Source organism: Nicotiana tabacum, chromosome 23 (assembly GCF_000715075.1).
Source record: "Nicotiana tabacum cultivar K326 chromosome 23, ASM71507v2, whole genome shotgun sequence".
NCBI classification, from domain to species: Eukaryota; Viridiplantae; Streptophyta; class Magnoliopsida; order Solanales; family Solanaceae; genus Nicotiana; species Nicotiana tabacum.
In genome coordinates, this window is record NC_134102.1 from 71,282,591 (window position 1) to 71,354,679 (window position 72,089).

The 72,089-nt window shown below is 38.1% G+C and overlaps 3 protein-coding genes and 1 long non-coding RNA gene across 6 annotated transcripts; all 4 read left to right on the forward strand.

The window, feature by feature from the left end:
- The first annotated feature begins 21,847 nt into the window (after window positions 1–21,847).
- Window positions 21,848–25,177, forward strand: LOC107759383 (uncharacterized). Its single transcript, XM_075245679.1, has 4 exons — window positions 21,848–23,534; window positions 23,622–23,709; window positions 23,830–24,175; window positions 25,112–25,177. Exons 1-4 carry the CDS (start codon window positions 21,848–21,850, stop codon window positions 25,175–25,177), a joined length of 2,187 nt encoding a protein of 728 aa, XP_075101780.1.
- Window positions 25,178–28,231: 3,054 nt separating this feature from the next.
- Window positions 28,232–32,030, forward strand: LOC107759385 (small ribosomal subunit protein uS11m-like). Of its 2 annotated transcripts, none has more exons than XM_016577321.2 (3): window positions 28,232–28,377; window positions 28,476–28,597; window positions 30,992–32,030. In XM_016577321.2, the coding sequence occupies exons 2-3, from the start codon at window positions 28,504–28,506 to the stop codon at window positions 31,591–31,593; spliced, it is 696 nt and encodes a 231-aa protein (XP_016432807.1). In that variant the 5' UTR covers window positions 28,232–28,377; window positions 28,476–28,503; the 3' UTR covers window positions 31,594–32,030. The 2 variants fall into 2 exon arrangements, with proteins under 2 accessions (XP_016432807.1, XP_016432806.1); XM_016577320.2 differs by having other exon boundaries at window positions 28,233–28,377; window positions 30,977–32,030.
- Window positions 32,031–36,006: 3,976 nt separating this feature from the next.
- LOC107759387 (uncharacterized) lies at window positions 36,007–40,717 on the forward strand. 2 transcript variants are annotated; one of them, XR_001642180.2, is made up of 2 exons: window positions 36,007–39,628; window positions 39,867–40,717. It is a non-coding gene; the product is annotated as an uncharacterized LOC107759387 (long non-coding RNA). The 2 variants fall into 2 exon arrangements; XR_001642179.2 differs by having other exon boundaries at window positions 39,877–40,717.
- A 5,751-nt stretch (window positions 40,718–46,468) lies between these two features.
- Window positions 46,469–47,614, forward strand: LOC142177212 (uncharacterized). The gene is made up of 3 exons (XM_075245680.1): window positions 46,469–46,539; window positions 46,775–47,261; window positions 47,309–47,614. Exons 1-3 carry the CDS (start codon window positions 46,469–46,471, stop codon window positions 47,612–47,614), a joined length of 864 nt encoding a protein of 287 aa, XP_075101781.1.
- The last annotated feature ends 24,475 nt before the right edge of the window (window positions 47,615–72,089 follow it).

Below are 72,089 nucleotides of genomic sequence, written 5' to 3' on the forward strand. Positions count from 1 at the left end.
TGATTTCCATGGACGAGGTGCGAGATGTGTTTTTTATGTTTTGGTGATGTGCTAGTCTGGATGACTCTAGGCCAGGTTTAGACTGCAGCTTGGGCTCGGTAGTTTCAGTTGTGTAAGAATGTTCTTTTTGACTTATATGTACGGTAGTGTCCCTAGGAGTGTGATTTATGGCTTGGTGAGTGGTTGGATGACTATATGATGAGTATGATGTGACTGCAGAATGTGTTCAGATGGTTTGGATGTAACAGAAAGAGATTGCTTAGGATGTGAAAAGAACTATTGGGCGCTTGATTTCTGTATTGATGTGTTGTATAGTCTCGAGTTATGAGCATGTTGAGGGATCTTTCATGTTGTTCATTTGAGGGGTGAAGTAGATTCATATGTTTTGTTGACGAGCTTAGACTCGGGAATATTTAGTGAATGCATAGTGGTTGTGACTATGGTAGGGCGAAAAGAGATGCTAGTTTAAGGCTAAGCAGGTGGGTTATCTCCTATGGGATGTTCTGAGGTCGTGTGATCCCTATGATGTTTATGTGGAGAGTTTTCTCTTACCAGTGGGTTATATGTGTGTAACTGAGTTTGGATCACTTGAGGAAGTTGGTATGACTATCACAATAATGAATGTGAGTTTAGTAGAAGATTTGTGATGTTTTACGATTTGTGTCACATGATTTTATGAAAGGTTTAGTTGAATTACAGTGCGGGATTATGACAGTAATGGAATAAGGGTATTGCAGGTTATCGGATGTTGTATTCTATGGATTGAGCCAAGTAGGGGAAGTCTACTATCGACGAATTGATTGCATGGTTATGTTTTTTATCAGTTTCAGTCTTAGGCATATTTGAGGATCAGTTATGACTTACAGAGGTTAGTTTTGAAGATGACTCGGGTAAGGAAATTTCCGAATACAAGACGAATTATACTTTATGAATATATAGAAATCTTAGGATGTTCGGGTTTGTTATTTGTGATTGATGTAATGTGCTAAGAGAAGGGAGTCACTCAGTTGCATTGATGTGGGATTACTTCTTTGGGTGTTGGTGTGCTAATTAAGAATAAGTCCTTCGGCTCATTTGGGCAGTGCATTTGATATTAGAGTAGGGTGAATGACTCTCGAGAAGGTTCTAATGGGTTCAAGATTCATATGTGGTATTTGAGAAATCTCCGGATTTGTGAATGGCTAAGATGTGAGATTTGCATTGGATGGTGTTAGGACTCGCAGTGTTTCTGTATCATTATGGATTCCACATTTCAGTATCAGAAAGGTAAAGGGAACAATTTCAGATTTACATAAGGTCTCTTCAGAGTGGGTATCTCAGATGCGATATTTTGGGTGCTTATGAGGGAATACAGTAGTTTTTGGGCTTCAGGGCGATATAGTTTCATGCTAGGATCTCTTGTGGCGAGCTTTGGTTAAGGATCATGGTGTACTGGCAAGAGGATGTGTCAACTTGAGGGTAATTCAGAAGGGACTCAGAGATATAAGACAACTTGGTAGTAGGTTAGAGAAGCACGATAATGGATATGATCAGTACTTTTGATTTTTATGATGTCGTGAGGCTTTACCGGTGTTTTATGGAAATACTCTTGGGTTTTGGTGATCTGTGTAACTTGGTTGAGCTAAAGGGAATTAGTTTGGATTGCTTGGTTATGTGCATATGGGTTTCGAAGAGCTCTCGATGATTTCTACTACGACTTAGGATGGATATTTTCTACAGGTATGTGGGGTATGTTGCGTGTTGTGCTTTTCTCGCGGATGGGGTCGAGTGGTAGGTTCCTAGCTAACAGAGTATGTATCCTGCTGGTGCTTCAGAGTTATTAATGAAATTATCGTACTTTTTATATGATGTCATGATATGTGTGGTGCAACGTATGGGATTACGGTTTGCATGTACAAGGCTGCAGTTCAGTTTTGAAGGGAAGTCCATGAGTTCTAGACAGTATGGACGATTTCAGATGTTTAGAAGAATGCTGGTACTATCTGGCATCACCCGAGAAGTGTGGGCATTTTGGAAGGCGCATTGTGTTTTGACTTACAAATGCTTCATTAGTATTGCGGTACTCACCTGGTTGATCAACTGCTGATGTTAAAAAAATTTCATGTGGCACGAGAGGATTATAGAAGTATTTCTCGTGAGATGATTACGTATGAGGGATGTGTTAGTCATCCGAGTGGTGGAGTTTGGATCGAATATGGTGATTCTGGTATTCAGATGCTGGGAGTTCTCAGAGGCAGATTGTTTCTTGGTTGCAGACTGTGAAGGTATGGCCAAAGTTAGACAACTAATAGTATGTGTTATGTCTAGGTGGTTGTGGACTGTTGGAGGTTTATCTATCTAATTGTGGATGACCGGGTTTGATTTGGGGGCCCATTGGTCGGCCTAATGAGGATGTGTATTCTACACTGGGTCGGATTTGTTGACTCAACACTACTATTATTGAGGGATACATCATTTGTCTAGAGTTGATCTTGTTCGTTTTCTAATATGTTCTATGCGTTACTCTGTTATGCCACAATGCATGATCTGTTGGTTATTTGCACATAAGATGCGTTTCTGTTTGGGCCTTGTGGCAAAATTCGAGCGAGATGGTTCTTCGGGTGTTGAATGGCTGATTGCGCCTTGGTTATGGTCTGTCCTCTTGGTGGTATATTGTGTTATCCGTTTCTCCATAGTTATGATTATGAACTTCATGTGTTTGTTGTTGATTTGCGTATGGTTGTTGATTTTCAGTATTTTGACCTGAGGTATTTTATGTGGACCGATTTTTGGATAGGGTCACGCATCGCAGCGGAGTTATATTGGGATATATTTCTTTGGGTAGACTTCATGTGTCTTGGTTCTCCCTTGCCTGATGGGTTTATATCGTTGCGCTTGTGGTGGTATCTGCCGAGCTTACGGGACGGTTCTCTCATTTGATTCTCTTTCTATCTTTAGGTACATTTGAGTTGTTACTTATTGTTGCACGAGTTGCATGGTTTGTGGATTAGAGTGGTATTGATGTGGAATATTAGTAGAGCAACTTGTATTTTTTGAGATGAGGTTATCAGACCTGGAGTGAGTGCTATCGGATTTGATTATGGTATGTTTAGAAGAATAATATTGAAAGTCAGCTTAGAATTTCGGATATGGTTCTTGTTGGGCAAGAGAGCTCCACGACTTGTTGATTTGATGGGTGGTTATGAGTCTCTGCGTGTTTATTTCATAATTGGCTGTGTACGAAGAGTTAGAACAAGATTTTATTTGATAACAAGTTTGTTACCAGTACCAGATTCATTATTGAGTAGCTATTTTGGTCGGAAGTTATTGCTATGAGTATCTGAGTTATGTGGTATATCATTTGATTACATCTTGGATTATGGTTATGGCTTTGATACAAGCTTGTTTAGACTTATACAATGTATGGATGTGAGAATCGAGTCTTGTAATAGGTTACGGATGTTAGAAATTAGGTTCCAAGGTTTATGAACTAAGGTAATGAAGAATCTTCGGTTATATTGAGTTGACAGACTTATATGGATTGTAGTGGCGTGGAATCACCCCTGGGTATGTGCATGGCGAGTTTACACAGTGACTTGATGGCTTTGGAACGACTCTTGGCACGTTTGAGGACGAATGCATGTTTAAATGGGAGAGAATGTAATGACCCGACCAGTTGTTTTGAGTATTTGCATTCCGTATGATGGTTCGAGGGCATGAGTAGCTTCGTATGATGACTTATGACTTGCTTGTATCATCGGTATTGGTTTTCGAGTGTTTCCGGATTGATTTGGAAGAATGATTCTTAACTAGGAAGCTTTGAGTTGGAAGAGTTGACCAAGTTTAACTTTGTGTATTTGACCTCAGATAAGAGTTTTTATGGTACCGCAAGGTCCAGATGGTAAATTTGGACTTGGGCGTATGCCTGGATTTTTATTTGGATATTTCTAGAAGGTTTCAATATTTTTTGGCGAAAGTTGGCAATTTGGAGGTTTGAAATGTTCATAAGTTTGGCCGGAAATTAACTTCGATGATATCGGGTCGGGTTGTTATTCCGAGAGTTGGAATAGGTTTGTTATGTCATTTGAAACTTGTGTACAAAATTTGAGATCATTCTGGATTGATTTGATATGGTTCGGCACAAGTATTGGAAGTTAAAAGTTTAAAAGTCCATTAAGTTCGATTTGAGGTGCGATTTATGATTTTGATGTTGTTAGGTGTGATTTGAGGCCTCGAGTAGGTTTGTATTGTATTTTGGGACTTGTTGGTATGTTTGGACTGGGTCCCGAGGGGTTTGGGTGAGTTCTAGGTGGTTTCAGACCATTTTGGGGTTGCATGCATTGCTGGTTTTCTACTGATTTCTAGTGTTTCAATTCTTCATTGCGATCGCGAAGAAGTGGCCACGATCGCGAAGTGTTTTATACGGCTGGATGATTTTCTTCTTCGTGCTTGCGGCTGGATGATGGCGTTCGCATAGCTTTGAGAGGCTCGGGGCACCGTGTTCGCAATGTTATTTCCACGTTCGCGAAGGTTGGTATCATTGTTTATCGCGTTCGTGAGGTGTCACACCCCTTTTTTTTTTCTCCTCACTAACCCCTTTTAAAATGATGAAGTGATTTCAAAGCTCAAAAGGGTTTTCAAATTGAAAGTGACAAAATGTTGATTAAAAGGGATTTTCTCATAGTCGCCACTTGACATATAATCTAGGTGTGCCAAGTCACCGTTTAAAAGTAATTTTCCCTTAAAAATATATTTGACTCCAAAAACTGATTGCACCAAAGATTCTAAGTAAGGGGGTTTATTTGATTCGAGGAGAAGGTGTTAGGCATTCCCCGAGTCCCGTAATTAGTACAGTTGCATACATGATCAAGTTGACTTTAAGGGTTACTCGAATCGAGATATAACAATCAAGAACAAAAATAAACACACAAGGAAGTTCGAGGTTGTCCCACCTAAATAAAGAAAAAGGGTACAAAAGGAATGAAAGAAAAAATGTACTAAAGATCCTAAACTAACCTATACTATGTTCCTCTCACGGTGTCCGTTATGGCCTCCAATTACATGATATTTACGGGACATTCCCCTGGATAAAATATTTACAGATTCTTCGGGGCATTTACCGGATAATATAATTAACTAAAAGGGACAACCTCTCGATTCCAAAAAATTAAAAATGTCCTAAGCTTGCCTAACAAGTGTGGTCGGCCTAAATATGCTACTAATAGGCAATGTTATAAAATAAAGTGAATAAAAGAACTAAATAAAAGAGAAGTTCAATTCATGCTCAGATTAAATCCTCATTTCAAGTATTTGGCCAAACCCAATTCCTAAAGCATGTGTAAAATATTTAATTATCTAATGGGTTCGACTTCCCCATGCCCAACAATCACTCGAAATAACTCGTTCAAATCATCCACACAAACACACAAAGGATATCTAAGAAAGCATTGAAATCAGTCAAACAAAGCAGTAATGAATATGATAAGCTCACTCGCAAATAAAAAATCATTCTGACCGTGGGAGAAATACTTTCAACGGAAGACTTTGTAAGTTTAGAAAATATTTTTTCGTAAAAAGAACCATGACTCTATGATTAAATACAAATGAACTATAAAAAGAAGACTAAAGATTAAACTAACATCAAAATCCTACGAACTCTTAACAAAACACTAAAATTACTAGAGCAAGGTATTTACAATTTTAATATTTAAGAGAATATTATATGTCAAATTTTGTAATAACTCTATATGGTGGCACCAGACAAATCCAACAAAATAATATGCACAATAGTTACTTGATTGGCATATGAAGAAAGTTTAAAGCCACGGAGCACCTAAAGGCCAAACAAAGATGTAGTGCACAACTTCATTTTTTATTTTTTTCATTCAACTCATTAATCAAGAATCAAATTCTATCCCTTTAAGATTTAAAAGAACAAGGACAATTAAACTCAAATGACATACTAAAACCAGTTCCAAGTTTTATTCTTTAATAAACTAAAAGATCCCAATATCAACTTTGAGGCAGATATAATGAATCCATTTGTGAAAAATATTAGTCGATCACTCTAAGACACACATCTGAGCTTTAACCCAATATAGTGATATTTAGGTAAAGAAATTTAACCTACAACTTTAATGGAAGCTTGAATTTTTACTAGATGAACCACATAATATTTTTCTGGCAATTCTAGCAAGATTTAAACCAAAACATGTTAGAAACAGTTGGTCAATATTTCAATGTTCATCACAACATATGACACAAAATCACAAGTAATAGAGGAATGGAGAAGAAATGATCCTGAAATTAGAAAAACCAGCAACTACACGGATTTTAACTTCAAAATTCAAGCGAGGCAACAACGACAAGAACCCGAGCGGAAACCACGAGCACGACTCAGAACCACGAAGGGACTTATCTGAGACTCAATCAAACTCCATCTTTGGAAACTTTTTATCAAAATCAAAGGAAGAAGCAGAAGAGTATTTCTTTTTGTATTTTTCTGATTTTTGTTTTTTGAAAATTAAAAAAAATCAATAAGCAGCAGTAGTTCATGAACACCAAAAGCCTAACTCTTGTTCTTCCCCTCCTTTTTTTTGTCCGTGACCTCCCCCTTTTATGCAAAAGAAAATTCCCTTTTCTTTTTATTATTCCCCACTCCTTCTCTCTCTTTCCTTAAAATCTTCCCTTCCCTTCAAAGTGTTGTCGCCACTCCCTCTTTCTCTTCAATTCTCAATTATCTTTTGTCTTTTTCTATTCTTTTTGCTTGGAGAGGAAGTTGCAAGAAATCAACAAATATTCCTTTTGCTTGTGAATGTAATTTGTGAGGCCAAGTTTGTTGGTATAAGAATCCCACCCAAAATTAGGGGTAATGTTCCAATTTGCTTCCTCTTTTAGTTCTTTTTGTTTTTTTGGTTTCATCTTTTGTGAACAAAATCAAGAGTAAATTTAATAATAATAATAATAATAATAATAATAATAATAGTAATAATAATAATAATAATAATAATAATAACAATAATCATAACAATAATCATAACAATAATAATAATGAAAAATACAAAGTATGGCAAACTTAGCTAAAAGTCTATATTTGGATGTATGAACTAAAAAAATCACTCAATATTTTTTTTATTTTAAAGAATTAAAATTACTCCTAAGACAAAGCTAAAACTAATGTAAATTAAATATTTTAAAAATCTAGAAGAAAAAACTAATCAGCTAGAAAATAAAGAAAAACTATTTTTGTAGTTTTTAAGTTTTAAGTTAAAAATAAAGCAAAAAGGTTAAAATAGCCAATTAGACATAAAACCGACATCTAAACACTAAATATGTGTAAATTTCGGGGAGGGTCAAAAATTGAATGTCTACATGAGGTATGTACCACAAACGGGAAGCATGTTTTCTTTGGGCAGCGAGTTTGTGCTTCTCGAGAGCGAGGTATCTTCCGCGTTCGCGAAGGTACCCCTGGAGCAGTGTATAAAGTACTCTATTTCGAAGGATTTGGTCATTTTATCATATTTTGAGTTATGGAGCTCGGATTTGGGCGATTTTGGAGGCAATCTTCACCACATGGATTGTGGTAAGTATTTTCTACTCTGTTTGATTATATTTCATGATTCTATCTTCAATTTTGTTATTTTATTGATGATTCTAAAAGAGAAATTGAGGTTTTTGTCTAAAATTTCCTAAAATGAATAATTGAGTTTTGAACATCGATTCATAGTCAAAATTGAGTGAAATTAGTAAGGTTGGACTCGTTTTCTAATGGGTATCCGAAATTTGTGAGTTTTGTTGGGATTTGAGGTGCGAGCTCGGGTTTGACTTTTTGGTTGACTTTGAGTCATTGATTAAAGATCCGACCTTTATCGTTTGACTTTGAGTCGACGATTTTGAGTTGCTTTTGGCTAGTTTTGAGTCGTTCGGAGGTTGATTTGCACGGAATAGAAATTCTAGAGTATCAGTTAGCTTGCTTGGTATTTGATTTGGCTTTCTTGAGGTAAGTAAGACATCTAAACTTGGATTTGAAGGTAAATATCCCTGATAATTATGATGCTTGCGATGAGTTGGGGGTGACGCACGTGCTAGATAACGAGCGCGGGTGCGTGCACCGAGGTATTCATGATATGGGTAGTTCTTAGGCTATTATATGCCTTGTTTTACTATCATGGTTCTTTGATATCATGTTTTCTCCATTTATGTGACTACGTGGGATATTATTCTTGCCAGAAATCATGCCTAGGCTATCTGTTCAATTGTTTGAGACATGATAAGGCTATTTTTGCCACGTTAAGCTATTTACCTTAGCCGTAGTCGTACTATACAGTCTTGATGGTTACATCTGCATGTTATATATCGGTCTCTGTGCACTTTTGATATGCTATTTCATATGTTATCGGTATTCTTGTACGTGACACGAGATTTAACTGTAAAAACATATTGTGTTATTCTGTGTTATATAATTGGATTGTGTTCTGTGAGATGTCTACATACTGAGACTTGAGTGGATTGTTGACTGATGTGGGCCATCGAGCCGTATTTGGATATTCTGATTAGGTTACACGCCGCAACGGTTATATTGACATCGAGGTGACGCGTATGCCAGGCGCCACATTCGGCTAAGATGTACTGATTTGAGGCTACGCCTGCGCCAGACCCCACTATTGGGTTAAGTGATTATAATTAGCGCTTGGGTAGGATTCGCCTCTCCGGAGTTTAACATGCTACCAGTGAGCGCAAGCACAATTTTATATACACGTGCTCGATGATGGGTAGTTATGCCAGGCATCCGTATAATGCTAAGTGTGATTATTTTGATGGATCCATGATGAAGGAGCGGGGCATTTGAGCCAGGCACCTGGAGTGTGCTAAGATTATGTGTACTTAATGATTTCACTGTGAAACTGATTACTTGACATGTATATTTGATATGTACGCATAGACATGTACCTTCCTTATGCTAGATAGTGACATGGCATCTGATTACTTGACATGTATATTTGAAAAGTCGTATCTGATGTTGTAAATTGGGAAAAACACAGGTTTTTTGATAAATTCATGTTTAATTTATTTTAGCGGTAAGATTTAGAGTGGTACTGTTATACTTAAAAAACATGTTTATTTTTCCGTATTTATGAACGAGCTGGGCATTACATCTCCTGAGTTATATACCTTTACTGTCTTCACTATACTGTTATGAACTGTTATTGGCTATTGATGTTGGACTCCGACTATTTTCTGAGCTCGTCACAGATTTCAACCTAAGGTTAGATATGTTTTTATTGAGTACATAAGGTCATTTGTACTCATTCTACACTTTTGTACCTTGCGTGCAGATCTTGGAGCTGATGTTGTTTTGTATGGTAGGAGTTGGCATTGAAGATGTACCTGCTTTCCGGACATACCTACCACTTGTCCTTGGTAGCTCTAGATTTGCAAATCTGTTTATGTATATTTCTAACAAATGATGTATTTATTTCGTACCAGCTTTGTAAAATTCTAAGTTTTAGAAGCTCATGATTTGTATTATCAATCCTTGGGATTTTGTATAGAAGTTCAATTATTTTGTTCATTGACTCCCATGTTTCTTATTTGAGATGTGTTGACTGTTAATTGGCTTACCTAGGGGGTTGGGTTTGGTGCCATCATGACTAGTTGGATTTTGTGTCGTGACAAAGTTCGTACCCGAGTCTAAAAAAAGAAGATATGAATGTCAATACATCACCTGTAAAGTTCACAATGAAGGTGAGCAAGAAGCAAAGTACGAAATTCATTTCTTTTAAAGATAAGTCAAGTGGAAAGTTGACTATTAAAAGAGATTCAAGAGAAGAATACCCGTTTCTGGATTCTGATGTCCTTGCAATTTTTTAAGAACTCTTTGAGCTAAAGCTCATTGAGATTCCGGAGATGAAGCGACCAAATAAAGCTAGGAAAATCAATGATCCAAATTACTGCAATTACCATCGACTTGTGAGTTTCCCTCTTGAGAATTTCTTTGTCTTCAAGGATAAAGTTATGGACTTGGCTCGTGAAAAAATGATCGTGCTTAAAGATGAGAAGGCAAGTGTGAACGAAGTCTCTATCACCTTTGGCTCATTCCATCCAGATGAGTTATGCACTCTTGAAGAAAGTAAAGATAAAGAAATACTAGAGAATAACAAAGTCAAAGTTGATTAGCTTGATAATGATGAAGGTTGCACATTGGTGACTCGCCGTAGGCTCCACAAATGAAGCCCACGAAAAGAATCAATAGAACATCCAACAAGAAAAATAATAGTAAAAAGACTAAGAAAACAAATCCAGTTAAGCATTTGAGGAAAGCATAAGTGGAGGTACACGACCCTCAAAAGTCATGACATCCAGTGACATTAAATGAGTTCTTTCCACGTTGGTTCCGCACGAAGATTTCCCATGATGGTATCGATTCCTCTTGTTGCAATGCTGATAAAGGAGAAGAAATGAGTAATGACCTAATGTTATCACCATTTTCAGAAAATACCATTGAGTCCATTGCTTGGGAAGTTATGTTTGCGAAGAAAAGGTCATATTCACATATGATGACCTTATACTAGGTGACACTCCTCATAATCGTCCATTATACATGGTTGGCTATATGCACGATGAAAGGGTAAATCGAATTTTGATTGATGGAGGCTCCTCAGTAAATATCTTGCCAATTTGCATCGTGAAGGAACTTGGCATTCCTATATATGAACTCTCTAAAAGCCATTTGATGATTTAGGGATTGAACCAAGGGGGAAAAAGCGATAGGAATAATCAAATTGAAGATCATCATCGGAGATATGCAATCAAATGCATGATTGTATGTGATCCATGCAAAGACTTCATATAACATCTTACTTGGAAGTCCATGGATACATGAGAATAAAGTAGTTACATCTACCTACCATCAATGTTTGAAGTACTACAAGGATGGGGTCGAGAAGAAGATAACTACTGATGAAAAGCCATTCACTAAGGCTGAGTCACACTTCGTTGATGCAAAGTTCTACTTGAGCATCCATGTTGTGAAAGAACTAAAATCCGATGATGTCATGAAGAGCAAGTATGAGGAGTCCACAACTAAAAGAGTTGAGGTGACTGCTGATAAAGCCAAAGCTGTTGCTGAGGAGGCACACCCTAACTCGAATAAATCTTATAGAGGGAACATCGTGTCTTACAACAAGAAAGTAACCACTGCACTCCACTATGTCTCTAAAAAGAATAAAGAAGATGGCGGACCATCCAATCTCCAAACCAATATGCTAATGTGGTTAACTCTTCCAATCAAATGAATTGAGGCAGTAAAGTTTTCCTCAACGCTACTTGCAGGGTTTGTGTCCCAAAATCATTCGCAGAATATGGAACTCCCTATGACGCATACAAATAAAGGCTTTGATCCTAATGCTTACAGGATATTTGCAAAAACTGGATATAATTCTAATGAGACATCAAATTAGGGAAGCTCCTGTCAGAAGCTGCTACAAGGCAACCACGTAAAGGTATGGGATATAAGCAACCATCACCAGTTTGCATCTCTATAAGAAGGGCAATCAATAATTATATCACTACGGAAGATGAACCTGCCGCTTCCAATAGGTCTTCTGTCTTTGATCGACTTGGAAAATCAACTATGAGAACTTCCGTATTTGAAAGATTGGGTCCATTAAAGAAGGGTAACAAGTTCCAGAGAAATTATTAAGGCATAAGAATACCCGGTTTGCCCAAATTCTAGAATATCTCTAAGGATTTTTAAAGTTTGGTTCCTTCTAGAATGAGGCGACAAACAAAACCTGTGGTTTCATGTGAAAAGTATTAAAGGTGAAGACATATATGGTGGTCTAAACCAAGAAACGTGATAAGATGAAGAAATCATGGGCTCTTTATATCATGTCACTGTAGAAGATGAGCAATATGTTTTATCTCTAACGAAGGTTGACGAGAAATTAGAGGATATTTCTTGGTGTTACCACATATCTTTCAATGATAGAGATCCTCAAGAAGACGAAGATACAAAAGATACTCCCCCTGAACTTGAAGAAGGGGTGAAGACAATATTTGATGCCTTAAAAGAGGTTTACCTTGGCACTGATGAAGAACCAAGGCCACTTACCTAAGTGCTTTACTAACAGTTGATGAAGAAAGAACTTATATCGAGTTACTCAAGGAGTTCAAGGATGTCTTTTCTTGGAGTTACAAAGAGAATGCCTGGCTTGGACCCTAAAGTAGCAGTCCATCACATCACAGTCAAGAATGACACTCATCCTGTTAAGCAAGCTCAAAGGCTCTTTAGGCCAAATTTGGTTCCCTTGATTGAAAGTGAAGTTCACAAACTCATTGAATCTAACTTTATTCGTGAAGTTAAATACCCAACATGGGTTTGAAGTATTGTTCCCGTGAGAAAGAAAAATAGCCAAATTCGAGTGTGTGTTGACTTTAGGGATTTTAACAACGCATACCCTAAGGATAAATTCCCACTTCCTATTCCAGAGCTTATGATTGACGCTACCACTGGGTACAAAGCAATGTCATTCATGGATAGTTCTTCGGGCTATAACCAAATTCGCATGGCACCAAACGATGAAGAACTTATTGCATTCTGCATCCCAAAGGGTATTTATTGCTATAAGGTAATGCATTTTGGCTTGAATAATGCTAGTGCTACTTACCAAAGGGCTATGTAGAATATTTTTGATGACCTTATCCACAAGAATGTCGAATGTTATGTTGCCAACTTGGTAAAATCAAGAAAGAGGAGCAACCACTTGAAAGACTTGAGAATAGTGTTTGAGTTGCTCCGGAAGTACCAATTAGGGGTGGGTATAAAATCCGAAAAATCAAATTCCAAACCGAACCGAATTAATTTGGTATTTCAGTTTCGATTTTTTCGGTATTTCGGTTTATTTCGGTACAGAAATTTCGATATTTCTGTAATTCGATACGGTATACGGTATTGAATTTTTGATATTTCGGTATACCGAAATACCAAAATAGTTTATAAATTGAGACAGTAATTGATGCTTGCTACAGTTATGTTTATTTGAAAATATTATGATCTTTTCTTTGTACTCATTTTATTTGGTCTTCCATAAAAGGACTAGTACACAATATTACTCATCTTTTAACAAGTACCAAAATTTAAATAATGTAGTGATTGAGTAATAATAATAGCAGTAAAACTAATATATTAATTGCGAAATACAAGTAGGAAAAAATCAAGATCGTCCTTGGAAAATTTAAGAAGTTGATAAAAATACATGCTTAAACATTCATTTTCACTAGTTTAAAGGCAAAAGATCAAGCAAAACGTGGATCAACCATACCAGCAAAGGTTCTAACAATTACCAAAAGCATTACAACACAAACTAAACGTTCTACTTACTGAACACTCCTCTAGCTACACCAGACAAAACCTATACCTTTGTTGTGGTCCATGAAGAAGAAAATGGTTTAAATCGAAACTATACCGAACCAAAATAAGAAATACCGAACCGTACCGAAATACTTCAATACGGTATTTGGTATACACAATTGATAAACTGAATACCGAAATACCGAATCGAAATTCTTAAATATCGAACCGAAGTACCGAATGCCCACCCCTAGTACCAAATTAGGATGAATCCATTAAAATGTACTTTTAGAGTTGCTTCTGGAAAGTTCCTGGGTTTCATTGTCCGGCATCGAGGGATTGAAATTTATCAAGCCAAAGTAGATGCCATTTTAAAAATGCCTGAGCCTTGGGATATTCATGAATTGAAAAGTCTGCAAGGAAAGGTAGAATACCTTAGGTTATTCATCTCAAACCTAACTGGGAGGTGCCAACAATTCAGTTGACTCATGAAGAAAGGCATTCCTTTCAAGTAGGACTAAGCTTGTAGCAATGCCTTTGAAAGTATTAAAACTTATTTGATGAAACCTCAAGTTTTGGTAGCCCTTATACATGGAAAGTCGTTGATGCCATATATTTAGGCACAACAAAGATCTCTTGGAGCACAGTTGGCCCAAGTAAATAGTAAAGGGAAAGAAAACTCCACTTACCACTTGAGCAGGATGATGACACCAAATGAGCTCAATTATTCGATAATCGAAAATTTAAGTTTGGCGCTATTCTTCTCAATCAAAAAGTTAAAGCACTACTTTCAAGCTCATGTCGTTCGTCTTGTTTCTAGAGCAAGTTCCATCAAGTTCGTGATGTGAATACCTGTCCTTACTGATCGACTAGCAAGGTGATACCTCCAGTTTCAACAATTTGAAATTGTGCATATGCTTCAAAACGCTATAAAAGGACAAATTAGCAGACTTCTTGGCAGATCACTCTATACCTAATGATTGGGAGCTAACCGACGAACTACCTACTGAAGACGCAATGGTCATATAAGCTCAACCTCCATGGAAGATGTACGTTGATGGTTCTGCACATCGTGGATGAGCTGGTGTTGGCAAAGTATTTGTTACTTCTTAAGGTGAGGTTCTGCCCTACTCCTTTACTTTGACACTACTCTACTCTAACAATGTTGATGAGTACTAAGCTTTAATACTTGGACTTGAAATGGCTGTCAATATGAAACAGTTGTAATTGCAAGTCTTTGGTGATTCCCAGTTAGTGATCAATCAACTTCTAGGTAGTTACGAGGAAATCCGAACTACGACCATATCATGATTATGCTTAAAATATTAATGGGATGGGTTGGTGAAGTGACTATCCAACATGTGCCTAAGAAAGAAAAAAAGAAGGCTGATGCCTTAGCTTCTGTAGCTTTATCGTTAACTCTGCCTGATCAAGCGCAAATTACTATCTGCCAAAAATGGGTAGTACCACTACCAAATATAGGTGAAAGTAAAGAAAACAAAGTCGAGCATATTTTCACTATTTATGAAGCTGAGAAGGAAGATTGACAGCAAACTATCATTGACTACTTGGGCTATGGGATACTTTTCGGGGTCGCTCACCGCGTTTCTTCTACGATAAAGATGCTTTATACAGAAGATCATTTGAGAGAGTACTCTTTCGATGTTTAGGGGAAGATAAGGCACTCCAAGCTTTGCAAGAAGCACATTATGGGGTATGCGGATCACATCACTCTGGACCAAAGCTCAACTTCCATATAAAAAGCATGAAATATTATTGTCCAACGTTGGTAAAAGATTGCTTGGACTATGCTCGAAGATGCAAGGCTTGCCAGTTCCACGCAAATTTTATTCATCAGCCTCCTGAATTGCTACATCCGATTGTTGCATCATGGTCATTCGACGCTTGGGGATTAGATGTTGTTGGTTCGCTACCAAAATCTTCTGGCATACATTTGTATATATTGGCCGCAATCGATTACTTCTCAAAATGGGCGAAAGCTTTTTCTCTCAAGGAAGTAAAGAAGGAGAATGTTGCTAACTTCATCTGAGTAAATATCATCTATCGCTTTAGCATTCCTCTTTACATAATAATGGATAATGGAAAGCCATTCGACAATAGGTTAATGAACAAGATTTGTGATCTCTTTGGCTTCAAGTAACGTAACTCTTCTATGTACATTGATTTCGCCAATGGTCTAGTTGAGGCATTCAACAAAACTCTATGCAACTTGTTAAAGAAAGTCGTCTCCAAATCCAAACGAGATTGGCATGACCGTACGAAAGAAGCTCTGTGGGCGTATAAGACAACTCACCATTCTCTAACAAAAGCAACTCCTTATTCACTTGTCTATAGGGTTGAAGCCGTTTTGCTACTCGAACGTCAAATACATTCATTACGATTAGCTATTCAAGAAGGGATCACTAATGAAGAAAATTCTCAACTTCGACTAGCAAAGTTGGAGTCTCTTAATGAGAAGAGTTTGGAAGCTCAACAGAGTCTTGAATGATATCAAGCTCTATTGTCTCGTGCCTTCAATAAAAATGTTCGCCCAAAATCCTTTCAAGTAGGAGATCAAGGCCTTTCCATACGAAGACGCAGTATTATTTTCCATAAACATGTAGGGAAGTTCACTTTAAAATGAGATGGGTCATATATCATGTAAGAAGCTTATTCAAGTAGGGCTTACAAACTGGTTGAGGCGGATGGCATGAGAATCGGCCCTATCAATGGCAAGTTTTTGAAGAAGTAATATCTTTGAAAGAAGATATGATCCTTAACGCAAGAGCATAAACTACATGTTACTCCTGGCCTGCGAGAGTATAAACTTTGTACAGCTCAAAAAAAAGAAGTCTACAAGTATGAAATTTTTGTGGGAATGTGCAAGTATCTGGGGCGACTCTGAAGGTGTTTGATTATGAATTTTGGATATGTCGTAGATTTTAAAGTTTGATTTTGATAAATCAAATGGCTCATATTTTTGACGTTCTCACATTGAGATATATATTTCCTACCACAAAGGTGCAAATGCGATGAACAATATTTTCTTCAAAGAAAAAGGAGGACGTATCTTCAAATCAGAGAACTTCGAGACATGAACGACAACGATGTTTAAAAGAAAGCTAAGTTTTATTATGTGAACGTCAATACATCATGCTAAGCAAGGAACTATTGATATTGAACCACAAAGAAAAAAAGAGACATCAATGAAAACCTGTGATATAAAGTAAAATAGATAGAGTTTTTATTTCTAAGAATAGACGCTAGTTAATCAAATATAAGAAAATAAAAGAGAAAAATAAAATACTCTATATAGGATAATCTAAGACAACTTGTAATTGACCAAGTCTTGAAGGGTGGCCTCTAAGTGTTGATTCTTCTTCTCTACGCCGGCCAAGTCATCAACAGTCGCCAAGGAAACAGCGGAACATCTACGGTACTCATCTTCAACAGATGAAACTTTGGATTCTATTTCTTCGACTTCTTTCTTGGCGACATCTTGCAGAACTCTTAACTTCTTCACCTTCTCCTTCGTCTCTTTAAGAGATTGACTTGTGGTAGACAGTTATTCAACCTTTTCGCTTTTCTTAGTCAAGAAAGATCAAGGTGTGCCTTGGCTTTTAAAAATAACTCTGATTTTTCAACGTCCACGACCTTATCGTAGAGAGTTGATCATGCCTAGTCACACAAATTAGCAAGCTCAAAGAAAGACTTTAATAGGTCACTCATAGGGGAAATATCTACACCCTTTCCATATATCTCATCCAGAATCACTTGGATCTCGTATCCAAGAGAAGAAACATTGTTTGCAGTAAGGTCAGAAAGCTTAGCATGAGTTTCAGCCCAAGCATCCAAGAAGAAATTCTTGCGAAGAGTCAAGATGACCTTTCTTCCATCAAAGATAGACATTGTTGGTGCTGATCGTTTGCAAAATTTAGGCCACGATTTTGCTTTATCTCCATCATGTGGAATGGAAGTCGCCTCTAGCTCTGACTTAAATGTTGGAAGTGATTTTCTCAAGTTTGGTTCTGCCACAGATTCACTACTACCTTGTGACTCGCTTTGGTGTGATACTATCAAAATGTTGATACTGTTTGACTTCTTGGAAAAGATAAACAGGTAGTGAAGTCACTTGGGTATCATGGGATAACAAGAGAGTTTTAATCATTACCTCTTTAACAATCGTCAAAGTCCTTGAAAGTTCTTGAAGCACTGCTTATGTTGCCAGTAACCTGAACTACATCCAAATCAGTGTCTCGTTGCTTGTTTGAATATGTCTTTACCCGCTTGAAGTTTTGATCTCTGTGACTGCTATTACTCTTATTTTGGGATGGTCATTTGTTGGAAGTAGGGACAATGACACCTAATGGATGGGAACCTTCATTAGTTTGATGATCCCGAACATGGAATTTTCTTTTATTGAACTTCTTTATGTGGAGGTCCCTTGATTTTGCGTGGTTCAACCACCTTAGATTTTAATATAGGGGACTTGTCTTCCTTATTGTGCTCTTGAGGTATGTCCTACAAAGGGGTAATAAAGTTTTGCCCATCATTGTACACCAAAGTTTGTAGATTATCCTCAAGAAATTTTTCATGCGCTTGTTCCCACCAAGACACATAATTTGTGGAGAGAAGCTTCTTTGCGGAAGCTCCTGTTGGGGGAAAAGTTGCCTGAGACATAGATCGATACAATGTGCAAAATCCGCCAACATTTGAGTCATTCATCCAAAAGGGCACTGCGGATATCATTCTCCAAAGAACTAGGAATATTTTGGTAAAATCCAAACTAACGCCCAAATCGATGCAGACTATAGGGCTCGATAATGAAGGAGTTACCATACCTCAAAGGGAGATAGTTAAAACGTAAGCTCATGAAGTGATTTGACTCCAATTCTGGCGTAAGATCGTTGTCCACATAATAATAAAGATGCGACTTAGTTAACATGGTTGCAGTCCAAACTATATTTTTCCCATCATGGATGTATTTTCTTGCATCAATCTTGTCAGAGTATCTCGTTACACCCTCTCCCGAGTATGCCACCATCAATGGAACAGATGGACCATTAGGTAGCGTATAGTGGGTTTTGAAGTAATAAGGAAGGCAACTGTAAACATAATGGACAAGAAAATAGACTTTGACTTGATTAAGTTGTGAAAAATATAAAATCTTATTCAAACCATTATAGATGTTTGCCAAAACTGGAACTGCAAGACTAAACTTTCATCATATTGCAATCATGCTTGCCATTTTAAAAGTCTTTGGGCGGATAAAGTCTTCTGACTTATAGGGAAATATAAAAATGCACAACCAACATGATAAGAAAGCAGCGAGATATGTGTCATCTTTCTTTTCAGATCTTACCCTAAGCTTGAAAAATACCACTTCTTCATTATTGGACCATCCAGTTGTCTTAAGTATTGCTTAAGGGTGGCAAGTGGGCTGGGCCTGTGACCGGCCCGTGACCGCGGGTCAAGTGGGCTAAATGAGTCGGGACCGGTAGGACCGCTAGTGGTGGGTTTGGGCCAGTCTCGTAGGCCGATTCTTGCCTTTGAACTGTTAGGATCGGGACCGTTTGGCCCGCCAAGGGACAGGGACCGGGATGAGTTGCCATCCCTTTGTACCTAGATTATCCAGCTAGCTTTCGGACGAGGATAAATTGCCATCCCTTTGAGCCCGAAGATTATCCCATTGATTTTTGGACAGAGATGAGTTGCCATACCTTTGCGCCCAAAGATTATTCCATTGGTTTTCGGACGAGGAAGGGTTTCCATCCCTTTGTGCCCAATTATTATCACACCGGTTTTCGGGCGGGGATAGGTACCCATCCTTTCATACCCTAAGATCGCCTTCTTCATGTGTGGATCATAACATATCTTTCTCGTTTGACCTACAAAAAGAAAAAAAAAAGAGCGACAAAAAACGAAAGACACAAGAAAAGAAGAAGAAAACTACCTTCATGCCTGCCGAGTTATCAAAAGTAGACTCATAATGCTTGTAAATACTGCAATTGATGCTGATCGAATAAATGAAGACGATTATTGGAAGATTAATGGCGATGTGGGACTAGAAGTTTGTTAGAGTCCAACAAGAATTTGGTATCCTATTTCAACTAGAAGAAAAAGTTACTAGCGGTGGAATTTGCCTACATAGAATCCAATTGAGAAGCGGACAATATTAGTTCTATCTAGTGAAGTAAGGAAAGAATATCCTAGGAATACAATGATGACATCCACGTGGATTTAGCCTAAAATACCATTATTCAAGTCTAGTACATTGAAAATGGATATACCTAGAAGTTGCATGAGACGTTTTTCATAAACACATGTACATACGGAGTTCTTTTACTTGAAGCCCAGTCTTTAAAATCCACACAAAAAGTCTTGAAGTTCGAAATTTTTGCAGGCATGCGAAATTTATTGGATTCAAATTTAATAAAGTAATTTGAATTATATTTTAAATATATTAGTCCAAATAAATATTATTGGCTAATATAATTGAATTAATTACTTAAGTCTAATAGATACTGATTCGGCTAGCCCATTTAGTTACGATACAAGTGATGAACCTACTTTATTAGGCCCAATATGTCATCTTCCTAGAGGCTCAGTTAGTTCCACGTGTCAAATGACGTGGCACACCAAGTCAAACGGAAGAGCCAATAGGATCATGCAACGTGTCAAAATGACAAGGCATGCCAAGACGAATAAAAAGGCCAATAAAACCGTGCCACATATGCAAGTGACATGTTCTGGCCAGTCAAATGCGACCTTGTCACGCTTCAATCTGATTAGTCGGGAAGAGTTTGTTCTCCTCATAACTCTTCCCTTCCACAACTATAAATAGGGGTCTTCATAACTCATAAAAGACACTAGAAATCATAACAAGAAGTAAGAGAGATCTCGTGGATCAAACACCGCAAATTTCTCTATAAGTTTCAAGCTTCAAACAACCAAGTTCAAATTCAAAAAATCAAGCTCAAGTTCAAGAACGAAGAACAAATCAAGGTTCAAGGAGTACAAATTCAAATCAAAGTTCGTGCTCGTTGAATTCGAGATCATCGTTCGTGAAAACGAGAACATATTCAAGATCAAGCTCAAAAGCCCTTGAATTTATTTACTGTTGTAAAGAAGAATCAGAGGATTCATAGATATTGTAACACTTATGTTATTTGAAATCAAATACTACGATTGTTGCAATATTTTTCGGTCTCGATTATTTCTTGACGGAGATTTATTGTCTACAACACATATTTTTATTGAGTAGAGTTGTTTAAATAAAATAAAATGGAATATAAGAATCAACTTTAAAAGTTGGAACAAGTTCAAGTGTTAATGCAGATATTAAGTTTTTTTGAGCTCCGACCTTCAATTAACCTGTTAAAAGATCTCGATATCATACAAGACTAAATTCATCGACTTTATTTATTTAATTTTAAAAGAATAACCCATTTCTCCAACTATTTTTTGGTTTGTTTGCCCTAACAGACTAAAATATCATTCAATAGTTATAAACTATTTTATTTATCATTCAATAGTCAGATTTTATTTACGAAAATTATTACTCCTATATTATAGTAGTGGAAAAGCGACCATTTTAACAGGTCCAAAATACATTTAGAGCCTATCCATATACTCCAAAATACATTTAGAGCCTATCCATATACTCCAAGTCGGCCCAAACCTAACCCGTAGCGTCTCTATTTAAATATTCCATCCGTTTCAATTTATCTGAACTTATTTTCTTTTTAGTCCGTGCCAAAAAGAATGACCTATTTTCTTATTTGAAAATAATTTACCTTAATGAAATGATTTATAGCCACACAAAATATATATAACTTATTTTATATCACAACTTCAAAAGTATCATCTTTTTCCTTGTACTCTGTTCAGTCAAATGGGTTCTTGAAACGGAGAGAGTATTAAAATTGAATAGAAAACTAGGGGGAGTTGTTTCTCTACTTCCCACTGGCACGCTTTCTATTTTCTGTCCGCACCGTTGCGGAATTTCGATCTCCAATCTCCGAGCATCTACAGTCTGATCATTCTCAGTATTTTCAACTGATCTTCAACAACAGCGACTAGTATTCTTCAACTTCCAACAACAGCGACTTCTTCTTCATCTACTTCTGATTTCTGAAAGAAATCAAGAATCTCAAATCATCAACTAGGGTTGTTCTTCTTCTTCTTCAACTTCAAGTTCAAGACTTCAAGACTTCAAGAGGTATGTTCTGAACTTCTGATTTACGTTATTCTTCTTCTTCTTCTTCTTCTTCTTCTTCTTCTTCTTCTTCTTTTTCTTCTTCTTCTTCTTCTTATTCTTTTTCTTTTTTTTCTAAACGTCCAAAAAGCAGCGAAATGCTGGCGAATTTTTTCAGAATTTTACCGCCCAATTTTTCCAGAATTTTACTGCCTAATTTTTTCAGTTATTAACAGAGAATTCCAGTGATTTTTTATATCCTTTATAGTTTATTCTTAGTTCTTATTGCCTTTCTTATGTGTTATGTAGTTGTTCTTTTAATGGCGCCAAAAGAAGATAGGAAAGATCCGGTTTGGGCTTACTCTGAAAGAGTTTGCGAGACGAACAAGATGGCAATTAGATGTCTTTTTTGTGACAAGATTTCAAATGGAGGAATCTATCGTCAAAAAGCGCATCTAATCGGCGGTGATCCAAATGTCGCATCTTGTTCTAAAGTTCCGTCGCATGTGAAGGAAGATTTGAAAGCATTCCTTCATAAAAAGAAAGAGTTAAAGACTCAACTGATTCATGAACAAGAACTGTATCCAAAATCACAAAAACGGGGAAGGATGCAACCAATGTCTTCTAGTTTTGGATCTACTGGCAAGACCAAAGGTCCTATGGATTGTTACTTCTCGCAAAAATCCGGAGATAAGGAAGAAAAAAATGGTAATCCTCAAATTGATGCCAAAACGATTTTGAGGGATCGTGCAATTATAATGTTTGCGCGGTGGATGTATGATGCAGGTCTTCTTTTTAATTGTGTTAATTATACTGACACTTTTTCTGCTTTTATTGAGGCCGTAGGTCAATATGGTCCAGGAATGAAGCCTCCAACATATCATGAAGTTAGAGGGCCATATCTAAAAAAAGAGGTAGCAGAGGTGAACAAAATCGTGGAGGAGCACAAAGTAGAATGGAACAAGTTTGGTTGTTCCATTATGATGGATAAGTGGACGGCGAGAAATGAAAAAATGATCATCAATGTCTTGGTGAATTCTCCTAAGGGAAGCCTGTTTCTCGAGTCCGTTGATGCAAGCGACTCTTCGACTGATTCAACCAAAATGTACTCCTTGTTCAAGAGTACAATAGACTCTATTGGAGAAGAAAATATTGTTCAAGTTGTCACGGAAAATGCCAGTAAAAATGTTAAAGCTGGCGATTTGATGTCTGTTGGGTACCCGCATATTTATTGGATTCCGTGTGCAGCACATTCCATTAATTTGATCTTCGGTGATATTTTCAAGGAAATACCATTTAGTTCAATCTTTAATCAGGCAATTAGAGTGCATTCCTATATTTTTCAAAGGCCTTTGTTATTGAATATGATGAAGAAATTCACTAAACAAAGAAGCTTGGTGAAACCCGCAAAGACAAGATTTGCTACTGCTTTCTTGACTTTGCATAGGATGTATGAGCAAAAAAGCAATTTGAAGAAGTTGTTTGTTTCAGATGAGTACACTAATAGTGCCTATGGAAGGGAAGCTCGAGGGAGAGAATCTGCAGATATTATACTTTCTCCTTCATTCTGGAACAATGTGGTTCATGCATTGAAGATTGGTGGTCCTTTAGTTAAAGTGCTTCGTTTGGTGGATGAGGAGCAAATGCCACCAATGGGCTACCTATACGAAGCAATGGATAGGGCAAAAGAGGCTATTCAAGTCTCGTTTAGTGATCAAGGAAAATACAAAAGAGTCTTTGAGATCATAGATAAAAGGTGGGATAGTAAGCTTCATAGCCCTTTGCATGCAGCTGGACTTGTTTTGAACCCGGAACTGTTTTATGACAATGAAGAAAGGATTCTAGGAGATGAACCTTTGTTGAATGGATACTATGAATGTATTGAGAAGTTGATACCTGAAGAATCTGTGCAAGATAAAATAACAGAGCAATTTAGTATTTATAGGAATGTTGAGCAACTTTTTGGAAAAAACATGGCGATTAGACAAAGAAAGACGAAGTCACCAGGTGAGCGAGTGCTTATATGTTGTTTTATAGTTAATAAGTTATTTCTTTATAAATATTATGTTTTGAAAATTTGTTCTACTTCTACAGTTGAATGGTGGAAGCAATATGGCCATTTCACTCCGGATTTACAAAAGTTTTCCATCAAGGTTCTAAGTCTAACATGTAGCTCATCCGGGTGTGAAAGGAATTGGAGCGTGTTTGAACATGTAAGAACTAAGAAGAAAGATTTAGTATATTGAGATAATTAAATTATATCTCAATTGTCCTAAACTTACTAATTACTTATTATTTGCAGATTCATACCAAAAAAAAGGAACAAACTAACCTTGAAGCGTCTCAATGATCTAGTATTCATTAAGTACAATAGAACATTGAGGCGTCGTTACAACACTCGCAATGTAATTGATCCAATTAGTTTGGACAACATCGATGATGCTAATGAATGGCTAACTGGAGTCCCGGAAGATCATGCAGATGAAGAAGTATTTGAGGAAACTTCTGATTTCACTTGGGGTGATGTTGCGGAGGCGCGTGGAATTGGGGAGAGGATTTATGGTTTGAGGGGGAATACCTCAACTTCAAGTTCACAGAGGAAGGGAAAAGAGGCAGCTAGTTTGTCCCTAGTTGATGAAGAAGAAGAAGTTGAAGAAGATGACGAGCAATATAATAATGATAGTGGAATACAAGAATTTGACAATCTTGTAGAAGAATAAGATGCTCATTTTGTGTTTTAATTGATGCTACTATTTAGTTTTTACATTGAAGTATTGAACATTTGCTTACAATTACATGTGTTGTCTATGCAATATTTATTTTTTATTTTTTTTTTATAAATTTCGCTTCACTTCAAAAAAGCGAGCGCTTCGCTTCTCGCTTCTCGCTTTAAGCGAAATGGGGTTTGTCGCTTTTTCTCGCTTCACGCTCTTCACAACACTGGTTGGACCCTAATATTATTACTCAAGCTTCATCCCAGAGTAAATTTTCTCCCTTGTGACCTCTCAAAATAAAAATAAAAAATTCTCCCTTGTGTGCGCTGAACTGATACTTCTCTGCTCTGCTTATGCTGTGACTACGAGTGACTCATTTTCAAGACACTGTTTGCTAGTCTATGTGGTTTTTATTATGTTCTTGGATTCTTTTTTCCTAAGTCCTTTTCTATGTTTATTTATTTTATTTATTTATCACTATATTCATACCTATCAAAAAAAGAAGTTTGTTACTATGTTTATCGGAGGTTTTATATGCAGAAGATTTTTATTTCAAATTTGTTTTTGGGATTTTGATGGCGAAAGAGAACTGAAGACTATAGATGCCATTAAAGGGCAACACCACACCATAATTTCTTATTAAATTCATGGTTTTCTAATGGCATAACGATAAGGAGCCTCCAATCACATTCTCAACTCTCAAGCAGTTGGGCTAGCCTTTTGTCTTGTGTAAATAACTAATGTGTGTGTGTGTGTGTGTGTATATATATATATATATATATATATATATATATATATATATATATATATATATATATATATATATATATTTCTCAGTAGCTTTTCTTTGCTAATGATATGCTTCTATAGCATTTTGAAGATTATCTTTTTGTTTTGATAATGAAAATTGGGTTTTTGTGCTTAAAGCATTGGTAGATCTTGACGTATTTCTAAGTTTTTCGTGTTTGACAAGTCTGAGGACTAGTGTTTGTGTTGTATGCGATTTGAGGGCAACCTAGGAAAGAGTAGTTTCTGCAGAAAACTGAAAAACTATTTTCAAGTGCACTGTCATCTACTGATATATTTGTATATTTGGTTGTTGATTGGTGTTATAGTGTGATTTAGCAGACAGCTGGACAACTAGTTGGTTTCTTTCTTTTGATTATTACCTTCATTGATCAACCTTTGAGTTTTGCAATTAGTCTTCCTGTTAATTGTTTTTTTCTGGGACATGTCTTCTATGTTGACAGTGTGGTCTAGGTGATGCTTTCCGTTGCAGTACGTGTCCTTATAAGGGTCTTCCTCCATTCAAACTAGGCGAAAAGGTACATGTCAAGAACAAGTTATTCCCCTCTATTTTTCTATTTCCTTCTCTGAGGTTTCATTATGCAGGAATAAATATACATTTATATGTTCCTTACTTACCTAAGGAAAAAGATTGCAGTATACATGAAGATGATGTGTACTGACATTTTGTTGTAATGATGCCAGTATTTATGGTGAACATGAAAGTGAAACCTTTGATTATTGACCAAAATCTGATTGCCTCTTTGAAGCTTTTGTCTCACCAATCATTTATTTATGGAAATAATGCATTTAGATGACAAGCAACGGAGTTGTGATTCTACTCTTTGTTAGAATCCTGAATAAGAGGAGGGTAGTATGAACTGGTTTATGATTGGCATCTCAAGTATTCTTTTTTTTTTTTTTTTTGAAAATAATTTGACTAGAAGTTCTGATTTGTTACTTTGCTTTGTTTGGATCTCACGTGTGGCTGTCTTAGAATATGAAGAGACCTAGTTGACCTGTTTTAAAACTGATGGTGGATCCTAAATATAGGACTATATTTATGTAAGGCTTTGAAGTGATGTTAAATCTCATCGGGTTTTGCTTGTTGGTGGTTAAGAATAATAACTTATGTAAAGAAAAAGTTCTTTTGGTATTGAGTTTTGAATAAAATTCAATATACATTATAAAAAGAAGGATTAATGGGAGTATAAAAATTCAATATACATTCAAGTTCTTTTGTTTTTTTGTGTTTTGTGAAATGGGAAACCATTTAATCCAACGCGATCAGTTATGGCTGTTGCACTTGATGTTGTTCTTCACTGAGCATAATGATTCCTGGGGAGTCCTAGTCTCTGGTTGATTTCATTATTATATTCTTGTTTGCAATGGATGTGTGATAAATTCCAATTGAGTATGACACCTCTCTCACTGCTTTGGTAGGTAACGCTTTCTGGGAATTTTCTTGATGCTGACATCTAATTGCAGATGATAACAGTCAGATATGAGATTGTTCATTTTGGTTGAGGTGAGATAAGTGAATGTGTAATATGGACTCTTGAAGAAGTGAGGGAAATAGCAGTGGACTGTGAACTACTGTTAAGACTTGGATTTGTTGCTTGATTGGAAAGAAAATGATGAACGCCAGGAGGATTGGTGATCTCGAATGTGAAAGGGTAGAGTTTATGAGTTATGACTCGCAATTCTTAGCACTATGCGTTTGCTCGCTTGATTTGCCATCATTTTGTTTGGCTTCGAGGTGTAACTTTTTTTGGTTGGATTGAATTAATTTTGATTCATCGACATCAATTTGGACAGTTGAAGAAAATTTCAACTTGTAAATCACTTCGCACTATTTGGTATGCAAAATCAGAAAACATTTTCGAAGTGAAAAATTTGAGAGCAGTATCCATTCAGAACTCTTTTGGTAGGAGAAAAAGATGCTACATATCCATAGAATTTCGACGAAAGAGGCAACATGATTGATGCTACAGTACCCTACAAATACTGCTATATTAACTATATTTCGCTGAAGCGTTTAACATTTTTCATTTTCTCTGTAAAAATCATTTTGATTCCCTAAGTTTGCATTAAAAATCAAATTACTCCTCCAACATTAAACAATAAATATTCTGCTCCCTTATCATATGCATTGTCTATTTTACCCTTGGCCTTTTTAATTCCTCCTCTATGCACATAATTTTTTTTATTATATTTAAATTGGTAAAACACTTAGCTAAATATCTAAATTATGAAATTTATAATTAAAGCTCAATAAAATTTAACTAGAATAGTACTTTTATGAATTTATAACAAAATTTATCGTTAATATTTTTTATTGTTACTTTAATATTAAGTATATATTTAAGTTTTACTTTCTCTTTTATTCTTTATTACACACACATACATATATTTTTTTAATTAACGAAATATATTTTAAGTTGCAATTTAAAGAACATTCAAGTTATAAATATGTAATCTTTTAGGATTTTTAAGACGTAGTTGAGCAAACAGATATTCACCAATCTGCAATATGAGAATTGCCAGTATTTGTGTTTTCATCAATTGATTTTTGAGTTAAAACGGAGTATCGACCTCATTCAAAAGGTGGAGAAGGGGCTACGATTAATGTTGAGCATAAGTTGGTTAAAGCCGCCAACAACACACACGAACACTGACTACGGGTTCAACTGAACTCATAACTTTCGACGTGAATTAAAATTATAAAAATAATAGATATGAACCCATAACTTTAAAACTATAATGAGTTAAATATTAAAAACCTTAAAATTAAACCGATAAGATTTAAATCCTGGATGACAACACATACACCCTTACTCCTGAGATTTTACTCTTTCAATACTTTGTGTATTTTTTAAAGAGTCAGGCAATGCCCCCTTTCCTGTCTCCAAGTGTATTATCAACTGATTCTCTTATCTCACCCAAACAATAATGTATATTTTTGAACTGGCTTCAGTAGATAATTCAGATTTTAAAAAAAAATAATTCTGCAATCTCATAAAAAACTATAAATATATTGGAGAGAGCTACGTATCAATAATAAAGTAGTTTAAATTCCAGCTAGTTCTGCCAATGCTTGCTAGTTACGATGTTCCCATCGTCTCTAATAGTATAAAATTACTGGAGAGGCCTAGGTAAAAAATTTGACATTTATATTTAATTAATAATAGTGTCAAATGAAAAATTACTGTATAAATGTGTTTTAAGGCCCACTAACTCTGGGCCTAAGCGTAAATTATTGTTATAGTGGGCTAACCGGGTTCGTACTCGACTTCAGCCCTACATTTCTTGGCAGGTCTTTTCCATTTTTGCTCCTCTGCATCTCTTCGGTCAGTGTATATTCCTCTCTCGCAAAGATTTCACTATCCCTCCTTCAGATATTAGACAACAATCCCTTATTACTAAACTGGTTTTGTTATTTTGGTAGGAAGAAGTTTCATATTATTGCAGGCAAGATGAAAGTTATACGCAGTGTCTTATGGGCTGCCAATGCTTTCAAATTACATTCTTCTCAAACTTTCAGGACCTTTTCTGCACTTCCAAATTATGGTGGGTACTACTAAATGAAATTGCATATCTTTGTTATTGAATTTGGAGTTTATTTTGAACCATATATTTGCGAGCTTAAAAATTTTGCCTTTAGTGACAGACTCAATATTATTTATACCAGTAACTTAAATGGTTTCCGCCTTTATTTTATGCAAAGATTAAGACTTATAAGTTGAATGATGTGCTTTGATAGTTGTACCTTTTTTGGTTATTATATTGAATCTCACTTGAAGAGTGAAATCTGACTTTTGTTAAAATCATAATCAGAGGATTAGAGATTGCATGATTGTATTGTAGATAAACTATTCATATTACTCTTCAATAACTAAGACTCCTCAAAATGGAAGATAGTTGCTTGTGGATTTTTGAATTTTTTTCAAATGTTATGGATAAATTTTGATCCAAGTAAATGGAAGAGTTCAGCTGAGCACTTGAGAGTTTAGTGGTATGAAATATGAAATATATATGAGGGGAAGGATAGAAGACTAGTGTTATTTGTGTTTCTTCTCTTTCTATGAATATATATATGGATTACAAAGAGAAAGACAAGTTTTACAAGGATGTCACAAGATAGTCCTCCCATGTACTGTAAGGATCATGTAATAGAGACCCCAGTGTGTACCTGCCTTGATTTCATTTTACTTGTTTTGTTTCTTTAGTAGGTAAAAACGTTAAGGATTGTCCTTCCTTTCTTTTGTTTTCAAGCATTCGAATATCATAAGTTTTGTTGTGTATTTTGTCAAATCTTTCCATGAGGGGTATTTGTTGAGAGGAGATGCTATCAAAACGAGAGACTTAGAGGAAAGAAAAAGAGGAAAAATATGAAGTGAGGCGTGAGGGGAGAGAGAGAGGGCAGCAATGAGAGAAAGGAAAAATGATAGCATCCTAGGAAGCTCAACTCTATTTAAGGACAAGGATGAAGCTTTGGAATCTCAAAGAGGGCCTTTAACAAGATGTCAAGCTAAAGAGTTGCAAAACAAGGTCATTAGACTTCAAGTGCAAATAAAGAAGTTGTTAATTGGAAAGAAGAGCTCAAGCATAAAGGATCTGAATTGGCTAGGTGTTACAATTGTTTCACGGCCCAAATTTATGTCCAACATGAGAAAGATTGGATTCCAAGAGACATCCTTTGAAGAAGGTCCTAATCAGTCCACTTTTGGACCCATTTGACACCTAAAATGTGTCCAAACTTGCAGCCCAATAAGTTCTACATAAAGCCACGTTTTTATAACATAAAAAGGACTTACTTGCTGCCCAAGAAGGGTTCATAGGCGTGCTAAAAGTTGAGTGCAAGTTGCTTGCAAGTTGCCTTTAAGATTTCCAAGATTGTCAAGATCCTATCTAAGATTAGTTGGAACTTTCAAGATCCTAGATTGGTTTTAACTTATTTCTATATATTTTGGTACTAGATTTATTGCTTTCCTAGGTAGTTAAAGTTATGTTTTCTTTTTCCTAAGATTGTTGGAGTTACTTTTCAAGATTGACTTGGTTTTTGCTTCCTAGTACTTTTCCTTCCCCTAAGGTAGTTGGACTTGTTGTCCAAAGTAGTTTTAACACTTTATTTCCTTGTTTTTTTAGGCTCAATTTCGTGACCCCTTACCTCTATATAAAGGGGCGTCTTCTTTGTTTTTAGACTTAGATTATTGCAGACTATTATTAATAAAAATTGTGAGATTTTTCTTGCACTCTTGTGTGTGGCTACTCTTGGATTTATTCTTCAACCTTCAAGACTCAACTTAAGGTGGTAAGATTAAACCCTATTCGAAATCTTAGATCACTTCTAGGTATTCAAGAAAGGTGATAAGTTTAGGCTTATTGTTGTTTCTTGTTATTCTAAAGGGCCGGGTTTCACAATCTATCTCTTGTTTTTAATTATCTATCAAAGGCGATTAGTTCTTCGTTCGCTAATTGTTGTTGTTAGGATTCAACTTCACGATAGACTTCTTGAATTCAAGAAACTCTTTCTTGAATATCTTTAATTTCTGCCTTCTTTTTTGTTTCTCTACTTTCTTTTAGTTTCCGCACGTTTCTTGATTTTCTTATTTTTCTTTAGTTGTTAGGATGCTATCATAAGGAGATGGAGCACAACTTCTGGATTTAAAATTAGACTCTCCATTACTAACATCTTGAGTAATAGAAAGGGAATTGTCTCCAGCGGTGGTAGAACATTGTGGTTTGTAATTATGTGGATGTGTTTGAATCTATTACAATGTCTATCTCACTTGTATTTAGTAGATCCAGGAATCTCTTTTACTTGTTTTTTCTAGTTTTTTAATATGCATCTGCAGAACAGTATATTGTGTAGCTCGCATACATATGCCCTTGCCTCTTATTCTGGGCTTGAGATACGCAGTAATTTTTGAACTGTTGGCTCAATAGAGCATTTTGCTGCAGGTATTCAAGGGAAGACTGAAAGCAAAATATGCAGTAATCAGCACTCAATCTTGGGAATGAATGTTCATTCACCACATAATGTTGGTAGTAGAAGGTGTTTCATACATTCTGAAAGCCCAAAGGAAGCTGAGATGGGAAACAATTCTCGACCAATGGACTTTGTTAGAGGACTTACGGAGGACAATACGAGGGGTTTTCTGGGTGGTGCTCCACTTTCTAGGTATCACGTTGAGCAGGATGCTGATATTGTTCATATAAAAGTTCTTCGCAACAATGCCTTTGTTACTGTGACGGATTCAAAAGGGAACAAAAAATTTGGGTCTACTGCAGGTAAGATAACAGGAAAAGGAACGAAAATTGCAAGATACGCTGCCGAATCAACTGCTGAACATGTTGGGCGTGAAGCCAGAGACCGGGGCTTGAGGTCAGTGGTCATGAAAGTAAATGGCTTTACTTTCTTTAAGAAAAAGAAGCAAGCAATTCTAAGCTTCAGAGAGGGCTATACTCATTCTCGTGGAGATAAGAATCCTGTGGTATTCATTGAGGACACAACGCGACGCCCTCATAATGGATGCCGCCTCCCAAAGAAGCGTCGCATCTAATTGCTATAATTGGATGATCAATTTTTCCTGTTATTTGGAGTGCGATAAGTTAGCCTTTAGATTTTTGCAGGGAATGAAATCATTTTTACTGCTTAATAAACAGTCCCTACTGGTTTTGGAGGTCTTCAGCTGTCTTAATACATGGAGTAAAAGTAGGCCGCTTCCGCTTATCAATTACACAGTATCTGATGTGATATTGACAATATCAGATTGCAAATAGGGCTTTGTTTTGTGCAATTGGTGGGAGACTTTTGGTTGACATTAAACCTCAACCTCTGAAAATGTTTCATGGAAACTAGTGTTTGTGGCAAACTGCTATATTATCATTAATGATTTCATTTTGCGACTGATCAATTGTATTTATTTGTCATATTTGTACTTGAACTGAACGTGTACTGATGGTTCAGTCCATTTGGATTACCGAAGAGTTATTTTCATGTTTTCAGGTGTTTCAAGGTCGAGTTTAGCTTTCTACTAACTCTACTGATCTAGATGTCTGTCTCAGAAGAATAAAATAGATACTCCCCATGTTCCTTAAACTCTACAAATTGAAGGGAAAAAAACTAGAAGAGGGATTGCTTTCTTTCCCAGGATTGCCTCCCAAACCAGTGGCAAGAATGGGCCTTTCTTGTCCAAGTATTGGCTAACAGCTTTCTGGTCAGGGACAAGTCCCATCTGCCTCACTGTTTTAATCATGTTTTCAAGTTGGAGGAACGTCCAGCTTCCAACATTTCCATGCAAAATTCAATGGCATCCTCTAATCTTCTTCCTTGACATAGACCCATAACTAGAAGCATTTGGAATAATACTTCGTCGTCTGCTTCTTCAGGTAAAGCCGGACGTATCCCTCCATTCATCTTTCCGGCGAAATAGTTGGGTTTAAATTTTCCTCTTTATGGTCAAATCCAATCCTCGCCCTTCTATAAAGTGGGATTGGATTTGTAGAGTTGGTGTTGTTGGCTTTGGGATGGATATGAAGGTCTTCTGGAATCACTTCTTAAGGGCCTATTAGGTATAGGATCAGGAGGATAGTCAGATTGAGCGGATTCATTGTTGAATTTGATGGAGCTGCTAAATGACCGTAATATTGTTGATAGAGGTATCTCATTTGCTTTAATTTTTGGACTGCCAAAATACAACAGCATACCCAGTATATATTACGGGGGAGTTTTCGCTCTAGTAATATCAACAATGTAAATAACTATAGAGAAGCAATTTTGATTTTGAAAATTCTGAACTAATTCATCCAGTCACTATTTTGAAAATTAAAAATGCTCTCAAATCGTTCCAATGGCCTTTATCCTTTTTTTCTTTCAAAAATATTGGGATGAACTACGCTTCCAACTTACTAATTTCTATCTTGAAACTTCTGAAACCAAGACTGCCGAAATTTAAGCATAAAACGTACATTTGCTTAATTCCATAATGCCAAAATGCTAAAACTATTAGACAATATAGACCAATTATTTTTGTGCAACACTGCCTAAACTATTTCAAACGAACTTAAGGAAGAAAGGCTAAGATGATGATAAAAATCTATTTAGAAAAGGCTTTTAACAAGCTCGAGTGGTCCTTTGTAAAATTTGCTCTTCGTTATCTTAACTTTCCCCCTGAATTAATCAAAGTTAATTATGTCATGTGTCACTACCATTAGTACTTCCATACTAATAAACGGTTCACAGATTGATTTCTTTTATCTCATTAGGGGAATCAGGCAAGGTGAACCTCCCTCGCCTTACCTGTTTATCATATGGAGGTATTTTTTTAAAGGTATTTATCATATGGAGGTATTTTTTTAAAGGTATTTATCATATGGAGGTATTATCTAGATGGCAAAATACATTGAATGTCAGCACATTGAATGTCAGCCGAGCTTGTTCCCAAATCCGTGGTACACACCTGTAGTCAGGAATAACTTTACACAAAAGTATATTTTTGACACACCATTTTAACTAAGTGGCAAGCGTGTATTTTACGCACGAATGAAGCACCTGAACTGTAATTTTTTTGTATCTGAAGCCTCATTCGGACGCCACATGTTCAATTTTTTGCACTTTTTCATTTTTAGTCATCTTCTTCATTTTTATGAATAAAGTTTCAACCAGTTACTCCATCGATGCTCATAGAGAACACTTGTAATAACTTCAACAGCTCCTCCTCTAATTCATGAACCTGAATCTCATCCCCAAATCCATTACATAGCATTTTCTTTATCAGATATTGCCCTTCATCCTCGCATAAACCCCAATCCGCTGCAATCCTAGACCACTTCCCCTTCTTCTGCATCTATCTCTGGCCTTTGCTTTTTTATTTTTTTGGGTTTGTTTTTCCAACATAAAATCAGTTTTAATGGAAGATAGTACCTACAATTTAATTGTGAGTCTCTACTTGATTTATCAAATCCAGCGATAACTTCGTCAATTTCATTTCATGCATTTTAATGAATGCTACCTAGAGATAATTTCTTTTCACAACCCCCAACCCATGATTCTACTAAATTATTCGAAGAAGTAGAGGGTTCAATTTTTTCTTCAAAAATTTGGGGTTTGAAACTAAGGGAATCGCTATAAGTTTTCGCCAGAAGGTTATTGGCAAGCCCTTTTAAACTAGACTCACTAGTCCGGATCATGGGTCAAGTGTTGTGTAAAATAATTAACTCTAGGTACCATTCATTGAAATGCATGAAATAAAATTGACGAATTAAAAAAGAGTTGTGAATTTGTCTCCAGATTTGTTAAATCAAATAGAGTCGCACAATTACACTATAGGTACCATCCATGAAATTTCAAGTTGAGTGGTCATGTCTTTACCAATTGTCATTGGATTGATAAAGACTTAGGGTGCGTTTGGTATGAAAGAAATATTTTTCGGATAATGTTTTTCAATATTTTCATGTTTAATTGGCTTAAATGTTTTGGAAAATATTTTTTTCATAAAATAAGGGAAAATATTTTTCAAAACTCTTTTTTAACCTTCTCCACCCTATTCCACATCCCCACCAACTACCACCCACCTCACCCCAAACTACCCCTACCCACCCACCCCAACCCCTACCTCCCCACCCCAATCCCACCCACTCTCACCCACCCCTACCCACCCCAACCTCGCCCGCCACCCACCCTAAATAGATTTATTAGTAAGAGTACTTTCTTTTCATATTGTAGATATGGGGATTTTGGGGAAGGTGAGTTGACGGGAGTAGCATAAAAAAATATTTTCCGAAAAAAGTTTATTCACTCACCAATCAAACAAGAAAAAATAAGTGATAAAACCACTTTTCTAGGAAATGAAAAATATTTTCCTTCCTACCAAACACACCCTTAGTTTAGGTACTCACAATTGTTGGATGATTCTGAAACCTAAGCCCCAAATTGAAAAAATAAGATCTACATTCAGAGAGCGTTTTCCGGTTAAATGCAGAGCCAAAATTGGAGTATCTGACAACTATAACGTCTTCCTGGACTTCACAAATGAAGATGACTTTAACTTAGTGTGGTATAAAAGAATGGTAGAAATCGATGGTCTTCAGATGTGGCTGCAAAAGTTGACGCCGAATTTCAGACCGGACGAGGATATTCCAAGAGTGTTGGTATGGGTATTACTTCCTACTTTACCTTTTAATATGCACACATGGCACTATGCTAAATAAATTTGCAGCGAGATTGGAACCCCCTAGCTCTAGATGTTGCGACAGTTGGTAAAACCAGACCGAGTATAGCTAAAATACGGTAGAAATTAATCTTTTTAAACCTCTAGTAGACATTGTATTTGTGGGATCGGAGGATAAAAATGCACCTTTGAAAGGATTTACCCAAAAAATTGAGTATGAAAATATTCCTAAATACTGTAGACAATGAAAAAAACTTGGGCATAACTTAATAAATTATAGAGTTCTGAAAAAAAAAGGGCAGCGAAAGCGGAGAAAAATAATAAAGAAGAAAGCTTGAAACATCTTGAAGAGGGAACTAGTGGAACACAAAAGGATAAGAAGGGGGAGGAAGAAGAGAAAAAGAAAAGAAAAATAGAGTTACCAGCAAATGAAAGCAGTAATGAGAATGATGGACGACAACAAAACGGTTACAAGAACAAGAGTTTGAATTGCGAGGAGATTAAAGAAGGAACATACCAAAATACTCCAAACAAGAATCAACATAGATTGGAGATTGAACAAGACAACAAGACTCCCTTGGCTATAAAGAATAATCAAGCTACTATAGCATGGAGAACTAGAAAGAAGAGGAAGAAAAACCATCAGCAAAAAATGAATGCCAAAAAAGAAGAGTAAGGTGATATTCAAACCCGTTCTAATACAAAGGAGCAGCAGGCCAAAAACTATAACCAAAACTTCCACCTCCTAGAACCATAATGACGTATTGGATGACATGAGCATGAATGACAATAACAAGGAGGTGGAGCAGAACACTGATGAGGAGAAATATGACACAAACAACAACAAGATGAAAAAGAAACAGGATCCTAACAACCAATTTGATTCAATGGTTAAAGAGAGTTCATTAAATGAACTTATACAGGAAAAACAAATACAAAAAGCTAACTCTGAAAGAGGGGATGCTACTATCAATAAAGACCCTTCCGCTAAGAGTACAAAGAAGCAGGGGATAGTCACAATACATAACTTGGAGGAAATCAGAGATAAAAACCTTGAGTTGGAGAAGGAACACATAGGGAATGAAAGGACTATGGACTCTAGTTCATGTTTAACATGTCTGCCAACAAACATAATTGAGCACCCAGGTATTGAGTTAATAGTAGAATTATATGTAAATCAGGATCAACCACTCAAAAGCAACACATTCAAGACAGTTGATCACCCTATGCAAGACCCTTCACTACATCAAAGTATACAAAGACTTGATCAAAGTGAAGAGAGAAACCAAGACAAAGGCAATTATTAAGAAGAAGAATATCTACTAGCAGGAAGGGGAAAAAGTATAGCAAGAAACTCAAGCAAGGCTAACAAAAATAGATATGCAACCTTTGTGAACAGGAAACAAAAGAAAGATACTCCCTCCCCAAGTATTTCATGATCAATATAATTTTTTGGAATATTAGGGAGGTGAGGTCAAAAAAGGCCATTCATAGGCTAAAATAACTAATACATTAACAACATTCTTTATACTTCAATCATGGAACCCATGATTAGCAAAGAAAAAATAGAAGGGTACAGAAAATTCTTGGGTTATCAAGAATGCATTTCCAATGATAAAGGGAAGATCTGGTACTTCTAAAAAAATATCAGTAATACCTCTATTATTGCAAATGATGAGCAACAAATTTCTATTAAAGTTGAAGAAGGTTCAGACAACCACCCCATCATTATCACTGCTATCTCTTCTAAATGTACTGCGATGGAAAGAAGAGATTTGTGATGCAGCCTGGAGAAAATCAACCTAACTATTAATGATCCTTGGTGCATTGGAGGTGACTTCAATATTATTCTTGACCCCGAAGAGAAGTTACGTGGTAAACCTCATAGGATGCATATGAGCTTGGAATTTCAAAATTGTATGGATAATTATGATACTACATATATTGGCTATATAGGTCCCAAATTTATCTAGTGTAATAACAGAGGCCCAAGTAAAAGAATCTGGAAAAGGATTGATAGAGTCTTTATTAATGATAAATGGGCTCAAAAATTCCAAAACACTATTGTGAGACATTTGGTTGGTTCTGATCACAGGCCTTTACTCATGAAATCTTCAAATTCTACTAACACTCACTTTAAGTACTTCAAATTCCTTAACTTCTGGACTTCACATGAGGGTTTTCACAATCTAGTTAAGGAAGTTTGGAGTACTAAGATCAATGGTAATAGCATGTAGCGACTTCAGTCCAAATTAAAGCTTCTTAGTAAAAGGCCTAGTAAATGGTCTAGAAAAGAAATTGGAGACATTCACGAGCAGGTTGCTAAGTGGGAAGAAAAGATCCAGGACTTAGAGGAAATTAAGATCTATTACAATACTGACATCGACAGGGAAGAAACCAACAAGGCACATGCTGAATACATCAGATGGATGGATATGCAAGACTCTCTACTTACCCAAAAAGCTAATGCCTAATGATTTGAGAAGGGCGGCAGAAACACTAATTATTTTCACAGTATGCTCATAGAAAAAAGAAGAAAACTTTCATTGAATAGGATAAAAAACCATAAAGGCAAATGGATACAAGAAGAGGAGAAAATTGCAAAGGTAGCTATTCGGCACTTCAACTCCATGTTCAACCTTCTTTCACCTCACTTGGATTCTACACTTATGAATTGTATTACTAAAAAGATCACTGAAGAAGAAAGAGACAAGATAGATGAAGAACCCAGTGAGGAAGAAATCCGACAGACAGTATTCTGTCTGTCTGCCTCTAGTGCAGCTGGTCCAGATTGTTACAGTGGCACCTTTTTCCACAACTGTTGGGATATCATTAAAGAGGACATTAATTCTTTCGTTTGGGAATTCTTCAAAGGTACTCCTCTGACCAAATTCTATACACATACTTGTTTAGTTTTAATTCCTAAGTTGTTTGCCTATTAGTTTATCTACTTTCACTAACAAAATTATTTTTAAGATCCTATCCATTAGACTTATTCTTTCTTGACTAGTTTTATCTCTCCTAATCAGAGTGGCTTTATTAAAGATAGACTCATCTCTAAAAATATTATACTAGCACATGAAATAGTTCAATCCATTGATCATGTTAATCAGGGTGGTAATATAGTCCTTAAATTGGATATGGTTAAAGCCTATGATAGAATATCTTGGAGCTTTATAGCCTCCGTCCTTAGGAAATTTGGTTTCTCAGAGTTATGGATTTATAAGATTATGAATATTTTATCTGAAATTTGGTATTCTATCATAGTCAATGGAAATAGAAAAGGCTTCCTCTCATCCTGTCAAGGTCTAAAACAAGGGGACCCCTTATCCCCTTCCCTCTTCATCTTGGCAGCTGAGGTTATTACTTGCTCTTTCAACTTATACTCTAATGATAATTTCATTCTTTTCTCTATGCCACAAAGAGCTCCTCAGATCAATCATCTTGCGTTTGTAGATGATATTGTTATCTTCACTAGTGGTAGCATTGCTTCAATTAATCTTATTATGGATATCATTAGAAGATATGAGAGCATCTCAGGCCAAAAGGTTAATAATGATAAGATTTTCTTTTTAGCTGCTCCTAATACTTGTGTTACTAGAATCAATCGAATCAGGAATGCAACAGGTTACATGGACAAGAACTTCCCTTTTACTTATCTAGGTTGTTCTATTTATATAGAAAGGAAGATGTTAGTTTATTTTGACTGTCTTGTTAATAAAATTGTTAAGAAGCTCAATGGGTGGAATAGTAAAATATTGGCTCATGAAGGGAGAATTATTTTGATCAAACATGTTTTTCAATCTCTCCATATATATACTTTATCTGCTATGTCCCCCTCCCCCCAAGGCATTTTTAAATTGATTGAGAAGCATTTTGCTAATTTTTTTGGGGCTACTCTGACAACCAAAAGAAATATCATTGGAGATCTTGGAAAAAATTATGCTTCCCCATAGAGAAAGGAAGCATTGGACTGAAAAGAATGGAGGTCTTTGATAATATCCTTGCCTCGAAAAGGTGGTGGAGATTTAGAACCATCCCCTCTTTGTGGGCTACCTTCATGAAACATAAATATTATCCCAAATCCCATTCAATGAGTAAGAAAAAGACCTCTGGTAATTCCCATGCCTGGCAAAAAATGAGAAAAGTCAGAGACAAGGCAGAACCTCACATTTTATGGCTTATAAACTCTGGAAATTCAAGTATATGGTGGGACAACTGGACTGGAAAGGGTCCTTTGGCAGCACTTCTACCAGACATCAACAACAATCCAAAAATTCTAGTCAAAGAGTTTATACACAATGAAAGATGGAACATTCAAAACTTGGAGATGCCTTCCCAGAGTAAATTGTTCAATATATTGTGAATATCAACATTGGCAATCAAGACATTCCAGACCAAGCTATATGGGGCCTCACAGAAAATGGTAAGTACTCAAACAAAATAACTTCGAATTTATTCAGAAGCACTCAACCTAAGGATCATCTACTATGCAAGATATGGCATTCTAGCATCCCTTTTAAGATCTCTTTTTATCTTGGCGATTATGAATGTCAAAGCTTCCTTTTGATGATGTAATCCTCATTTTTGGAAAATAAATTATTTCTAGTTGTGTTTGTTGTACTAACCATTTAAATGAGTTAATACAACATGTTTTTATGGAGAGTGATGCAGCTAGGTACATTTGGAAGACCATAGGTGCCCCTATGAGAATAGTATATAAGAAAATTCCCATTAGAGGATAGCTTAATCACTGGTGGCAGCAAAAGAGCAATAATGTCATACATAAACAGATCCTGCAAATCACTCCTATCATCATTTGCTGGGGAATCTGGAAAAGTAGGTGCTCATGTAAGTATGGAGATCAGAAAAGATTCAACTTCTACAAGATGAGGCAGCAGATAATCTGGAACATTCAAGCTGCAGTATCCTTCCCTGGATCCAAACTGACATTGCCTTGGGTCAAATACTGTGAAGTCATGATGAGGCTACAACATGTTCCTGAAGCCATTAATGTAGCTTGGATTAAGCCTCCCCAAGGATCCTTCAAAGCTTAACACTAATGAAAATTATATACATGGAAATGGTAAAGCAGGATTGGAAGGAACTATGAGCAATGACCAGGGAGAAATCATTATGGCCTTTTCTATCTCTGCCAAATGCACTAGCAACAATGATGCAGAAGCACAAGCAGCATTATTTGGAGTCAAATGGTGCATTCAAAATGGTTACTCTTGCTACATCATTGAACTAGATTATCTTCTGGTGGTAAATATATTGAAAGAGAGGCGTACAGATAACTATCAAATAAAGAGAATCATTGAAGAGACAACACAGTTAATGAACCCAGCCAATGTTACTCCTAATCACTGTTATAGAGAGGCTAACTAAGTGGTGGCCACTTAGCTAACTGGGCTACAACCACTTATGACAGTAACATATATTATTACTTTGGCCAAATACATAGACAACACCTTAAAGTTGTTAAGATTTTTTACTTAGACACTTTAACCAAGTATGCGACCTATTAGACACCCAAACAACCATGAAAGTGTTTCAATTGAACATAAAAAACTTGGTCTGAAACAAAAAATGGTGCGTGAAGTTCAGACGCAGCTTATGTGGCAAAGTAAGCATTTAAATAAAATCCACATAAAAAAAGTTTAATTTCTTAATGCTCCACAACCAGACCCACCACGGTGGACCTCTCCCCCTCACCTACCTCCAGTTAGGTGCAACAGAAGCCATGTGCCAATTAGGCCTTCTACCATGGAAATGGCAACTACATTATTTCTTTATTTATGAATATTGTTTTTGTCTACACTATGAATATGCCAATAAATATTAATTAACCCAACTTTTTTTGTAAGCATACAGAGTATTTGGTAATTAGAAGAAAAAATTACCAATTCACTCAATTGGTACAATCTGATAGCAAATTAAGAAATGAAAATGGAGGATCCATTTCTACAACTAAGAGAAAGTAGAGAGATGAAAATTTAGAGATAAGAATAGTGAAAAGTCGGAATAATAGTGATAATCGCACGACCAGAATTTATGTGATCAAAATTGACCTCCAATCAGCCATTGCACTATTCAAACACTTCGCATTGAAGAGGAAAGAAATGGGAAAGTGTCAAACCCAGTTAATTATTAGTTTGTATCTCATTCTCTCAGCTTGCCCTTAATAAGATTAAGACCCAGCGTAAATATGTCAAACCTGTTCTCTATTAACTCATAAATGGGAGATGAAAGGGTTTTGGCTGCTTTAATTATTTGGTTAAGAAGATGAGGACGAGAGACAAAACTTCATTTGTGTTTGAGCTTTGCACTAACAGTAAAAAAGGTCAAAGCCATGTTAACAAATATAAATTAGCTTTACGCACTAAAATGTGTGCGAGCAACACAATAGTTGCCATGTCAGCATTATATGTTGAATTGACACTTTCATGGCAGTTTGAGTGTCTAATTGGTTGTACTAGTGTCTAAATGAAAAAATCGTGACAACTTTAGGGGTTATTTATGTATTTGACCTTATCCTTTCATCAACCTCCTAGAGGGGCCAAAGGTACATTCATTATGGACAAAGTTCAAATACCTAGTATTAGGACAAAGTACGACAAGGCAGATTTTTTTGTAAGTTGAACTTGTTATGTATGGTTCACACAGGGGTGGGGCTGTAAGCTAGGCGTCTGTGTTTTTTGGAAGGGTGCTAGTATCCTTGTATTGTAATCTTTGGAGGTAAGGCCATCCCCCTCCTTTGTTTGAAGATAAATACAACACACCCAATATAAAACCGAAAAATTATATAAAATAAAAAGTAGAAATGTACTGCAAAAAGATTATTAATATGCTAACAAATGATAACAATCACCATACATATATTGTAGATGACTGCAGGCCATCCATGGTTGAGGCGAGAGGTCCAATTTTGAATTATATTTGTAGGAAAGCCAACTCAGTAGCAGATGCCCTAGCAAAATTTGGAAGCAATTTGGATTTGAGAGCTTAACGTTGTATAATGCCCCCCCACCCCCCCGAAATAAAAGGTAAAAACGTGAAAAGGTAATATTTGTATCTTTTCTACCAAAAAGAAAAGTTACTTACATATTTTGGTTGTATATTATCATACAATTATAATTAAACATAGACACTTTGGCTAAATAGCACGGATCATACAAGAATTGTGCCAGCCGTGGACACAAACACAAAGTTCGGGAAATTAGGGAGACGGGACAACTGATAAAGATATTACAATGTATTACCTAAATTAAATGCAAAAAACAATGCAAGAGATAATTGCAATAAGCAAAAATATGCGTTTCACAACCCATAAATACTACTTCTTCCGTTACAAAACCTCAACTTCTTTCGCTTTTCAAGTGTCAATTGACCAAACATAGACTAGAAACTGTAAGGATGTATGGGGTAAAATTGATTAATGACAACTGAGCAAATAACGAAATGACACATGAAACTAAAGACATGTTGGATATAAGTCAGCAAAAAGCTAGCACCGGATGCAAGCATGCGACCAGTGCTGAACGAATCTCGAAGACAGAGCAGTCGGTAATAAAGATTCAAAATATTGTCATCGGATAACATTCGATGGGCAGCAATTAGAGAGAATATCTGCATTTATAGTCAACTGTTACACACCCATCAATGATGATTTTATTTTCATTAAAGAAGAGCTTGATTTGAGGATCTTGTCTCCTTGAATCAAGATATAAATAGGATGACTAACATCCATTTGTAGACACAAAACATGTTGCACACTAAAAGCCATAATCTATTGTCTTATTATGCTCAATTTGAACACTTGAACATTGTATTCACTTTTGTCATCGAAAAGGCTAAGTTCTCAGACATGCTTGTTATCTTATTCAATTTCATTCGTTAATCTTATTTCTGTTCATATTTATTTATTATTTTTGGGTCAAATCTATTCACTTGTTTATAAACTACACTATAAATTCAACTGTACCCTTTTACGGGTAAATAATTTGGCACCCACCGTAGGGCTCAAACCCAAAACAAAAGGCGATTATGGATCACCTCTCGAGGCAAGATCGTGTGATGATAGAATTGAAGCAGGCATTATCGGGTGCTTCCAATAATGCTAATAAAAGGGCTCTAGTTCCTCCTAGCGTTCCCGCAGATCAGACGGCTCAAAGAATTGATAGCAACACGCCGAGAGATGAAGTCAGTTTCGACGAAGCCTGAGGGACCGATAGTGGATATGGGAACAACAACTTGAATGATCCTTTTAAATCTGAGCTGATGAGATTCATGAGAGAAATGAATGAATGAATGGACCAGAACGTGAATGAGTTTCATGCTCAGATGGATCAGATCCGAAGCGTGGCGCCCGTGTTAAAAGGACCAAATTTGAGGAAGTATACGCAGTTATCATTTAAGCCAAGAGTGACACCAGAGTTGATCCCAAAGAGGTTTAAGATGCTGGATATTCCAAAGTATGATGGGACGTCAGACCCATAGGAGCACATCACAACCTACACCACGACAATAAAAGGAAACGACTTGGCTCAACACAAGATCGAGTCAGTTTTATTGAAAAAGTTTGGTAAAACCCTCATGAATGGTGCCCTGACATGATATTCTCTCTCACTTGAGCATTCAATCAATTATTGTGAAATGCTTGCGGATTCATTCATCAAAGCACATGTTGGAGCAAGAAAGGTCCAGGCCAAGAAGGAGGACATATTCAGAATTTCTCAAGAAGAATTCGAAATGTTGCATGAATTCGTTATCCGGTTCCAGAAAGAAAGAATGTTCTTACCAGTGGTTCCAGATGAGCGGGCAGCGGAGGCATTTACATAGGGTCTCAATCCGCTGAGTTCCGACACCTCCCAAAAGTTGAAGGAGAGCTTGCTCTTGTTTCAGGAAACCACATGAGCAGACGTTCATAATCGCTATGATTCGAAGATAAGACTAGAAGATGATCAACTTCGTTCCTCAGCGTCCTCTAAAGGACGTAATCGTGATCGGAATCAAGATAAATTCTAAAGTGATTTTGATGTAGATCGGAGACCCCCTAGAATTCGAGAGAGCCTATTGGCGTGGTAATAAAGGATCCAGTCAACAGATAGTTTTGCTTCTGATAAAAGGACGAATCGTAGTTTGAATAGTAGATCATTGTAGGAAAAAAAGGCGTCGGGTTCCAGAGATTCAGTGATTCCCAGGTTATCCGATTACAACTTTAATATCAGCCTGGTAGAATTGGTGTTAGCAATGAGGAATATAAAAAAGGCACAATTTCCGAAACCAATCTGATCGAATCCTAGCCAAAGTGATCATAATCTGTAGTGTGAATTCCATGGGACTCGCAGCCATAGAACTGGGGGACTGCCGACATCTTCGCGAGGAGGTGGCGACGTTGTTGAAGAATTTCCATCTCAGAGAGTTTTTAAGTGACCATGCCAAAAACAATTATGGTTGAAGTTGGGATAATGCGGAGCCATCAAAATCAAATACAGCAGCAGGGTCACCTCGGATGACAATCAACATAATCTTCGGAGGAGACGAAGTCAACGGGGTGACATTTTCAGCAGCAAAGAAGACGAAGATATTAGTGACTCATGACAAGAGGATCAGATAAGTCTCAGAAGATGACATCACCTTCACGAAGGAAGATGTTGATGGACTTATCATACTGCACAATGGCGCGTTGGTAATTTTACTTAATGTTTTAGATTTTAAAATTAATCGTGTTTGGTTGATCTAGGGAGTTCGGACAACATCATACGATAGAGAGTTTTGGAGCAAGCAAAGTTAATCGGGGACATCATCCTAATGATGAAACTTCTGGCTGGCTTCAACTTAACAAGTGTGACTACCCGAAGAGAAATTTTGCTACCCACGCATGTCGAAGGAGTAACAAAGACCACCCTGTTGGAAGTGGTAGATAGTGACTTGGGCTATAATGTGATCCTCGGAAGGCCGTGGATACACGAGATGAAGGTTATGCCCTCGACCTATCATCAACTATTGAAGTTTCTGACACCAGAAATGGTCAAAGATATAAGAGGAGACCAACCAGTGGTAAAGGAGATGAACGCGGTAAGGGTTTCCAGCAGCAAGGACAGAGAAACCAGTAAAATAGCAAATATAGGAACCATTGCCTTCTCCCATGCCAATTGAAGATGATAAAAATGAGGAGTCATCGAAATTATGTCAGGTACCGAGATTTGTTTAGGTACCAGATGAGACGGATGCGACCAAATCAGCCGCGGAAGAGCTCGAACAAGTGGCTTTGTTCAAAGATGTTTTTGAAAGAAAGTTCCATTTGGGAACGGGTTTGAGTCCCGAACTCAGGTTAAAACTCATAAATTTTCTTAAATATAATGTTGATTGCTTTGCTTTATCGCATTCAGATATGACATGTATTCTATTGGAGGTGGCGATCCACAAACTGAGTCTAGATCCAAACTTCTAATCGGTAAGGCAAAAGAAACGATCGATAGTAGAGGTCAGAAATATGTTTGTTAAAGAAGAGGTAATCCGACTACTCAATATCGGTTCAATTCGAGAGGTAAAGTACCCGGAATGGTTAGCTAACGTAGTAGTAGTGTCTAAAATGAATAACAAATTTAGGATGTATGTAGACTATAAGGATTTAAATAAGGCGTGCCCCAAAGACTCTTTTCCATTCTCAAACATTGACCAAATGATCGATGCTACGGTCTAACACAAATTAATGAGTTTTATTGATTCTTATTCCTGGTATAATCAAATTAGGATGAACTTGGAGGATCAAGAGAAGATTTCTTTCATGACAAACTTTGGCACATATTGCTATAATGTGATGCCTTTTGGGCTTAAAAATGTCGGAGCCACTTATCAAATGATCGTTAATAAGATGTTTGAAAAACATATAGGTAAGTTGATGAAAGTTTATATTGACGACATATTAGTTAAGTCTCTCAATGCAGGAGATCATCTGGAACATCTCCAAGAGACGTTTGACATTGTCACGACCCAAACTCAACCCGGAGAAGTGTGCCTTCGGGGTTGGCTCCGGTAAAGTTTTAGGGTTTTTGGTCTCACAAAGAGGGATCAGAGTGAACCCTAACAAAATCAAAGCCATCAAGGATATCTCGGACCGGCTAATAAGTGTGAAAGAAGTACAAAGACTGACCGGTAGGTTGGAAGATCTAAGCATGTTCATCTCCAGGTCCTCAGAGAAGTGCCACCACTTTTTTTCACTTTTGAAAAAGAAGAACGACTTCGTGTGGACTCCAGAATGCCAACATGCATAGAAGGACCTAAAAAGTTACCTATCCAGCACTGCGTTATTGTCAAAGCCGGGGGAAGGTGAGCAACTGTTGATTTATTTGGCGATCTCGGAAGTAGCGGTAAGCTCCGTCTTGGTTAAAGAAGAATAAGGTACGTAATTTCCTTTTTATTACATTAGTAAGATATTATCAGGAGCGGAAAAACAATATCTGTACCTCAAAAAACTGGCCTTAGCTCTCGTAGTTGCCTCTTGAAAGCTTAGTCCTTATTTTCAATGTCATTCAATAACTGTTGTGACAACCTTTACCTTAAGGAATGTCGTTCGCAAGCCCGAGTTGTTGGGTCAATTGACTAAATGGGCAGTTGAAGTTAGTGAATTCGACATAGAATACAAGCCGAGGACTGCAATCAAGTTGCAGGTTTTATCCGACTTCGTGGCCGGTTTAAGTCTGGGATTAATGCCTTTGGCTGCTAAAGAAGCAGTGCTGGTATCAGGAGTTTGGACATTGTTTACAAATAGAGCCTTCAACGTAAAAGGGTCCGGTCTTGGGGTAGTTCTAATCACTCCCTCGGTGAAAACCCTAAGAAAGGCCATTAGAGTTGTACCGTTAACTAACATCGAGATGAAGTGCGACTCCCAGCTAATGGTAAACCAAGTGTATGGAATTTTCGACATAAAGGAGGGGCACTTGAAACAATACTTAAACAAGGTTCAAGCATTACTTACACTATTACATGAATGGATAATCGTCCATATTCTGAGGGAGGAAAATGTGGAGGCAGACACATTGGCTAATTTGGTTCGTCCATAGAGATAAAAGGATCTGATTCTGGTGTGGTCATCCAGTTACTGCATTCGGTGTTGGATGTGGATAGCTACTGTGAAATCAATTCAATTAACTTAATCTGGGACTGGAGGAACAGGTTTATTGAATATCTCAGACATGGTAAATTACCCGAGGACCTAAAGCCGTCCCGAGCACTACAAACCAAAGAAACTCGTTACTATCTTGTTGATGGAAAGTTATACAGAAGGTCATTTCAAGGACCATTGGCTAGATGTCTAGGTGCCTCGGAGGCTGACTACCTGATGAGGGAGGTCCATGAAAGGGTATGTGAAAACCATACTGGTGTAGACTCGTTGGTTCTCTAGTTAATCATGGTCGGTTACTATTATCCCCGGATGGAACAGGACGCAAAGATATTCATACAAAAATACGACAAATGTCAATTCCATAGTTAGTGCATCAACCAACAAAACTTCTGCATTCGGTAGTGTCACCGTGGCTGTTCATGAAATGGGGGATGGACATAGTCGGTCCCTTACAACAAGGGTTCGGGAAGGTAAGATTTTTTTGGTTTTAATTAATTATGTTACTAAAAGGGTTGGAGCAGGTCCTTACCAAAAGACCGGAGAACGCGAAGTGGTTGATTCTATATGGGACCACAAAATCTACCAATTTGGAATACCAAAGGAGATCGCTTGTGACAACGTGCCACAATTCATAGGTGCTTAAGTTACAAAGTTTTTGGAAGAATTAAAGATCAAACGAATTACGTCTTCTCCATACCATCCGAGTGCTAATGGACAGGCGGAGTCAACTAATAAGGTGATTTAAACCTCAAATAGAGGTTAGAAACTGCTAAAGGTAAGTGGACCGAAGAGTTACCAGGTGTTCTATGAGTGTATCAGACCATAACAAAATCAAGCACGGGAGAGACACCCTTTTCGTTCGTGTACGATTCAGAGGATTTGATACCGATAGAAGTGGGGTAACCGACCCTAAGGTTTTCCCGAACGAACGAAGAAGCAAATAATGAAGCGTTGCTAGTCAAGCTAGAATTTCTTGAAGAGCACCAGGATCTGGCACATATGAGGATGGTAGCACAAAAGCAAAGGATGGAAAGGTATTACAATCACAGGGTAAATCTCCGATATTTCAAATTTGGGGATTTGGTTCTAAGGAAAGTCACTCAAAGAACTCGAGAAGTAAACCCCGGGAAGCTGGGACCGACAGAGTTAAATGGCCAAGCAATTAGAATGTGACTTACCTTAAAAGTTATTATTACTGAAGATCCTTGCTGGTACTAAAAGTATGCGCTCCGCTCTTTTTCCCTTCGACCAGATTTTGTCACAGTTGGATTTTTCTGGCAAGGTTTTACTGAGGCAACGATGTAAAGTACACTACGGAGGAAGGATCATCGGTAAGCTGGTGAATCAACAACCAAAATCTCTGTGTGAATCAACTCGTATGGCAATCAACCTGTGGATGGTTAAATAATCTTTGGCTCGATAGCATAACTCATCGACCTCCGGCATCAAATTATTTATCCATCCACAAGTTGTTTTCATTAATGAGGAAGCAACACAAAAGCTTGCTATGAAAGGAATGTCATCAGCGAATGCAATACCTCTAGTGTTCGAATTCTCATGCTTAGCATCCGAACATTGGGGGGAATAATACATGACAAGAGACTAAAAAGTGTTACCAGAATCGCGGACTCCTAAAATCGGGGTCAATGCCTTATCAGGATCGAGGACTGCATGATCAACCCCGTAAAAATAAGTTTTACAAGTTAGTCACATGTATTGGCAGCTTTATTTACTTAAGAAAATAAGCATTTATGTAAATGTACTTTTAAAGATAGAAGGAACAAATCAAAGTCCTTTTGTTTTTATCTTATTTCTTGTCCAAATGATAAGTTAATTTATTTTATCATTTGAGAGTTACAAAAACTTCAAATGTTTATGCCGGAATGAATATGAGGTGTCCTCTTCAAAAGCACCATAAATATAAGGGCCCTCTCTTATGAAATTCTCATTGTAAAGGGTAGATTCTGGAAGTGTTTATGCCTGGAATCAAAAGCTATCGAATACAGAAATATTCCCGAGACTTTGTCAATTAAATGAAAGAGAATAGTTTTTGCACAACACTTAGGCAAAAAGTTTCTTTTATTAATTAAAGCGCTAAACTTAGTAAATATTTTTGGCATAATTGCAAAAGGTAAAAGAAAAAATATATATACATCATTCTTTGCTGGCAGAACCTGAAGGGAGAGATGGGTCTTCATTTTCTCTGGTGGAAGAGGGTTGTTCCGCTGCCGGCTCAGGGCCTTCATCTTCTTCAATTTTCCCTTTGGTTCCCGAATACTCAACACTAGTATTCGAAGAATCAGATGCAGCGGGCCGAGCGGGAAGGTTCTCACTAGCGGTTATCTCCAAATCCCGGGCCTAGGCAATGTAGTCATCAATATTAGCAATGCCTCCTCCAAAGTATTTCTCTTCATATGATATATGATGTAGGTTTTCTCGAAGACAAGGGAATCTTCTGAGTCCTGGAGTTTCACTTGGAGCCTATCAATCTTTGATTGGAGCTCTTCATTCTCAGTCCTTATTCCGTTGATTCTGGAATCGAGCTCAACATTGGTGGACGAGTGAAGTCGATTTTGCTCCATGACTCTCTTGAACCTCTCTTTCATTTTTTCTCTTCTCTCCTTGGTAGCATTGGCCTCCTCAGTTTTGGCACGTAAGCCAGCCTCCAAGTTATTAACTTGTTCCATAAAGGCAGACTCACGCTCAGCAATAACAGTCACCATATCATGAAGCTCAACCCACTTAGTCTTAGCTTCCTCAAGATTTTCATGTAGCTGTGCAGCTCCTTGGTTATGATCTATCCTATCTTGCTCAGATTGCTGCAGTCGGGCCTCGAGCTCATCCATTTGAGCGATTTTGGCCTCCAGCACCGGTAGGTGCTCGACGAGCTGATTCCTTTCTACCAAAAGTTGATCTCATTCTGAAGCAAGCTCTTGTTTGTCCAGGATCAACCTTTGTATGCCCTCAGAGGCAAGAAGGTTGTCCTAAAAAGGTGATAGAACCAAAATTAGTACTTCAAAATATAAATTAAAGAAGATAGAAGGAAGTGAGATTGCTACCTTCACCGAGAAATGCATGCTATTATTTATTAGACACTCCCCAGAAAGGGAGTCAATCTTTTTCCAGTCCTTCGCTGAGGCCAATGACTTCAGATAGTTGGCGAGCTCCACCGGCTTGGAAAGCAGATGTCACCCACTCGAAATTGAGAGAACAACACTTCATATGTGGGGGTCCTGAGGTGGTGCCGAGTAAGTACTTCCCAGATTTCCGTGATTGGGAGACCATGGGGGAGAGGTATACCCTTCTTGTTAGACTAATGCTGGTGGAGGAGAAGCAATTGATACTAGTGGAGAAGGAACAACTAGTGTAAATGGAGAAGAAACATCTGGTGTAGAAGGGGAGTGGCAGTTATAGCTAGCTCAGTAATCGGTGACAGAGGAAGGTCAGGGGCCGAACTACTCAGATCAGAGACATCAACAGGGATCGAAAAACGGGAATCGGCATATTCAACCAAACCCATTTCCTCCAGAGTACATGAATTTCCTCTAATAATGGATTTTGAAGCTATATCGGCTTAACACCTGGTTAAGCTGATGAAGATCTTTTTCTTATTTGAAGAGGGGCATCTTCATCATTATCCCCTTATTCATCATCAATGACCATTGTGACCGGTCCGGTTGATGATCTTTTCACTCCTTTCTCCCGAGTCCCAGTTGAAGAGGTACGCTTCCTCTTCAGTTTCTTATTTTTAGACTGGGGACTCCGGGAGGAGACGCCCTCACTGGAGGCACAAGTATATCCACGAGCCCTACTCCGACTAAGGGAACTCTACAATACTCGTTCGGCCTTCTCGGGGTCATCGAGCGTCTCGATGTCAGGGAAGACGATGTAACTCTTTGGAAGTCTTATGTAGAACAAAAGGACAGTTAGCAAACTGTTCCAAAGTTGTTAAAATTGAAAGAAAGACAAATATTTTCTTACTGTGGTTCTTGGCTTTCCACCCATACTTGGGAGCCATCTCTTTCCACCATCGGGATTCTGGCGTAGTCATATCCAGAATTTTCTGTACCCATCGATCGAGGCCTTGAACCCGTGGTGGTTCCTAGCGAGTAGATGGAAAGAAGGAAATAAGATGTCAACTAAGAAGAAAGTTTTCTAATGAAGAAAATAAACTAATACACAAAGACTTACGAAAAAGGTTCCATGATTCGAGAAATGCTGGCGCTGTAGCCGAGATGATGTCCCTTGTAGAAATGATAACAAACCATTCCATCCATCCACGGTCATTGTCGTCATCAATGTTGGTAAGGATAGCGTGATGACCATGCTTGCTAAGATTTAGCACACCCCCACGAAAAATCTTCGGGAGTAAAGATTCATCATATGTGCTAGAGTTAGGGTCTCCCTAGCTTTTGCACATAATTGGTAGAGGTAGGCTACCGTACGCCATATGGAAGGGCCTACCTGTGCCAAGCAAGCTCGGTACCGGTGGTAAAATTCCATTATTATTGGGTCAACGCCTTATCCCACTCCCAAGGTGAAAGGACCCAAAGTGAAGGGGTATGTATAGACATATATGAACCCTGACTTGGAGTAGGTAACTCGCTATCACATCGGAGGTGAGGATTCCGACATTACCCCAATTACATTCCTCCTTCACAACAGGGATGCCAGAAGGTCGAATAGAAGAATGGTATCTACGAACAGGCCAGAACCTGTCACTTTTGGAATTTGGAGGTGGCTTATGCTCTTGAAGGTCACACGCCGTGCTAAGATGAAGTGGTATGATGGTGTTTACGATTGGAGGTTCAGAATCGGTATCAACCTCTTTGGTTTTGTTCTTATTTGGACCTCCACCGAAGAGAAGGCCAGTGTTTTCGGAAATAGCAGTATAAGAAGACATTGTGGTAGGAGATCAGTGGAGAAGTTCTTACTGAGAAAGTTGAGTGTTGTATAAAAGTACTAGGGAGATTCAGAGAAGAAGGAGTTGTGAAAATAGTAAAAGTAAAGAATAAAAATGTTGAGTAGTGGAGAAGTTCTAGATGATAAATCGTGGTCATGATTACCTCGAAAAATGAAAAAAATACTTGCTAAATCACGGAACAACATATGTTCGTGTTATTAAATGCGAGAAGACATGCATCCTTTCAAGTGTTAGAGACCGTTCAGAAACTTTCCCACCAAGAAAAAAACTCTTATCTACTTCCTGGTAACACTGAGTTGCGTCACCGAAAAGTAGGAAGACTATATGTATGGGGTAAAATTAGGTAATGACTGCTGGGCAAATGACGGATGACACGTGAAACTAAAAACAGGTGGGATATGAGTCAGCAAACAGTTGGCACCAGATGTAAACATGCGACCAGTGCTGAACGAATCCTAAAGATAGGGTAGCCGATAACAAAGATTCAAAACATTATCATCGGGTAACATTCGATGGGCAGCCATTACAGAGAATATCTGTATTTATTGCCAACCGTTACACATCCATCAATGACAATTTTATTTTAATTCAAGAAGAGCTTGATTTGAGGATATTATCTCCTTGAATCAAGCTATAAATAGGAGGACTAACATCCATTGTAGACACGAAATATTCTGCACACTAAAAGCCATAATCTATTGTCTTATTACGCTCAGTTTGAACACTTGAACATTGCATTCACTTTTGTTATTGGAAAGGCTAAGTTCTTAGCCAGGCTTGTTATCTTCTTCAATTTTATTCGTTAATCTTATTTCTGTTCTTATTTATTTATCATTTTTTTGTCAAATCGATTCGCTTGTCTATAAACCATGCTATAAATTCAACTGTACCGTTTTACAGCTAAACAAAGGATAAGTCACATTTTATTGCATTTCAAAATGACAAAAAAATCCATTTGAATATCTCATTAAGTTTAATTTATATTAAGGTGGAGGGAGTAGTAAACATCCAAACACCACAATGTCAAATGATAAGACCAAATATCAAATTCAGAAAGATGAAGAGAGAAAATTTAACCGATAAAAGAAAAAATAGAATGAAAAGAAGGTAGGAGAGGAACAATAAAGGAGAAGAAATAATGTTGGTGAATATTTGAAAAATGAGAGAGACTAGATGTCTATTTCAGAAAGAAGAATCAAAACCTCTGCCTATCGTTGCTGATTGCAACTGCTGCTAGGAAGCTCTTTATGGTGCTTTCACCTTGGAAAATTATATACATTGACAGTCCTTTAAAGTTTTCTATACTTTTAACTTAGACACTTAATCTTAAGTCCATTTCATTCACTTCAACCACAATTTAAATGTGTTATTAGACACAAAATTCGTAAGCTGCCAAACACAAAAGGTGTGTGTGATTCACACACCTGACTAACAAATAATATGAGTTTAACAGCCCGAACGGTTCTTTTGATTTTAGATCCCTATTCCCCTAATTAAGACTTCCCATATGTGCTTTTACTATTTTATGACTTAGGAGGATAGTTGGTTCGGGTTTGGAAGGGTTCAGGTTGAAGTCAGAACACATATTTCCTTATTAGTTGCCTAAGGTGGTCAAGTTTGACTTGGGTCAATATTTTTAGTAAATGACCTCGGAATCAGGATTTGATAGTTCCAATAGGTTTGTATGATAATTTTGGACTTGGGCGTGTCTTCGGATTGAGTTTTGGGTCACCGGGGAGCGTTTCAGCGCTTAATATTGAAAGTTGGTTCATTGAAGGTTTTCTAGTTCTTTAAATTTGGTTTGGAGTAGACTTTGGTGTTATCGAGGTCCATTTGGGATTTTGAGCCTGGGAATAGGTCCGTATGGTGATTTATGACTTGTGCATAAAATTTGGCGTCATTCCGAGTTGTCTATGTATGTTTCGACGCGTTCAGAGTTGGTTAAAATAAGTTTGAAGCTTAGAAAATGATTAATAAGGTTTTAAGGTGAGATTCTTGATTCTGCTGTTGTTTTATGTGTTCCAAGGCTTCGAGTAGGTCCGTAATGTATTTATGGACTTAACAATGCATTTGGACGGGGTCCCGGGTGGCTCGAGTGTGTTTCGCACCACCCGAAGCATGTTTGAACTTGGCTGGAAACTACTGATGTGCTGGTGTGCTGCACTATCACGAAGAAGGAAAATTGGAGGGGCAGCTGATGGCCCTACGTGAACACGAAGAAGGGTCCGCGATCGTGAAGGTTGTCCTGGCAGTGCTTCGCGAACGCGGAGGCCCAACCGCGATCGTGATGAACAAATGGAGGGAGCTGGGCAGGAGGCCTTTGGGCTACGCGAACATGACTTAGGGATCGCGAACGCGAAAGGCCGGGCAGTGATGTATCACAAACGCAACCGCCTGGCCGTGAAAGCGAATGAGGTTTTTGGGCAGTGGCATTTTGGCCTTCGCGATCGCGAGGCATTTTTCGCGATCACGAAGAAGTGATCACTGGGTAGACTTGAATTTTAATACGGGACTTAGTCTCTTTTATCTCACTTTCCACTTGGTCTTGGGCAATTTTGAGAGCATTTTGTGAGGGATTTTCATCAACATCAAGAGGTAAGTGATCCCTATCAATTCTTGAGTTAAATACGCAGATTATGAGTAGATTTAACATGAAATTAATGGGAAAATTATGGGATTTTGTTGGAACCTAGGGTTTGGTAAAAATGAGATTTGACCACGAAATTGATTATGTAATTGAGAATAAATTATATATTTGAGTTTGTGAGGTCATCGGTAATATTTATACTCAAAAATTTTCGGAATCCGGGCACGTGCGCCTAGGGGTGATTTTTATCGACTTTCTGAATTTTGTTGGAAAATTAGTTTAACAGCTAAATTATGAACTTTTGAGCATATATTTATTAGTTAATACGACTTTTGGTTAGTTTCAGAGTCCTCGGCATCGTTTGAGGAGTTCTAGTGAGGTTGAAGAGCCAGATTGAGGATTTGGAATCAAGGTAAGTCTCTTGCCTAACCTTGTTAGAGGGAACTTATCCCCTTAGGTGTATTAATTATTGTGTGTTACTTGTTGTGGGGAGTTACGTACGCACGAGGTGACGTGAGTCCGTACATAGCTATATTTATGATATGTCCGGGTAGACTTAGATTCACAATATACCTTTAATTGTCCTATTTATGCCTATCCTGTGTATTAATTTTCTTGATTATGAATGAGATTGAGGATTTTAATAAAGATACCGACTTATCCTCTTACTTTGAAAAAATTAGGAAATATTTGATATACTATAGATCTGTGTCTTCTCGTCTCGCATGTGTTTTCGCAAGCGAGGTAAATTTCTCTATTCTTATGGGATCAGGTCGTTTGCCTCGACAGTGAAATAATTATTCTTATGGAATCGGGTCGTTCGCCTCGGGAGTATGGTAACACTACTCTTATGAGATTGGGTCGTTCGCCTCGACAATATAGTAACACTATTCTTATGGGATCTGGCCGTTTGCCTCGGCAGTACTGAGTACCACTATTCCTATGGGATCGGGCCGTTTGCCTCGGCAGCTTCGTACTTAATATTTGAGACTGGATTTGGTTTGGTAATCATTGAGTTAGCGTCTTCAAGGTCGGTTATGACACGTTTAGTGATTTGATATAGAGTCATGTGTGGAAGTATTGTAATTACTTTTATTTGCTCCATTGCTACTTGTTGTACACTCACCATGTCTACTTTATGTATTTCTATTATTGTTTGACCTCTAGTAAGTGTCAAGTCGACCCCTCGTCACTACCTCTTCGAGGTTAGACTAGATACTTACTGGGTACACATTGTTTTCCGTACTCACGCTACACTTCTGCATTAAATGTGCATGTACTCAGACAAGTACTACCAATGGCCATGCAGGTGCGTAGCCGCACTTCAACGGAAACTTAGTGGTGAGCTTCTTGCGTTGCTACAATCTGCAGCACCAGAGTCTCCCTCTACCTTGTTTATTATTTCTGTCTATTATCTTTGAGACAGTAGTTGTATTAGTTTTGTATACTCTCTAGATTGCTCATGCACTTGTGGCACTGGTTTTGGGGACTTTTAGCATTTATGAACTGTTGTACTTATCATTACTGTCATTACAGTGGATGTATTTATCACGCTATTTTTTTAAGAAAAGAGTATGTACGGTTGCATGAGATCTTACTTATTTTGTTCTTTTAAAAAGGAAACTTTTGTTTTAAAAGTTAAAAAGGGGTAATTAAATTGTAGGTTCACTTGTAGAATTGCCTATCGGCGGCGTTAGGTGCCATCGTGACCTATTATGGATTTTGGGTCGTGATAGCTTGGTATCAGAGCTTTAGGTTCACATAGGTCTCACGAGTCATGAACATGCCTAGTAGAGTCTTGCGGATTGGTGCGGAGATGTTCGTACTTATATTCGAGACGCTATAGGGTGTTAGGAAACTTCTCTTTCTTAATCTCCAATCGTGAAGTTGATATTGTGCTAAGTATCTTTCTATTGATCTCCCACAGATGGTGAGAATGCGCATGGCGAATGTACCAGGCGGTAGAGGAGCTGCCCCCCACTCCCATTGCTAGAGGCCGAGGCAGAGGCTGGGAGAGGGCTCTAGCTCCTGTTAGAGGACGTGGGTGTCCTAGAGTTGCTCTCGTTGTACCACCAGTGGATTTAGTGGAGGATCCTGTTATTGAGGAGCAGGACGAGGCTCCCGCAACTGAGCCAGCCCAAGTAGATTTCATGACTGCACCGAGTTTCCAGGAGGTCATGGGTCGTATGCTATGGTTCATGGACTCTATGACACTGGCTGTTTATTTCTTGCAGATCCATCCACATCTCAGCCGGGAGGGGGAGCACAGACCCCTACCGCTCAGGCTCCAGGGCACTCTATACTAGTCGCGACCGTTGATTAGCAGAAGCGGCTGGACAGATGGACTAGACTTTGCCCTCCTAACTTTGGGGGTGAGCGGTTAGAGGAACCCCAGGATTTCATTGATAGGTGCAAGGATAGGCTAAGGAACATGGGGATATTGAAGTCCAACGGGGTGGACTTTACCAACTTTGAGATTGAGGGCAAGACCCGCAGATGGTGGCAAGCTTACCTCCTTAGCAGGCCAGCAGGTTCACCTCCCTTGACTTGGGATCATTTTACACATCTGTTCTTGGATAAATACATACCACCTTCGGAGAGAGAGGATCTTCGGGGTTAGTTTGAGCGACTCTGTCAGGGTCATATATCTGTGACTAACTATGAGGCGAGATTCACTGACTTGTCTCGCCATGTAGCTATTATACTCCCCACAGACGCAGAGAGGATATGGAGGTTCATTGCAGGTCTGCACAATGAGATTCAAGTTTCTATGGCCTGTGAGGCAGATATGGGGACTCCTTTTCATCAGGTTGTGGATATAGCTTAGAGGATCGAGCGTATTTGCAACCGCAGCGAGGAGTTTTCACCGAGGGACAAGTGGCCCCGGTAGTTTAGAGGATTCAGTGGCACCCCACTTGGGGGCAGAGGTCAGTTCATGAGGGGTTAGTCTAGCAGGCCCATGCAGTCAGAACCACGACCTTCTTGGAGTGCTCTAGCACGACCCTACTTCAGTGCCATTCCAGAGAGTACTTACTGTCCGCCAGCTATTCAGGGTTCTTCCAGTCGGTATTCAGGCCATCAGGGTCAAATTTTAGGTCAGCGGTCCACTGCTCCGAGGGGTTGTTTCGAGTACGAGGATCTTGGCCACATAAGAGATTTTGTCCCAGACTTCAGGGCAATGCCGAGCAACAGGACCATCGACTCATGATTACCGCACTAGCTATCACACCGCCTATCGGGCTGGCCAGAGGTGGAGGGCAGATGGGTAGGGGTCTCCCTAGATGTGGAGGCCAGTTAGGTGACACTTTGGCTAGATTCTATTTTTTCCCCGCTAGTCCAGAGGCAGTCGCCTCCGATACAGTGATCACAAGTACTATTTATGCCTGCCGTAGGGATGCCTCAGTGTTATTTGTTCCAGGGTCTACTTACTCATATGTTTCTTCTCTATTTGATTCTTATCTGGATGTATCTCGCGAGTCGTTGGATGTTTATGTATATGTGTCCATGCCAGTGGGTGATGCTGTTATTGTGGATCGGGTCTACCGGTCCTGTGTGGTGACTTTCTTTGGATATGTGACCAGAGTGGATCTTCTATTGCTCGATATGGTTGATTTCGAGGTTATCTTAGGCATGGACTAGTTTTCCCCGTACCATGACATTCTTGAATCCTATGCCAAGACTGTTACCTAGATTCAGTGTCGGTGGTACGAGAGCTTTTCGATGGATTTCCTGCTGATCTACCAGGTATGTCGCCGGATCGGGATATCAATTTTGGCATTGATTTGGTTCTAGGCACCCAACCTATTTCTACTTCGCCTTATCGCATGGCTCACAACTAAAGGAGAAGCTTCAGGAGTTGGTTGAGAAGGGGTTCATTAGACCCAATGTGTCGCCTTGGGGCACACTAGTGTTTTTTATGAAGAAGGATGGGAGTATGCAGATGTACATTGATTACCGCCAGTTGAACAAAGTCACCATCAAGAATAAGAACCCATTGCCGTGAATTGATAATTTGTTTGACCAGTTGCAGAGTGTCAGGGTGTTCTCTAAGATCACCTTGAGATATGGGTATCATCAGCTGAAGATTCGTGCTTCGGATGTTTCGAAGATGGCTTTCCAGACTAGATATGGCCACTATGAGTTTCTAGTAATGTCTTTCGGCTTGACCAATGCCCCAGCGACATTTATGGATTTGATGAACCGATTGTTCATGCTGTATCTTGACTTATTTGTCATTGTCTTCATTGATGATATATTGATCTGCTCGCGTAGTATGGAGGAGCACGAGCAACATTTGAGGTTAGTGCTTCAGACCTTGCGGGAACATAAGTTTTATGCTAACTTCTCCAATTGCGAGTTCTGGTTGGATTTCGTGGCTTTCTTGGGGCATGTTGTATCAGGTGAAGGTATTAAGGTGGATCTCAGGAAGATCGAGGAAGTCAAAAGTTGGACTCGTCCTACCACAACGACCTACACCAGGAGTTTCTTGGGGTTAGTAAGTTATTATCGTCGATTCGTGGATGGATTCTTGTCCATTGCATCACCCTTGACTATATTGACCCAGAAGGGTGATCCATTCAGATGGTCCGATGATTGCGAGGCGAGCTTTCAGAAGCTTAAGACCGCTTTGACTACACCACCGGTGTTAGTGTTGCCCTATGGTTTAGGGATGTATACCATGTATTGTGATGCTTCCCGCATTGGCTTGGGTTGTGTATTAGTGCATAAGGGGCGAGTTATTGCATATGCTTCACGTCAGCTGAAGCCCCACGAGAAGAATTACCTTGTGCATGATTTAGAGTTGGTTGCGATAGTTCATGCTCTCAAAATCTGGAGGCATTATCTCTATGGGGTGTCCTGTGAGATTTACACTGATCATCACAGCTTGCAGCATATGTGAGGCAGTGCAGGAGGTTTGAGTTACTGAAGGACTATAATATTACCATCATTTACTATCCAGTCAAGGCGAATGTGGTTGCGGATGCCTTGAGCAGAAAGGCCAAAAGTATAGGTAGTTTGGCATTCATTTCGATAGAGGAGAGGCCATTGGCTTTGGATATTCAGTCCTTAGCTAACAGACTCATGAGGTTAGATATTTCAGATCCCAGTCTAGTTCTTGCATGTGTTGTGGCTCAGTCTTCATTACTTGAGAGGATCAAGGCTCGTCAGTACAATGATCAACACTTGTTGGTTCTCAGAGGGACGGTACTATAGGGTGGTTCCAAGGAGGTTACTATCAGTGAGGATGGTGTTCTGTGACTCTAGGGTCGCCTATGTGTTCCTAATATTGATGGCTTGAGGGAGAAGATTCTAGAGGAGGCACACAATTCTCGGTATTCTATTCATCCAGGTGCTACAAAGATGTATCGCGACTTGAGGTAGCATTATTGGTGGCGGCGGATGAAGAAAGATTTAGTTGAGTGTGTAGCAAGATTTCTAAATTGCCAACATGTTAAGTATGAGCCCCAGAGGCCAGATGGCCTACTCCAACAGATGGTTATACCGGAATTAAGTAGGAGCGCATCACTATGGACTTCGTAGTTTGGTTGCCGCGGACGTTGAGGAAGTTTGATGTCGTTTGGGTCATTGTCGATAGGCTGACCAAGTTGGCACACTTTATTCTAGTGATGACTACTTACTCTTCAGAGAGGTTGGCCCAGATTTACATTCAGGAGATTGTCTGGTTGCATGGTGTGCCTGTTTTCATCATATCAGATAGAGGCCCTTAGTTCACTTTGCATTTCTGGAGAGCAGTACAGAGTGAGTTGGGGTACCCGAGTAGAGCTCAGCACAGCCTTTGACCCGCAGACCGACGGGTAGTCGGAGCGAACAGTTCAGATTCTGGAAGATATGCTCAGAGCATGTGTGATTGACTGCGGAGGGCAATGGGATCGATTCTTGTCCTTGACTGAGTTTTCTTATAATAATAGTTATCAATCTAGTATCTAGATGGCTCCATTTGAGGCTTTATATAGTCGGCGATGCCGTTTGCCCATCGAATGTTTTGAGCCTGGCGAGGCTAGGTTATATGGCACTGATTTAGTAAAGGATGCTTTGGAGAAGGTGAAATTGATTCAGGACCGACTTCGCACAGCGCAGTCAAGACAGAAGAGTTATGCAGATCACAAAGCGCGTGATTTATCATTTATGGTAGGCGAGAAGGTTCTCTTGAAAGTCTCACTGATGAAGGGTATCATGAGGTTCGGAAAGAAGGGGAAGCTGATTCCGAGGTTTATTAGCCCATTTGAGCTGTTGAGGCGAGTTGGGAGGTCGCTTATGAGCTTGCTTTACTGCCCAGCCTATCGGGGGTTCATCCGGTCTTCCATGTGTCTATGCTTCGAAAGTGCCATGCCAACAGGTCGCACGTGTTAGATTACAACACGTTTCAACTAGATGAGAGTTTGGGTTATGAAGAGGAGCCAGTTGCCATTGTTGACAAGTAGGTTCGCCAGTTGAGGCCTAAAAAGATTTCTACGCTAAAGGTCCAGTGTAGGGGTCAACCAGTCAAGGAGGCGACTTAGGAAACCGAGGCAGAGCAGATATCCACGCCTATTCAGCACTCCAATTATGATTCTAGACCTGTTCGAGGATGAATGTTTGTTTAAGAGGTGGAGAATAGAACGACCCGACCCGGTAACTTTGCCATTTAGATTCCCGTTCCTCTAATTAAGAATTCTCGTATGTGCTTTTACTATTTTATGACTTGCAGGGATGGTTTATTTGGGTTTGGAAGGGTTTGGGTTGAAATCGAAACACTTAGTTCCTTATTAGTGGCCTAAGGTGTCCAAGTTTGACTTGGATCAGTATTTTTAGTAAACGACCTCGAAACCAGGATTTGATGGTTTCAATAGGTTTGTATGATGATTTTGGACTTGCGCGTGTCTTCGGATCGAGTTTCGGGTGATCGGGAGTGTTTCACTGCTTAGTGTTGAAAGTTAGTTCTGTGATGGTTTTCTAGTTCTTTAAATTTGGTTTGGAGTATACTTTGGTGCTATAGAGGTCCGTATGATGATTTATGACTTGTGCGTAAAATTTGGCATCATTCTGAGTTGTCTAAGTATGTTTTGACTCATTCGGAGTTGGTTGAAATGAGTTTGAAGCTTTGAAGTTGATTAATGATGTTTTGAGGTGTGATTCTAGATTTCAGTGTTGTTTTATGTGTTCCGAGGCTTCGAGTAGGTCCGCAATGCGTTTATGGACTTAGCGGTGCATTTGGACGGGGTCCCGGGTGGCTCGGGCGTATTTTGTACCACCTAGAGCATGTTTGAACTTGGCTGGAAACTGCTGGTGTGCTTCGCGATCGCGAAGATGGTCCCGCGATGGCGAAGAAGGAAAATTGGAGAGGCATCTGATTGTCCTATGTGAACATGAAGGTTGGCCTTGTAGTGCTTCGCGAACGTGGAGGCCCAACCGCGATCGCGATAAGGAAATACAGGTAGCTAGGCAAGAGGCCTTTGGCCTACGCAAACACGACTTGGGGATTGCAAACGCGGAAGGCTGGGCAGTGATGCATCGCAAACGTGACCGCCTGGACGCGAACGCGAAGGAGGTTTTTGGGCAGTTGAATTTTGGCCTTCGCGATTGCGAGACATTTTCCGCGATCGCGAAGAAGGGATCACTGGGCAGACTTGAATTTTAATACGGGACTTAGTCTCTTTTCTCTCACTTTCCACTTGGTCTTGGGCAATTTTGAGAGCATTTTGTGGGGGATTTTCATCAACATCAAGAGATAAGTGATCCCTATCAATTCTAGAGTTAAATACGCGAATTATAAGTAAATTTAACATGAAATTAAGGGGAAAATTGTGGGATTTTGTTGGAACCTAGGGTTTGGTAAAAATGAGATTTGACCACGAAATTGATTATGTAACTGAGAATAAATTATATATTTGAGTTTGTGAGGTCATGGGTAACATTTATATTCAAAATATTTCAGAATCCTGACACATGGGCCTGGGGGTAATTTTTATGGACTTCCCGAATTTGGTTGGGTAATTAGTTTAATAGCTAAATTATGAACTTTTGAGAATATATTTATTAGTTAATACGACTTTTGGTTTGTTTTGGAGTCCTCGGCGTCGTTTGAAGAGTTCTAGTGAGGTTGAAGAGCTAGATTGAGAACTTGGAATCAAGGTATGTCTCTTGCCTAAACTTGTAAGAGGGAACTTATCCCCTTAGGTGTATTAATTGTTGTGTGTTACTTGTTGTGGGGAGCTACGTATGCATGAGGTGACGAGAGTCCGTACGTAGTTATATTCATAATATGTCCGGGTTGACTTAGATTCACAACATGCCTTTAATTGTGCTATTTATGCCTATCCTATGTATTAATTTTCTTGATTTTGACTGAGATTGAGGATTTTAATAAAGATACCGACAGCCTCTTACTTTGGAAAAATTGGGAAATATTTGATAAACTATAGATCTGTGTCTTCTCGTCTCGCATGTATTTTCGTGAACGAGGTAAATTTCTCTACTCTTATAAGATCGGGTCGTTCGCCTTGGCAGTGAAATAATTACTCTTATGGGATCGGGTCGTTTGCCTCGGTAGTATGGTAACACTACTCTTATGGGATCAGGCCATTCGTCTCGGAGTATGGTAACACTATTCTTATGGAATTGGGCCGTTCGCCTCGGCATTACTGAGTACCACTATTCCTATGAGATCGGGTCGTCCACCTCGGCAGCTTCGTGCTTAATATTTGAGACTGATTTGGTTTGGTAACAGTTGAGTTAGCGCCTTCAAGGCCAGTTGTGGCACGTTTAGTGATTTGATATAGACTCATGTGTGGAATTACTATAATTACTTTTATTTGCTTCGTTGCTATTTGTTGTACACTCACCATGTCTACTTTATGTATTTCTATTACTGTTTGACCTCTAGTAATGTCAAGTCGACCCCTCGTCACTACTTCTTCGAGGTTAGACTAGATACTTACTGGGTACACGTTGTTTTCCATAGTCACGCTACACTTCTGCACTGAATGTGTAGGTACTGAGACAGGTACTACCAGTGGTCACACGGGTGCGTAGCCGCACTTCTACAGAGACTTACTGGTGAGTTGCTTGCCTTGCTACGATCTGCAGCACTGGAGTCTCCTTGTACCTTCCTTTATTATTTCTATATATTACCTTTCAAACAATAGTTGTATTAGTTTTGTACACTCTCTCGATTACTCATGCACTTGTGGCACCGGGTTTTGGAGACTTTTAGCATTTATGTACTGTTGTACTTATAATTACTGTCACTACACTGGATGTATTTATCATGCTGGTATTATTTTGAGAATAGAGTATGTACGGTTGCATGAGATCTTATTTATTTCGTTCTTTTAAAAAGGAATCTTTTGTTTTAAATGTTAAAAGGGGGTAAATAAATTGTAGGTTCACTTGTGGGCTTGCTTAACGACGACGTTAGGTGCCATCGCGACCTATTATGGGTTTTGGATCGTGAGAATGAGGACTCATGGATTTAATTTAAATAAATTTAAAAATTTTAAAAAAATGAAATATAAAGAACGAGAACCCACCCAACTGGTTTTTGCCGTGATTTTTCGGGTAATGCTTACGGTGGAGGTGGAATTTATGTTGTTCAGATGCTTTTCCGATGCAATATTTCAACATTGGTAGGCGTTGGTCCGGAACCTTAATATCCCTTAAACAAGGTAATAATATGGGACGATCATGAAACCAGGTGCATCGGCGAGCTTGTATTGGGTAAAATTTATAGTTTACAGGTGTACGTTTCTCGAGTAGACATGTGGCAATGATGACAATGTGAAGATAAGTCAGCAAATAGTTAATACTAGATACAAGCATGTGACGGGTATTGTATAAATTTCGACAACGTAAAGGTTGGGGAAGAGAATTTGAGACTAAGTTACTGGCTGGAGAGAGCAACATTAAAGGAGTAGCCATTACGAAAAATCATCGCACTTATTCCCAACATTATGCAGCCATCAAAGGAAAATTTTTATTCATCTTTAAGAGGGCGTGATTTGGGGATGTTGTCTCCTAAGATTTAACTATAAATAACAACATGTGTACTCAATGTAGACACACAAAATATTAGACTTACAAAGGCTATCATTCTTTCTCTCATTTACTTAAGCTATATAAGATTGTTATCAAGATTTTCGAATTACTCTTGGTTCCGGTGGATCAATCTGAAATTCATGTTTGTTATTTCTTTAATTATATTTATTTTATTTATTTTCTTCTTTTTTATTTTATTAATCAAATCAGCTTAATCCACGTGTCTATTAACTCTATTGTACCTTTTTGCGGGTAAATAATTTAGCGCCCACCGTGGGGCATAGATAATTTTGGTGTTATTTTGATCTGCTCATCTTATACTAACGTGCTTTAAAGTTTTTTTATTTTAATAATACTATAGTTATGTCACATAATGATGTCAACAACTTTCTCAATGTTGGTGTGAACAATAACAACAGGCTTGACATGATGGGACTCAACAAGATGATTCAACTAGTGAAACCCATATTGATGGAAATGAATCAACTCCGGGCTGTGTGGAAAGAAATACTCGATGTGCGAGGAATCCTAATCGTGATGACTTGGATGATGAGCCCATGGACGATTCCATAAAAATTTAGAGAGCACAACAACGAAAAATTATGAACCATCTCTCAAGACAGGACCGGATAATGTCTGAGCATCAACAAGCGTTATCAGTGGCTTCAAATAATTCGAATTATGGAGTTCGAGCCCCTCATGGCGTGCCTATAAATCGAGCGATACCAAAAACCAATAACATCGCTTCCAGCGAAGAGTTTATATCAAACAACAACCAAACATGCGGTACAGGTAGTGGATCTGGAGATGAAAATAACGCAGACGGCCTTTCAAGACCGAACTCATGAGGTGCATGAGAGAAATAAATGCTCGAATGGATCAAATCCCGGCGCCACATCCGGTCTTAAAGGGCTCAGACTCGAAGAAGTATATACAATTGCTGTTCAAACTTAGTGTGGCTCCAGAATTGATCCCAAAGATATTTAAGATACTGGATATTCCAAAATACGATCGAACATCGAATCCACATGAACACATTACAACTTACTCTACAGTTGTGAAGGGAAACTATTTGGCTCCACAAGAGATCGAATCAGTTTTGCTAAAAAAAATTGACGAAACCCTAGTGAAAGGGTCTTTAACATAGTATTCACTTTTACCTGAACACTGAATTGATTTTTTTGATATGCTTGCAGATTCTTTCATAAAAGCTCATGCTGGAGCGAGGAAAGTTCAAGCTAGGAAAATATATATTTCCAAAATCGCTCAACTAAACTCAGAGTTGCTGCGAGAGTTCGTGATCAGGTTTCAAAAGGAGAGAATGTTGTTGCCAGCAGTACCAGACGAATGGGCAGCGAAAGCATTTACCAAGTGTCTCAATCATTTAAGCTCTGATGCCTCAAGAAAGTTGAAGGATAATTTGTTGGAATTTCAAGCAACTACATGGGCTGATGTCCATAACCTATATGAATCTAAAATTAGGATTGAAGACGATTATCTGGGTTTCCTAGTATCTTTCAAAGGTCAAAATAGTGATCGAAATCTGGAAAAGTCCAAGAATGACCTTGATGCGGACCGGAGAACATCTAGGAGCCATTTTCAATCATATGTGTCAAACGAAAGGTTAGATTCAGGGACAGATCAAGGACGCAAAATTAGATGTTATCAACCATTGAAAGGACCTGGACCGGAAAGGAGGTCTGATCGTGGACGAAGTAGCGGAATTTTGCAAGATAAAGAGCCATCGGGGTCTCGAGATTCAAGATATCCCCGGTTATCGGATTATAATTTTAATATTAGCTTGGTGGAGTTGGTTTCACCATGAGAAACGTAAAGGAAGCAAGGTTCCCAAAACCATTTCGATCGGACCTTAGTAAGAGAGATTTTAGTTTGTGGTGTACACATGGTCATAGGACTGGGGACTGCAAGCATCTTTATGAATAAGTAGTAATGTTACTAAACAATGGTCATCTTAGAGAGTTCTTAAGTGACTGGGCTAATAATAATTACGGTAAAGGTCATGATACAACGGAACCAGTGAAACCAACACGGTCTCCTCCTCTCACAATAAACATGATTTTAGGAGGAATTGAACAAAATAGGGTAATATTTTCAACTGCAAGGAACATGAAGTTATCGGTCACTCATGGAAAGAGGATCCGAGAAATACCAGAGGATGATAAAATTACTTTCAGTCAGAAAGATGCAAATGGCCTAACTTTACCACACAATGATACTCTGGTAATATCTTTAAATGTCTTAGATTTTAAAATTAAATGTATGTTGATTTATCCAGGTAGTTCGGCCAATATTATTCAATTAAGAGTTAGAGCAAGCAAAGTTCAACGTTAACATAGTTTTGGAAATAAAACTTGGTTGGATTCAATTTAATAAGTGTGACGACCAGGGGAGAAATCGTACTGCCTACATACTCTGAAGGGGTGATGAAATCTATATTATTTGAGGTCATGGATGGTGATATGGGATATAATGTGATTCTCGGTAGACCTCAGATCCACGATATGAAAGTTGTTCCATTAACTTATCACCAGTTTCTCAAATTCCCAACACCTGATGGAATTACGCAGATTAGAGGTGATTAGCCCGGTGCAAGGGAAATGAATGAAGTTACTTTGTCTATCAGTAAGGCTGATTAAGTCAATAAATAGTTATTACATGGACTGGTGTCAACTTCCAATTCAATCCCCGTGAAAATACCGAAAGAAGACGGTAGTGAGGAGGAAACACCAGATCTTTCCAAGTACCAGAAGATACGGATGCAACAAAGACAACCGTAGAAGAACTCGAACAAGTCACTTTGTTCATTGAGTTCCCGAAAAGAAAGGTTTACTTGGGAATGGGGTTGAGCCCCAAACTCAGACATAAAATTATTGAATTTCTTAAGGCTAACACTGATTGTTTTGAGTGGTCTCACTTAGATATGACATGTATCCCACTTGAAGTTGCAGTTTACAAGCTAAGCTTGGACCCCAATTCTTTCTCTGGTAAAACAAAAAAAATGACCAATAGTCGAGATTAGAAACATGTTTGTTAAGGAGGAGGTAATCAGGTTACTTAATATATGTTCAATACGTGAAGTTGAATATCCTGATTGGTTAGGTAATGTAGTGGTAGTACCAAAAAAATAGTTCAGAATGTATAATGATTTTAAAAATTTGAATAAAACTTGCCCCAAAGACTCTTTCCCATTGTCGAACATCAATCAAATAATTGATGCCATGACTGGGGATGAGTTGATGAATTTTCTTGATGCGTATTTTGGGTATAATCAAATAAGGATGCACCCCGAGAATTAAGAGAAAATATCATTTATTACCAATTTTGGTACTTATTATTATAATGTGATGCCTTTTGGGCTCAAAAATATCGCAGCCATCTATTAGAGGCTCGTGAATAAGATGTTTGAACGTCAAATTGGTAAAACTATAGAAGTTTATATTGACAATATGTTGGTTAAGTCTCTTCGTGAAAAGAACCATTTGACTCATATACAAGAGACATTTGACATCTTGAGCAAGTATATTATGAAGCTTAACCTGAAGAAATATGCTTTTGGAGTTGGGTCTGAAACATTTCTCCGTGTTTTGGTTTCACAACAAGGAATTTAATTATATTAAGACAAGATCAAAGTCATAAAATATATTCTTGATCAACTGAATAGCATAAAAGAGGTGCAAAGGATAACCGGAAGATTGACAGTCTTTAGTAGATTTATATCTTGATCCTCATAAAAGTGTCATCAGTTCGTTTCATTATTAACAAAGAAGAATGACTTGTCGTGGACACCGGAATTCTAGCAAGCATTGAAGGATTTGAAGAAATACTTATCCAGTCCAACATTGATGTCCAAACTGAAGGACGAGAGCAATTATTAGTATATTTGGCGGTGTCAGAAGTAGTGATAAATGCAGTTCTGGTCCAGGAAGATAAAGGCACATAATACCCTATTTATTATGTTAGTAAAATATTGTCAGGTGCAAAAACTCGATATCCGCACCTGGAGAAGTTGGCTCTAGCTCTCATAGTTGCCTCTCGAAAGCTTAGACCCTACTTTCAATGTTACTCTATAGTCGTTGTAACGACTTTTTCCTGCGGAACATCCTTTATAAACTTGAGTTATCGGGTCGATTGGCTAAATGGGCAGTTGCAATTAGTGAATTTGATACTGAATATAAATCATGAACTGCAACTAAGTCACAAGTTTTGGCTAACTTTGTGGTTGACTTTAGTTCGGGGATGATGTCTTTAGATGCAAAAGAAGCGGTTTTGGTATCAGAGACTGTGTCCCGAGTCTGGACCTTATTTATGGATGGCGCATCCAACGTGAAAGGGTCAAGTCTTGAGATAGTATTAATTACTCCTTCAGGAGAAATCATAAGGAAGGCCATACGAACTATTCTTTTAATTAACAATGAAATCGAGTATGAAGCTACGGTTGAAGGACTCGAATTAGTCCGGGGACTAGGCTCCGAGGTGATTGAAGTAAAGTGTGATTCTCAGCTGGTGGTATAGTCTTGTTATGGACAACTATAACAGAGATCTTTTCAGAGTCCGTTGGCTCGATGTTTAGGAACAACAAAAGCTGATTATGTAATAAGAGAAGTTCATGAAGGAGTTTGTGGAAATTATTCCGGAGCAGATTTATTGGTACTCAAGTCAATGAGAGATGATTACTATTAGCCCCTAATGGTGTAAGATGCAAAGATGTTTGTCCAAAAATATGATAAAATTCAACATTATGCCCAATTAGTACACCAACCGTCTTAACCTTTGCATTCAGTTATATCGCCATGGCCGTTTATGAATGGGGGATGGATATAGTTAGTCCTTTGCCTTAGGGACCCGGACAAGTAAAATTTCTTTTTATTATGATTAATTATTTTACTAAATGGGTTGAGGAAGGTGTTTTCAAGAAGGTTGGAGAACGAGAGTTGATAGATTTCATTTGGGATAACATTATTTATCAATTAGGAGTATCAAAGTCACAAACTTCTTAGATGAATTGAAGATTAAAAGGATCATGTCATCTCTGTATCATCCAAGTACTAATGGTCAATCAGAGTCAACAAACAAGGTGATAATTCAAAACCTCAAAGAGAAGTTAGAAGATACAAAAGACAGGTGGCCTGAGAAGTTACCGGAAGACCTATGGGCGTACCAAACCATGGCAAAATCAAGCCCCAGAAAAACACCTTTCTCTATAGTATATGGAGCTAAAGCTCGGATTCCGATGGAAATTAGAGAACAACTATGCATTTTTCTTGGACAAATGAGCAGAAAAATTCTGAAGCTATGTTGATTAAGCTGGATTTGCTTGATGAACACCGTAATTTGGCTTATATGAGGATGATTGTATAGAAGCAAAGAATGGAAAGGTGTTATAATCGTAGAACCAATCTTCGTTATTTTAAAGTTGGAGACTTGGTTCTACAAAAAGTAACCCATAATACACGGGAAGTAAACATCAAAAAATTGTGACCAAATTAGGAAGGACCTTACCGGATTTAAGCTATAACCGAAAAAGGCTCGTATCAACTAGAAATTAAGCTGAAGTTAAATTACCAAGAAACTGAAACGTGACCCATCTCAAGAGGTACTATTATTGAAGACTAATGATTATACTGAAACGCATTGCACTCGTTTTTCTTCGACCAGTTTTTGTCCCAAATGAATTTTTCTTGCAAGGTTTTTAATGAGGTAGCAACGTAAAGTGTACTATGAATGTGAATTGTTGATGGCAACTGGAAATCCAGTGTTTGAATCATCATACTTTGCATTCGAATACTGGGGTAAGCTACTCCTACCGGCGTCAGATCGTGATAAAAATACTAAAAGTGCCCGTGCTAACTTTAAAAGGCAAGTGTAATGTACGGTAACATGGTAACACCGTCGACTACTATAATCGGGGAACATGTTAACATATTTTGAACTTAGAAGTTTAGTTGTTGTGAATCATCTCAAGTCAGTACCATGGACTATACATTCAGTCCCGTAAAAATAATAAAAAGTACAAATTAGCCACATGTATTGGCACTTCATTTATTTGGAAAATATAATTTTCTTGCCTGTCTAATTGTAAATCAAGAGAATTTGTATCATATCCTCAACGACATAAATTGTATTAATTCCTAATGGGACTGAATGATAACTACTTACAAGCTAGAAGTCAAATTCTTCTGATGACCCCATTGCCCTCAGTAAATCAGGCATATGCCATGATAGTGAGTGATGAATCATAAAAAGCAATGGAAACAACATCTAGCTCCGTTGGTTTATTGGGCACTATTCCTATTCTTGATCCTACTGCAATGTACTCTAAGACTATATATCAAAATCAGAAGTTCAGAAAGAATAATAGCTTGTACTATGATCATTGCAAAATGAGAAATCATACCAGAGAAAATTGCTATAAGTTGATAGGATATCCTCAATAGTCTAAGTTCAAGAGAAGAGGAGGACCAGGAGAATCAAATGTTGCTTACAACGTGTTTCAGAAGAAACTAGTGGTCGGTTGACACAAATTGACACTCAAGGAAATAACAAGGCTAATAGAGTTCACTACTCAGACACACTTGCACAAATGGCTCAAATGAATCAACTACCGGGACAGATAACTCAAACTGAGCATGTGCTTTCACTCAGACTCAATATGAATAGATTGTTCAAATGCTTAATCAAACTCAGCAACAAAGCACAAATTCTCACTCAGGTTTCTCAGTCAATGTAATAGGTAAATAAATAGGTATAAGTAGTAGTAAGGCTATGCTAGTGTGAAAAATCCTTAGAGAATTGATTATTGACATTGGTGACACAAATCACATAGTGTCTAATGTAAACATGCTAAACAAAGCTTCTCTACTAAAAAGTAAAAATTCAAAAAAAGTTATTGTTACCAAATGGTGATGTATCTCAAGTAACTCATATTGGTCCAAGCACAATTTCTGATAATAGTACTCTAACCAATGTGTTCCTACTGCCTCAATTCAAGTACAATCCTATGTCAGTATCATAGGCAACAAAACAGTTGAATTGTGTAGCTGCCTTTTATCCTAACTTTTGTGTGTTTTAAGATTTTTGCAGCGGAAAGGTGAAGGAGATTGATAAGGAAGCATATACCTGTTAATAAACCAGTCTACTAGAGGCTTGGAGAAACCAGCTCAAATGTGCATCAGGATACTATAGTTAGT

Excerpts from the sequence above, each read along its gene's own strand:
- LOC107759383 (XM_075245679.1), top strand. The coding sequence starts at position 21,848 with ATGGCGCCAAAAGAAGATAGGAAAGATCCGGTTTGGGCTTACTCTGAA. Across the intron at positions 23,710-23,829 it reads CTAACATGTAGCTCATCCGG|ATTCATACCAAAAAAAAGGA; the intron begins GTGTGAAAGGAA and ends TATTATTTGCAG. Across the intron at positions 24,176-25,111 it reads TAGTTGATGAAGAAGAAGAA|CATTTTGAAGATTATCTTTT; the intron begins GTTGAAGAAGAT and ends ATGCTTCTATAG.
- LOC107759385 (XM_016577320.2), top strand. The coding sequence starts at position 28,504 with ATGAAAGTTATACGCAGTGTCTTATGGGCTGCCAATGCTTTCAAATTA. Across the intron at positions 28,598-30,976 it reads TTCTGCACTTCCAAATTATG|AGCATTTTGCTGCAGGTATT; the intron begins GTGGGTACTACT and ends TTGGCTCAATAG.
- LOC142177212 (XM_075245680.1), top strand. The coding sequence starts at position 46,469 with ATGCCAACATGCATAGAAGGACCTAAAAAGTTACCTATCCAGCACTGC. Across the intron at positions 46,540-46,774 it reads ATTGTCAAAGCCGGGGGAAG|GAATGTCGTTCGCAAGCCCG; the intron begins GTGAGCAACTGT and ends CTTTACCTTAAG. Across the intron at positions 47,262-47,308 it reads CAGACACATTGGCTAATTTG|TTACTGCATTCGGTGTTGGA; the intron begins GTTCGTCCATAG and ends GTGGTCATCCAG.